Here is a 60,948-nt window from a genome sequence, read left to right on the forward strand (position 1 = left end):
GGAGCCAGAATCAGCTGCACTTGGAGGGATGGAGGGCTCACTGATGGGGACTCAGATGGAGAGGAAGCAGAAGCCACAGGAAATGGAAGGTAAAAAAAAATAACTTGTAAAATAAGATGGATAACTTAACCTTTAATGCTTCTGAACACTGCATAAATAAAGAACTTAATCCTAAAAGAAATCCTGGCCTTTGATTGGTGAGAGAAAATGTAGGCACATGACATTGTATTGAAAAAAAACCCACTGTAGATGTATCACCGGTTATTGGAAAAACGGACTGACATTGATGACAAATTAATTTCATATTTCTTATTAGTCAACTTTTGGAGCAGTTTACTATTGGGATTTACTGCTAAAAACGGATGGAAACTCAACTGAGGAATAATAGATGTTCTGAAGATGTACTGAAAAGCATATTAATGAACTGACTCTCAGTATGCCCAAAATGACAATAATACAGTGAGACACGATTGTAAGATAACAGACTCTTCCTCTTTATTCCAGTGGCTGGGGGTGACCCACTGAACTTGGTGTTGTTTGGGAGGAGAGGAGCTGGGAAGACTTCTGCAGTAAACACCATCCTGGGACAGAGGGAGTCCAGTGTGGATCCCAGCCCCTCTTCAGTGTGTGAGAGGAGAGAGGGAGAAGTGTGTGGTCACCTGGTTACTGTGGTGGAAATGGCAGCAGATGTTACCTATGAGACTCGCCAATGTGCCTCTCTCTGTGGCTCTGGAGTTCATGCCTTCCTCCTGGTCACACCAGCTGGTCCCCTCACTGATGAAACAAGGCCGAAATAACAAGGATTCAGGAGTTATTTGGCTCTAAAGTCACTGATTACATGCTGATCCTTTTCACCCATGAAAGTCCAACTCTTAAACTTGACTTTCTCCAGGGGAGTAAAGATACCCAGGAGCTTCTGGAGGTTTGTGGCAACAGGTTCTGTGTTTTAAACACAGAGGACATTGTGAATAACCCAATGGTTCCAAAGCTTCTGAAGGCTATAGAGGAGATGAATAAAGCAACAGAAAGCTGCTTTTCCCTGGATATGTACTGGGCGGCACAGCTGGAGAGGAAGGTTCGAGAGCTGGAGGCCAGGCACAAGACTGAGCTGGAGGAGAAGGACCAGAAGATCAGAGAATTACAAGAACGCATTGATGGCACATCACAGGGTAGGTTTGGAGGGGTTTATCATTTCATGAAATGGTAATACACTCAGTGACCACTTTATTGGGTATTTATGAGGCCTGATGTATTTTTTTAACATTGCGCATCTGCAGCAGTAGCCCATCTATTTCAAGGTTTGCGTGTTGTGTGTTCAGAGAAGCTGCATATCACTGCTGTATCGTATGGTTATTTGGGTTACTGTGGCCTTCCTGTCAGCTTGACAGGACCAGTCTGATCATTCTCCTCTGACCTCTCATTATGAAGGTGTTTCCACCCACTGCTGCTCACTGGATGTTCTTTGTTTTTCACTCCATGTTCTGTAAACTCTAGAGACTGAGGTATGAGTCTGGCACCAACAATCATTCCACGGTCAAAGTCACTTACTGTAGATCACATTTCTTCCCCATTCTAATGTTTGGTCTGAACAAAAGCGGAACCTCTAGACCATGCCTGCATCTGAAATCACACACTATATATAGTACTGTGCAAATGATTTAGGCAGTTGTGAAAAAATGCTGTAAAGTAAGAACGCTTTCAAAAATAGGAATGGTAATAGTTTATTTTTATCAATTAACAAAATGCAAAGTGAATGAACAGAAGAAAAATCTAAATCAAATCAATATTTGGTGTGACCACCCTTTGCTTTCAAACCAGCAAATTCTTCTAAGTACACTTGCACAAAGTCAGGGATTTTGTAGGCATATAGTCAGGTGTGTGATTAACCAATTATACCGAACAGGAGCTCATGATCATCAATGTATTATGTAGGTTGAAACACAATCATTAACTGAAACAGAAACAGCTGTGTAGGAGGGTTAAAACTGGGTGAGGAATAGACAAACTGTGCTTCCAAGGTGAGGTTGCTGAAGTCAGTTTAATGTCAGAAGTCATACACCATGGCAAGACTGAGCACAGCAACAAGACACAAGGTAGTCATACTGCATCGGTAAGGTCTCTCCCAGGCAGAAATTTCAAGGCAGACAGGGGTTTCCAGATGTGCTGTCCAAGCTCTGTTGAAAAAGCACAAAGAAACGTGCAATTTTGAGGACCGTAGACGCAGTGGTCGGCCAAGGAAACTTCGTGCAGCTGGTGAAAGACACATCATGCGTACTTCCCTTTGCAATTGGAAGATGTCCAGCAGTGCCATCAGCTCAGAATTGGCAGAAACCAGTGGGACCCAGGTATACCCATCTACTGTGCGGAGAAGTCTGGTCAGAAGTGGTCTTCATGTAAGAATTGCGGGCAAAAAGCCATATCTCCTATGTGAAAACAAGGCCAAGCGACTTTGCAAGTTTGGGGCTATATTTCTGCAAATGGAGTTGGGGATTTGGTCAGGATTAATGGTCTCCTCAATGCTGAGAAGTACCAGCAGATACTTATCCATTATACAATAGCATCAGGGAGGCATCTGATTGGCCACAAATTTATTCTGCAGCAGGACCCCAAACATACAGCCAATGTCATTAAGAACTTCAGCGTAAAGAAGAACATGAGAACTGTATGTATACTGTCATGCTGCATATATAAGACACCTTTAATATATGAGTAAAAAGTAAGATGGCTTTGCATAAATACTACCACTTCATAGAAGGCGCTGCCACTTTTAGCACAATGCACATTTATGATGGCAGCTAATTGATGTGAGTTAGGATGTAAGGATGTTAATTTTAAAAGGTAAATATTGTATATGGATGGAGTTCAAACCATCAAGAAGCTTAGTCCTGAAGCGGGGCCGTGTCCAGGACCGCTTCCGGTTTAAGATCGGTGAAGACACCATCCCAACGGTCACGGAGAAGCCGGTAAAGAGCTTAGGAAGGTGGTACAGAGCCGACCTGAGTGACAAAGTAAGTATGAAGGAGATGCTCAACCAAGCAGAAGATTGGCTGAAAGCCCTGGAGAGGAGTGGCCTGCCTGGCAAGTACAAGGTATGGGGCTACCAACACGGCATCCTTCCAAGGCTCCTGTGGCCACTGCTTGTGTACGAGGTTCCCTTGACAACAGTGGAGGCTTTGGAAAGGAAAATTAACAACTTCCTCAGGAGGTGGCTGTCTGTCCCCAAAAGCTTTTGCTCTATAGGGCTAAACAGCTCCGGGAGCAAACTGCAACTGCCAATCACATCAGTCGTGGAGAAATTTAAGACAGCCAAAGTCCGGTTGGCCATGATGTTGCGCGATAGTGATGACCAGGCTGTGCGACAGGCGAACATCATGGTGAAGACGGGACGGAAGTGGAAGGCCAACGGAGCTCTGAGGGAAGCGGAGGAGCGTTTACAACATGCAAACATCATGGGTACGGTGACCCAGGGGAGGCTGGGCCTGGGAGTCATCACCCGAACAAGCTGGAAGGAGGCAAAGGACTGGAAAGGGATGGTGCAGAAGGAGATTCAGGCTGTGGAGGAAGAGAGCAGACAAGCCAGGGCAGTAGCCATGAAACAGCAAGGCAGCTGGACCCGGTGGGACAGTGTCCGGGGAAGATCCCTCAGTTGGAAGGACATCTGGAACATGGAGGGGCATCGGATAAAGTTCCTCCTTAGCTCCGTGTACGATGTACTGCCAACACCGACAAACCTCCAAAGATGGAGACTGACAGAGGATCCCTTCTGTGCGCAGTGCAAGAGACCAGCAAACCTGGAACACATTCTGTCGTCCTGTCGGGCAAGCCTGACTGAGGGGAGGTTCAGGTGGCGCCATGATCAGGTGCTGGCGCAACTGGCCGATGGACTGGAGAAGGAGAGGAAGCGGAAAAGAGCTAAGGCCCAAAAAAAAGGCCCCCGCTTCATTGGCTTTCTCAGGCCTGGGGAGAAGGCAGGCAAGGAGGACAGATGTTCAGGGATCCTTGGTACGGCAGAGGACTGGGAGATGAGAGTTGACCTCGGAAGGCAACTCGGGTTTCCAGAGGAGATTGCCGTCACCAGCCTCTGACCAGATATCGTGCTCTGGTCCCAAGCAAGAAAGCAGGTGGTCCTAATAGAGCTGATGGTACCCTGGGAGGAAAGGATCGAGGAGGCACATGAGCGCAAGCTGGGGAAGTATCAGTCCCTCATCTCTGAGAGCCAGCAGAGGGGTTGGAGAGCCTGGAATCTACCAGTGGAGGTGGGTTGCAGGGGGTTCCCGGGACAGTCACTTTGGAGAGCACTGGGGATGCTTGGGGTTAGAGGGGCAACCCGCAAGAACCTGGTGAACAACATCTCAAAGCAGGCAGAGACAGCATCCAGATGGCTGTGGATAAAGAGGAGCGAGCGGTGGCTAAACCAGGCTGGCAGAGGGGAAGGGGGTCAGAGCTGTGTGGTGAAGTCCTGAACGGCCGAGGGAGCAGTTCCAGGACGCTGGTTCTGCTGTCAAGCCCCACTGAGGTGTCGTGGGCTAGTTGACGAAACACCTGTGAAGTGGGGTGCCCACTTGAAAACCCAGTGAAGTCAGCAGTTCTGAAACATGCAGCTCTGCCCTCAGTTGAAGACGTCTGAGGGGAGCGACTCCTATGCTAACCACCCCACATAAGAAGCAGGACGTAACTCCTGCCAAGTGGGGTGGTTGCGATATACCCTATCGTTTAAAGACATTTAAAGACATATATCCATTGATATTAACTGTAGTGTTCCGCTAAGCATAGTTAAAGGTAATACTTGCATTTATATTGTTCAACTATTTCTCTGCTTTGAACACTGTCCTTCAGTGTGCTTTGGTCATGTGCACTGATACTCGTGCCAGCATAGTGTCTAGTGTTTGCTCACTATGATATTTCACCGAGAATCTTTAGCACATTGTTTTATGCAGCTATGGTTTCAGACATATTCAAATTATTTTGACATACTAAATGGTAAGTTTGTATTCAATTTAAATTGCAGCCCATGTCTGCATGCTTTTTAGGCTGATGAGATATTTGCATTAATGAGCAGGTGTATAGGTGTACCTAAGACAGTGGTCACTGAGTGTATAGACCCTATACACTCTGAGTGTACAGCAAAGTGGCCTGTAGTGTAGTGGTTAAGGTAAATGACTGGGACATGCAAGGTCGGTCGTTCTAATCCCGGTGTAGCCACAATAAGATCCACACAGCCATTGGGCCCTTGAGCAAGGCCCTTAACCCTACATTGCTCCAGGGTAGGATTGTCTCCTGCTTAGCCTAATCAATTGTATGTCGCTCTGGATAAGATCGTCTGCCAAATGCCATTAATGTAATGTAAGTAATGACACAATGCTTGTCAGAGTGTAAAACTTAGTTGGTTCTTAGATAGGAATTCTCATTTTATTAGGAGGTTTCCACCTGCATTTTGCCTGTCAGAGGTTGTCCTGCCGTCATTTAGGATTGAGTTCATGTTTATTTGTGTACATCATTCAATTAGTCATTCTTGATCCTGCCATCTACAATCTATATTATGAAATCATCTGCATAACCTCCACAGGAGTTTTTTTAATGAAATTTCTGTCTTAATTATACTGATTTCTTTATTCTGCAGGTGTTGAGGGTAAAGATCAGAGCTGTCTGAGGATTGTGCTCGTGGGGAAGACAGGAAATGGGAAAAGTGCCACAGGAAACACCATACTGCAGAGGGAGGAGTTCCTGTCTCAGCCCAGTTCAAGATCAGTAACTACCTGCTGTAAGAAAGGAGTAGGGGAAATAGCTGGCAGGCGTGTTGCTGTAGTTGACACACCGGGTCTCTTTGACACATCAGTGTCTAATGAGGAGGTCCAGCAGGAAATAGCCAATTGCATCTCCTATTTGGCTCCAGGACCTCATGTGTTTCTCCTGGTGCTACAGATCGGGAGAATCACAAAGGAGGAGAAGGAAACATTGCAGCTCATTAAGTATACCTTTGGAAATGTTCACCATGGTTCTGTTCACAAGAGGGGATGATCTTAATAAACCAATTGAAAGTTTCATTGAAAAATGTGATGCTACAATCCATAATCTGATTAAAAGCTGTGGAAACAGGTTTCATGTCTTCAATAATAAAGACAAGAGAAACTTCACCCAAGTGTCTGAGCTGCTGGATAAGATAGACATGGTGGTGCAGAAGAACGGAGGAGGCTGCTACACCAATGAGATGTTCCAGGAGGCAGAAATGACCATAAGGAAAGAATGTGAGAGAATACGGAGAGAGAGAGAGGGAGAGATGCAGAGAGAGAGAGGAGCTGCAGGCAAAACATGAAGAGGAGATGAAAGAGATGAAGGGAAGGATGGAAGAGCAGAGACTTAAAGAAGAGGGAGAAAGAGCCCATCGGGAAAAAGAGCTGAAAGAAAAAGAAGAAAATTTAAGGAAAGAGCGTGAGGAGTGGCAGAAAAAAGAGGAGGAAGAAAAAGAAAAAAGAGATGAGGAAGAGAAAAAGAGGAAGGAAATACAAGAATTAGAGTGGAAAAAAAAATAGATGAGATAGAGGGAGAGAAAAGCAGAATGAATGAGGAGTGGAAAAGAAAGGAAGAAGAAGAGAAGAAGAAGGTAGAAAGAGAGTGAATAGAGAGACGAAAGCTGATAGAAAAACAAAGAAGAGAAAATGAAGAATTTGAGGAAAAGCAGGCAGAAGAAAAGAAAGAGAGGGATAGAAAGGAGCAGGAGAGGAGAAACCGTGAGGAGAGAGAAAGAAGGGAGTGGGAACAGAAAATTAAAGAGGCAGAGAAAGAGAAGAAAGAGATACAGGAAGACATGAAGAAAAGAGCTGAGGAATGGGAACAGGAAAGGAGAAAGGAACAAAGAAGACAGAAGGAGGTGGAGATGGAATGGAAGCAAAAAGTAGAGCAAGAAAGAAAAGAGTGGGATGAGAAACAAAAGAAAATGAGGGATGAGTTTGAAAAAGAAAGAGAACAAGAAAGACAAAAGAGAGCAAAAGAAAGGAGAGATCAAGAGGAAATAATGGAGAGGAATCTTGAAGAAAAGAAAAGGCAGCTGAAAAAACAACAAGAGGAATGGGACAAGGAACGAAGACAGGAGAGAGCGAGACAAGATAAAGATGATGAGCAGAGAAGAGAGGAGGAGAGAAAAAGGGTGGCAAAGCTGCAGGAGGAATTTGACAAAGAACGAGAAGAAGAGAGACGGAAGAGGAAGAAGGAGGATCGGGTGAGGAAAGAAAGAGAAGAAAAAGAATGTAAAGAAATGGAGGAAGACTACAAAACAAAAACTAGAGAAATGAAGAGGAAATCTGAAGAAGAGGCTAGAAAACAAGTAGAGGAATTTAATGACTTCAAGGAGAAGTACAAACAACAGTTTTTGGCTTTAAGCGAAAAAAATGAACAAGAGCTAATGAAACTAAAGCAAGATCATGAGCAGCTAACTCTCAAAACTAGTCGGCATAAACTCAATGAGGAATCCCTGAAAGAGAAATGTGGCCAGTTGCAGAAGGAACAACAAGAAAAAAAGGAAGAGTTTCTCAAAACTGAGAAATCCCTGAAAGAGAAAATCGAAGAGTTACAGAAGAAACATCAGAAAGAAATCGAAGCACTAGAAGAGAAACACAAAAGTCAATGTGTAATAATATGAATGTTGCAACAGGCACTCTTTCCTGTGATTGGCACTCATTGTGAGACAGAGAATTCAGTTAATGTATAGGCAATAAGGTATATCCGTAAAGACATTCTGTTTCTGCATAAGTCCAGTGCTGACACACCGTCTGAACCGAGGGGTGGGAGCAGTTCCTCCTCCTTATAATCAAAAAGTATCGATGCATGATTGGTTTTACAAATAGTGTGCATAATTCTAAATCTGAATGCTAAATGCTTCATTCACAACCACACAGTAAATCCAAACAAGGTAAATTATTGGCTATGTCTAACACATATCATGAATACTGAATAAGCACAACCACCTCTTACCTTATCCCACATTCTCAAGGTCAGCATAAACGCATTCTAAATCAGGAAGCAGCATTTCGTCTTTCTCAAACGTGTTTTGGAGTATTCTAGGGAACAGGGCATCAGACATGGTTCCTCCATGGTGTGACAATATCTGTCAAACAAAGCGGCTCCTCGTTGCCCTTGAAGCTCTGAGCCTGGAGAGCCAGATGCCCCAGTGGCAGTACATACTTTACATGCTGACAGCTTTCCTGGCTACTGGACGTCTTGCATGGTGTACCGATCACGAGGCTGCCTTCTCCCTCGGTACTGTGCTTTGGTTTTTTTGGCTTGATTTTACGTGTACGAACATTGCTTGTTTTTGACTACGCTCTCTGGATATTCCCTGAATAAAGCCCTGACGGGACTTTACTACACTATTGTTTCTGAGTCGTGCATTTTGGGTTCAAACCCCCGACGCACCCGTCTCACTTAGACCAGGTCCTAACAGTCTACCTGACTGACTGTAGCCTGTGACAATGTTTATCTAAAAACAATGTCGAAATTAGATTGAATTAGAATGTTTAGTCTGTGTATTACTATCTATGGCGCAGTCAGGGGGGGATTGGGGGGGGGGGGCTGTCTGTTCAGTAACTAGGGAGTAACTAGGGTTCTGGTTTTCCAGGGATTGTTCTTTTTTTGAGCGTCTGCCACGGAAAATTACTATTCTTTCCCAGGACACGAATTGTCCTGGTTTTTTGTACTTCTAAATGTCAGAGTTCCAAATAAAACCAGATTATTGTGGTGCTATTCTGTTTTTTCCCCTTTACGTTTTGACATCCAATCCCGTGTCTGTAAACCGGTAAAAATGAGTAAAACAGCGGCAATTGCCATATGCCTATACTTCTTTTTAATTGGTAGCAGAAATACGAAAGTTTTCCTGATCACCTTGCAACTGTTGCACAGGCTGTCAGTCTCGCGCGTGCATTCACTTCAAAAACCGCCCGGCGTCGTGCGTAGAATGTCCCGGTTTTTCACAAATCTAATGTGGCAACCCTAGCAGTAACAACTCACAATGTTCCGAACAGAATGCATTTAACGTCCATTCAATTGTAGTTTTTCTCCTGAGGGATTTGGTTTATGATTGTTTACACTAAAACACTTTGATGTGAATTGGACCAATATTTATTGAGAACTAACTGCACAAAGTCCCTCTGTTCGGAAGACCGTGTTAGCTTACGATGGTCCTAACTACGGTGGACCTCAGACAACATCTCAGTAAAACATCCGTCAGCTAAGGAAAACATCCTTCAACTATGAAAAATGTCTGTCTAAGGACAACGTCTTCATCATGTCGTAGTGGATCACCATTACGATGTCACTGTATGCTGAAATGGATCGCGTATGTGACTCGTACCAAGTTTTTATGAAAACATTAGAAATTATATTTTACACGCACACAAAAACCAAAGCTAATCTGGAAGTATTTTTGTATTTATTCGTCATTAAAGTTGCACTGTTTGGAACATAGTGAGCTAACTTGGTGTTCGGAACACGGTGAGTTTACGTTACCTACAAGACTACAAAACAAAAATGAGAGAAATGAAGAGGAAATATGAAGAAGTGGCTAGAAAACAAGCAGAATAATTTAATGACTTCCAGGAGAAGTACAAACGAGAGTTTCTGGCCTTACGTGAAAAACATGAAAATGAGCTAATGAAATTAGAACTCTATCATGACTGGCTTGCTCTCAAAACAGATCTGTATAAATACAATGGGGAATCCCTAAAAGTGAAATGCGGCTAGTTGCAGAAGGAACAACAGCAAAAAGAGGACCAGTTTCTCAAAACTGAGAAATCTCTGAAAAAGCTAATTGAAGAGTTACAGGAGAAACATCAGAAATAAATTAAAGTGCTAAAAGAGAAATACAAACATGAATGTGTCATACACTAAATGCTGCAGCATGTATGCTGTCCTGTGATAGGCAACATACCACTGTGAGACAGAGAGAATTCTCCCCTCATAGCGACAAGGTATATCCCTAAAGACATTTTATTTCTGCAGAACAAGTCCAGCGCCTACATACAGTCTGAACCGAGGGGTTGGAGCAGTTCCTCCTCCTTATAATCAAAAGGTATCAATGCATGATCTGCACTTCGTTGTACGTCACTCTGGATAAGAGAGATTGCTAAATGCTTGTAATGTAATGTAATGATTTGTTTTACTCATAGTGTGCATAATTCTAAATCTGACTGTTAAATGCTGTTCTAGCACCTACCCTTTGGAACAACCTCTCTTCAACTATTTAGCATTTTCAAATACTTTTGAAAACCCATTCATTCAAATTTCCGCTGTGACCATTGGTATTTTATCTTGTTTAATCTTAGATTTTATTGTTATATTTATCTATGCAGAGGATATTTTTTTGCCCATCACATACTAAAAAGCACTAAACAGTATGCATTATGCTTAGAAGACAGTACATACTTTGAGGACACAGTAGTTAGGAGGCTGATTCAGACATAGCCCATGTCACAGTGCCTGCCTGTAGTGCCCCCTAGTTGTCAGGAGTTCAGGACAGCAGAACGTGTACCCTCCCCTTTAGACTGCATGGGGACTCATTTCCAGTTCCCACCCCAGGGGGAGGCGCCAGACGGCACGAAGTGGCAGAACGGAGGGGTCTTGTTGGTGTATAGGTCTTGATAAGGGATTGAATATATACAGGGGCTGATCCCTTCACTGCCTGGTATGCGAGCACCAAAGTTTTAAATTTGATGCAAGCCATAACAGGCAGCCAGTGGAGGTTCCTGAGCAGGGGGGTGACGTAAATGTCTGGGAACATTGAATACCAGACGGGCTGCAGCATTCTGGATCAGTTGTAGCCAGTGCTTGAAGTGGGCCGGTACTCACCGGTACGCAGTACCGGAAGTTCTACATTTTACTCTGCGGAGTACCGGCACACTCACACTGTGCTCTGATCACTGATCTGAATCCTCATTGCTTCAAACGGGAACCGGCAAGGGTTTGCTTTCCAACACGTGAATAAGGAGTACTGGCACTTATTTTTTTCCACTTCAAGCACTGGTTGTAGCGGTCTGATGGCAGATGCTGGAAGGCCAGCCAGCAGAGAATTGCAATAGTCCAGGCGGGACAGGACCATTGCTTGAACAAGGAGCTGCGTGGAGTAGGTGGTGAGAAAGGGTCGGATTCTCCGGATGTTGTACAGGAAGAACCTGCACGCCCGGGTCACCGTAGCGATGTTCTCGGAGAAGGACAGCCTGTTGTCCATCACCACTCCAAGGTTTCTTGCACTAGGGGATGAGGTCACTGTTGTATCCCCTAGTGAGATGGGAGAGGTTAGAGCAGGGATGAAGGTTACCTTCGTCTTACCTGGGTTGAGCTTTAGATGGTGATTGCCCATCCAGCTCTGGATGTCTCTCAGGCAGGCGGAGATACAGGTAGAGACCTGTGTGTCTGATGGGGGGAAGGAGAGAAAGAGTTGGGTGTCATCGGCATAACGATGATATGAGATGCCATGGGCAGAGATAACGGGGCCAAGGGATCTCGTGTAAATGGAGAAGAGGGAGGGGGTCAGAGGACTGAGCCCTGAGGGACTCCTGTAACAAGTGGGTGAGGGGTTGACACTCCTCCAGTCCAGGACACCTGGGAGGACAGGCCAGAGAGATAAGATTTGATCCACTCTAAGGCTGGGCCACAGATCCCTGTAGATGCCAGGGAGGCTAAGAGGATGGAGTGGTTGACTGTGTCGAACGCCGCAGAGAGGTCAAGAAGGATCAGGACAGAGGAGAGAGAGGTTGCTCGTGCAGCCTGAAGGGACTTATTGACGGAGAGGAGTGCGGTCTCCGTCGAGTGACCAGGTCTGAAGCCGGACTGGTGGGGGTCCAGCAGGTTATTCTGTGAGAGGAAGGAAGAGAGTTGGTTGGAGGCAGCTCGTTCAATGGATTTGGATAGAAAAGGAAGGAGAGATACCGGGTTTCTTTAGGAGTGGGGTGATGTAGGCCCTCTTGAATGATGAGGGAAAGCAGCCAGAGGACAGAGAGGAGTTAACAAGGGAGGTGACAAACGGAAGGATGTCAGGCGTGATTGCCTGAAGGAGGTTTGAGGGCATGGGGTCCAGGGCACAAGTAGTAGGGCGGTGGGAGAGCAGGAGGTGAGACACATCAGGACAGAAAGAGGAGAAACGGGGCAGACACAGAAAGGGAGGCAGGCATAGAAGTGGTGGTGGTCGCGAAGGTGCTGCGGATATCTGCAACCTTCTCGTCAAACAATTGCGGTGAGCGAGGACTGAGATGGTGGGGGAGGTGTGCTGAGGAGAGAGAAGAAAATGGAGAACAGTTGACGGGGGTTAGAGGTGGAATTCTGGATTTTTGTTTGGAAGTAATTTCTTTTGGCAGTGGTGATAGCGGAGGAAGATTCCGCCAGGAGAGACTGGTAGGAAGACAGGTCCGATGGGTCTTTTGATTTCCTCCACTTCCTCTCAGCTGCACGTAGGCTGGGCCTGGAGGAACGTAGAAGGTCAGAAACCTATGGGCTGGGAGGGGAGGATCGAGCAGGCCGGGAGACAAGCGGACAGAGAGAGTCAAGGGCTGAGGAAAGAGGAAAGCAGCGCGGAAGATGGGGAATCAGTGGGTAGTTTGGAGAAGGATTCAAGAGGAGGGAGGGAAGCGGTGACTCTGGGGGCAAGGGAGGGTGATAGAGAGCGGAGGTTACATCGGACAGAAACAGTGGGGGTGGGAGAAGGGGAGGGAGGCAGAGGAGCTAGGGGGGTGGAGAAGGAAATGAAGTGGTGATCGGACTGATGTAAAGGGGTAACAGTGGGGTTACCCCTTTACACCATATACACTATATAATTATATATATATTATATATACACTATATAATTACTTTGGGATTGCTATAGCATGCTTTATGGTTTTGTATAGATATTATCTGTATGAATCTGTGATATGAATTATGGTTCTAGATTAGCACACGTTGAAAGTCTTGTTTTACTTTAAGTCAATGGGAAAGTTGAGGTCAGAACTGTAGAATCTCTCCCCACCTTCAAGCGCAAACTGAAGACGCACCTCTTCAAGCAGCACCTCTCCCCATCCCTCCCTACCTCCCTGTGAACCTTAATTGTTGTCTTTGTGATTTACGTTGTGTTTCGGTATTTTTAGTTGGCTAGGTAAGCAGTATTTGGAAGTTTGGTCACTTTTGCTTTGTTCTTTGTTTGTTTATTTGTTGTTTAAAAAAATAAAAATAAATAAATAAATAAATAAATAGGCCCTGGTCCTTATCTTTGTTGTACGGGTAGCAATTGAAATTGTACTTCCCTCTAGGGTCTTTCAGCGCACTTACCCCTGGTTATGGGTATGCACTTTGTTGTACGTCGCTCTGGATAAGAGCGTCTGCCAAATGCCAATAATGTAATGTAATGTAATGTTAAGTGGAAGGTCATCTAACCCAACACCTCAAAAGGGGGTGTGTCACTCGGACGTGAGACCCGATTACATTTTTTCCTGAATTAAGCAGAGAATTATGTTCACTCATCTCAAATTAGAATGTTACATTATAGGCATTAAAGGCAAAGTAAAATGCATCCATTTGACTAAAGTTTTTTCAAATACAAATCTCTTAATCTCAAATACAATCTCTTAAATTTCATGCCATTCTTCAATGATCTTGCACCTACACTTTCTGTACCTTTGGGTAAAAGCGCCTGCTAAATTAATGATTGATAACAATAAGTGGTGTGATAATAATATTTCTGCTTCTTCTAGCAGCTTAATACCTAATCTTATTCTTTTCATTATACATCTTTGTTTATTCAGGCACAGATAAAATAGCACTTTTCTCCACAAAATAAACGGTGGGTATGAGAAAATGCTTCAGTTTTGTGATGAAAATAAAATAAATGTTAACACAAGATAAAGTTGGGTGCTAGCTATATGTACTGGGATTGATTATTCTGTTAGTGATTTAATTATACATGCACATACTCTCATACAGGGTCACATATCCACTCACTCGCATGCAAGCGCTCCCAGCACACAAGCATACATATAGTGAATGTTTGTAAACAAAGGTCGCTAAGATACTTTGGGGTGGCCCTCAGCCATTAACATTACTTCAAAATAGACTGATAAGTTATAGCACTGTGTATCCCATTCCGAAATTGGTTGGTTGACCCGTATTGACTGTATTCTCCAGTTCCACTCCACCGCAGTAGGTGGCAGTAGGCACCGTCATTTGTTAAGAACGGACGCGCTTGGTATCTGGGATACTAAGTTTTTCTGTTTGCTATGTTAGCAACTGCTGAAGCTTTATAAATACGTTTATGTTAGCGGATTTGGTTTGTTCAGATGCAGTGGCAGATGCGGAAAAAACGGAAATGCATCGCAGCTTCTAGGAGAGGTATACTCATTTTTTGACAAGCTAACTTCGCGTCTGCTAACCAACCATCTTGCAAGTTAGCAGGTAAACTAGCTAGCTAACTATAATTAACTTTGGAGTGACAAAAGATCCAAGGTCGTTCTCAACTATTCGTTCGTTTGCTTATTTTGGTGCGATTTGTTTGCACACTGCAGAAATATAAGGGGACCGGAAAAAGGGGTAGCTACTGTCAAAACCTGTTCATTCTTTAATTTACCGGTGGGGAATGTACATGTGGGTCAATGACATGACGTGCAAATTTCTGTGTCCGAGTGCATTACTTCCTTGTAAAATAATTAGATAAATTCATGACGTATATCACGTCCTTCTATAAAACATATTTAGTCTGAATACATATTGAGTACATTCAAAAATTTCTTTTTTTTTTTCATGTTTTGGCATCTCAAACCCCCAAAATATAGGGGGCGCAACTGTCCGAGCAAAGGTACAGACTAAGAAAACTATTAAAAATTGTATTTTAATGATACTAATTTCAAAATAAAATGCTATGGCATGATTTTATGTTTGAAACCTTTCAAATAAACCAATTTTACATGTACCAAAAGCTATTGAGATAATTGGAAAACTTTTGTCCGTCATTTGTATGTTCTCAAATGTCAGGGTGGCACAACCGTCAATATGGGGCTTTTATTATGAAATGAAGAGGTAATAACAGTAAACAGGATATTGCATCATCAAGAGGACCCCAAGTGACAGTTATACCTGAGTGAAAAGGTTTGTAGATCTCTCTCAAATATTGATAAAAAATAGCTAGTTTTAATACGTAGGTAGGCTGGCAACACTTTCCATGTCAGGTGGTACAACCAGTGTAAAACTAGGAAAATGTTATTTCATCACAAAACTCTTTATAACATTTTTAAATTATATGTATGAATTTGATAGCGATGGCAAAAGCTAATACAGGCGTCCAAGTAGAAGCATGTTTAATTTGAAATTAGTTGCAAAAGTCAGGTGGCGCAACTGCCGGGAATCTCATTATATGAAATAAATAATGTTATTAAAAGCTCTAAGATTATCTATTACATTACTGACAAATGTTTATTAGTTTTAAGTTAAAGATATTATACACTTTCAAACCTTGCAATTATTCAACATAGTTTCTGTCATTACTAATGTTGTCAGGTGGCACAACTGATAATCGTCAGGTGGTGCGACCAGGTAAAATATATATTTAAACCAATAAATAATAGGTTAACATGAACAAATGGTTGATAACTGATGTGAATAGCTATTGCATTTAATGCATTAATTCGTATATATTTTAGAAATAATTTTTCTGTCTTTAAATGTAAAATAGGATGCTAAAGATACCAAATACCTGGCTACTAGAATGCAATAGTCTTAAATTATTATTATTCAACATCCACCTAGAAGCCTCCCAGTCTGCTGCCTTCCTACCGCTAATCCACTCCTTCGGCCTCTCCCTGCAACACTCTCCTCCAACCCACAAGGCGGGCAATGTCCTAGACCTTGTCTTTGTAAGGAACTGCTCATGCTCCAATTTCACGGTTACCCCTCTGCATACATCTGATCACCACTTCATCTCATTCTCCCTCCCTCTTCCTCCCCATCCTCCTCTCCCTCCTCCCTCCCACACTTCCTCAGCCCGCCGTAACCTCCGCTCCCTCTCACCCTCTTCCTTTGCCAGCACCGTCACCGCCTCACTCCCCCCTCTCGAATCCTTCTCCAAACTCCCCGCTGACTCTGCATCTGCCACCCTCCTTTCATCTCTCTCCTCCGCCTTTGACTCTCTCTGTCCCCCTGTCTCAAAGCCACCTCGCACATCCCCTCCCAGTCCTTGGATATCTGACACCCTCCGTACCTCCAGGGCCAGCCTCCGCGCAGCGGAGAGGAAGTGGGGGAAATCCAGAGACGCTTCCGACCTCATGACTTACCAGTCTCTCCTGGCGGCATTCTCTTCCGATGTCACTGCCGCCAAAGCAAAATACTATCAAACGCAAATTCAGAACTCTGCTTCTAACCCCCGGAAACTTTTCTCCATTTTCTCCTCTCTCCTCAACGCACCGCCTCCTCCTCCTCAGTCCTCCTTCGCTGCTGATGACTTTGCTGATTTCTTCGATGAGAAGGTCGCAGTCATCCGCAGATCCTTTACAACCGCCGCCCCCCTCACTGTGCCCTTCCCCCCCTCTAGGCCCATCCCTTCCTTTTCCACTTTCTCCCCCCTTACAGACTCTGATGTTTCTCAACTCCTGCTCTGCCACCGCCCTACAACCTGTGCCCTTGACCCTATCCCCTCTTCTCTTCTCCAAACTATCACACCTGACATTCTCCCATTTGTCACCTCCCTTGTCAACTCCTCCCTGTCTTCCGGCTGTTTTCCGGCATCCTCCAAGAGGGCCCACATCACTCCGCTGCTAAAAAAGCCTACCCTGGATCCCTCCATCATCCAGAACTACCGCCCGGTATCTCTTCTTCCTTTTCTTTCTAAAACTATAGAACGAGCCGCTTCTACTCAACTTTCTTCCTTTTTTTCTAACAACAACCTGCTAGACCCCCATCAGTCTGGCTTCAGATCGGGCCACTCGACAGAGACTGCGCTCCTCTCCGTCAGTGAGTCACTTCATGCCGCACGAGCAGCCTCCCTCTCCTCTGTCCTCATTCTTCTAGATCTCTCTGCTGCCTTCGACACTGTGGATCACTCCATCCTCTTGTCTGCCCTGTCAGCAATGGGCATCTGTGGCACAGCCCTGGACTGGATTGAGTCCTACCTCTCTGGTCGCTCCTTCCAGGTTGCCTGGGCTGGTTCGGTATCGACACCTCGGCCCCTCGCCACAGGAGTTCCCCAGGGCTCAGTCCTTGGCCCGCTTCTTTTTTCTCTCTACACTCGCTCCCTTGGCCCTGTGATCACTGCACATGGGCTATCCTACCACTGCTATGCGGACGATACCCAACTCTTCGTCTCGTTCCCGCCGTCTGATACGCAGGTTTCAGCCCGTATCTCTGCTTGCCTGAGGGACATCCAGAGCTGGATGGACAACCACCATCTAAAGCTCAACCCAGGTAAAACTGAAATGATATTCATCCCTGCTAATACCTCTCCCCATCTGGATCTCTCCATTTCCCTTGGGGATACCACACTCACGCCGTCACCCAGTGCAAGGAACCTCGGCGTGGTGATGGACAGCAGACTGTCCCTTTCCGAGAACATTGCGGCGGTGACCCGGTCTTGCAGGTTCTTCCTATACAACATACGGAGAATCCGCCCCTTTCTCACCCCCTACTCGACCCAGCTCCTGGTCCAAGCGATGGTTCTGTCCCGCCTGGACTACTGCAATTCCCTCTTGGCTGGCCTCCCAGCGTCTGCCATCAGACCCCTCCAACTCATCCAGAATGCAGCAGCTCGTCTGGTCTTCAACCTTCCCAAATACTCACACGTCACCCCCCTGCTTACTTCCCTCCACTGGCTGCCTGTCATGGCTCGCATCAAATTCAAAACATTGGTGCTAGCCTTCCAAGCAGTTAAAGGGTCTTCCCCAGCTTATCTGCAAAAAATCATCAGACCCTACACCCCTGCCAGACCTCTTCGTTCAGCCTCCACAGGCCGCTTGGCACCTCCCCCTCTCAGAACCTCCACCTCACGCTCACGACTACTGTCTGTTCTGGCTCCACGGTGGTGGAACGAACTCCCCGTTGAGGTCAGAACTATAGAATCCCTCCCCACCTTCAAGCGCAAGCTGAAGACACACCTCTTCAAACAGCACCTCTCCCCATCCCTCCCTACCTCCCTGTGAACCTTAATTGTTGTCTCTGTGACTTGTGTATCAGTATTTTAGTTGGCTAGGTAAGCAGTGTTTGGATAGTTAACTTTGGTGACTTTTGCTCTGTTTGTTTGTTTGTTCAAAAAAAAAATTTTTTTTTAAAAAATGGCCCTTGTCCTTATCTTTGTTGTACAGGTAGCAGTTGAAATTGTACTTACCTCTAGGGTCTTTCAGCGAACTTATCCCTGGTTATGGGTATGCACTTTGTTGTACGTCGCTCTGGATAAGAGCGTCTGCCAAATGCCAATAATGTAATGTAATGTAATTATAAATACAAAACACAACCACAAAAGAATAATGTGTTCAGCACTGTAGACACTCTAAAGGATACTTGCCAAAGTTTTACTTAAAATAAATAGTGGGAAAATATATTGACAAATATTTGGTTGCGCCACCTGACATTTTTTGGACGGTGAAGTTAAAAATACAGTTGAAAAAATTATTGAGTGAGACTCGTTTAGACACATTGTTCCAGATTCAAAAAATATGCATTACATCCATTTTGAACAAACTTAAAAAAAAAAAGCTTTTTAGAAGCTTTATTCGTCATTGACCCATAAGCCTTTGGAAATGTACAGCCAAAGAAATGAAGCTGCTCAGTACGAACTACTTAAGGTTCAGGTTTGTCAACGATGTGTTGAGTCATATGTTCCAAAGACGACGTGCTGCCACTTTTAGGATTTTTTTTTTACTTTAACACGACAGTGTTCTATTGTGCGCATGAATCCCTTCTCCCCCAGTTTTTCACTGAACAATTAAAAACATGTAGGCATTTTGACTTCATCAAGCATTTGTTGTTGTTATCTTCGGCCCATATATCCAGAAGACATCAGACATCGGGCACTCCAGTTCAGTGTGTGTGTGTCTGCATCTGTGTCTGTGTGCGTGTATTACTCAGCAGGCCCTGGCAGATGAAAGGGGTGCAGAAGGTGGATGTGGGGACACTGCTGCAGGTCACCCAGGCTCTGGAGGCAGTGCTGGGCCCCTGCTTCGGGCCCTCCGGGGGGCAGGTCCTCTTCACCCGCGACACCGGAGACGTCCTGATCACCAGGGACGGCCAGCATATCCTGAGCTCCCTCCGGCTCGACCATCCCATCGCCAGGTAACCGGGCCCTGGAGCCTGTGTGCTCCCTGTTACTGTCACTGCTACCCTGTTACTGTTACGCCGGCCGACAGTTTAATTTTGCCCTGCTACAAATAAAATATCACTGGTGTTGCTTTGGCGAAGCACGTCCTCTCACAGGTCAGCCAGTGCCCTCCTCACTTTTGTTGTCACGCTGGGCCTGGCGAGCGCGGCGCAGGTGCGGAGGTGCCTGGAGGCCGGGGCCCAGGTGGCGGACAGGGCCATGGCCTCCCTGCGCAGGCTGGGGGTGGGGCTGCTCCTCTCCGGGGCGAAGCAGTCGGAGCCGGCGCTGGCCCTGGCGCAGCGGGAGGGTGTGTCCGTGCTGGAGTGCGTGGACCCTGACGAGCTGGCGCTCTTCTGCCACCTGGCGGGGGCCCAGCTCTTCGCCGGCCGTGACTGGAGCCTGCTTGGGGAGGAGCACGTCGCCACGGTGACGTTCTGCAAGCCCGTGGTGCTGGGCCCCGACAGGTTGGCCCATGTGGGTTTCCCTGAGGGGCGGGGCTTGGTGCCGCACAGCCAGGTTCTGTGCGGGCCCAGTCCCGGCCTGGCGGGGCAGTGCACAACAGCCTTCCACGGACTGTTCCGGATGCTGCAGCGTGTGTTCGAGCCCGTCCAATCACCTCACTCGCAGGGCCCCGTCCAATCACCTCACTCGCAGGGCCCCGTCCTATCACCTCACTCGCAGGGCCCCGTCCAATCACCTCACTCGCAGGGCCCCGTCCAATCACCTCACTCGCAGGGCCCCGTCCAATCACCTCACTCCCAGGGCCCCGTCCAATCACCTCACTCCCAGGGTCCCAGCATCAGCGACAATGCCCATCTGAGAACTGACGGCACAGAGACTGGAGGGCCACCGGATAGGGGTGCGCTTGCAGGCTGGTGGCGGGGGCCGTACTGAGCCTGCCCAGGCGGCTGTACGCGGGCCGCCGCTTCCTGGAGGCCCAGGTGCACTTCCTGGGGCCCTCAGGGGCCGTACCCCCCGGCCAGGCGACTCGGGGGCTGGAGTCCCTGGCCTGTAAATACCAGCTCCTCCTCTCCGTACTGCACATGTTCAGGAGTCGGGAGTCAGACTCGGGAGTCAGACTCGGGAGTCGGAGCGGGGAGTCGGTGCGGGGAGTCGGTGCGGGGAGTCGGTGCAGGGAGTCGGTGTGGGGAGTCGGGAGTGCGAGTCGGGAATTTGGAGTCGGAGTCGGGAGTCCTATGTCTGCTGTCTATTAAATAATGATTCACTGTGTTTGTAACAGGGGATTTGCACACAAAGAAGGATCAACATAGAAGATCTAGTGCTGAATTAGAGCATCTAAAGTTAATACCACTGAACATTTTTAAATGTACATTTATTTATTTCACTTTTATTTAACCAGGATGTCCCTTGAAATCCTGGCCAAGAAAGAAACTATGCAGTACAGTCAAAACAAGATTGGCAAGACATACTGTACCGTGCAATTAAATTACTGAATTCATATCTCATCTTAATCAAAGTCAATATATATAGATTTTTAAAAATCACCGCTGTGGTATACTGACTACCTGTTTATTATACTTACCTGCAATACCACCCCACACCATAAGGAGGTACAGTTGACCCCTACAGTTATCAAGTTGATGGGTTGACAGATAGAGATTAAGTGATAACTGCAGTGACACATTGGTGAATCTGTAAGCTACATGAGACTGAATAAAAACCGATAAACTCAAGTACAGTGATCTGTTATAAAAAAATAAAACCACGTTATCACAACCACGAACATAAAATGGTCTTGCATGCTGGTGCATATTCTGAAGTTCTTGTTAAATGACTAAAATGTGTAGCATATATGGTGCAGTCCATAAGTCATTGGACAGTGGTACAATTTCTGTTCTTCTGCCTCTGTACTTTGTGCCTTCAGTTAATGTTCCATCAACCATCAGAATGGGGGGAAAATTAGACTTTTATTTTGAAATGATTGTTGGTGCCAGACAGGGTGGTTTGAGTATCTCAGAAACTGCTGATCTCCTTGGATTTTCACAGACAAGAGTTTGCAGAGAATGGTGAGAAAAACAAAAAACATCCAGTGAGCAGCAGTTCTGTGGGCAAAAATGCCTTGTTAATCAGAGAGGTCAGAGGAGAAGGGCCAGACTGGTCAAAGCTGACAGGAAAGTGACAGTAACACAAATAACCACTCACTACAACAGTGGTATGCAGAAGAGCTTCTCTGAACACACAGCATGGCCTAAGCTCTAACTGGATAGGTTACAGCAGCAGAAGACCAATAAGTCTAAAAAAGAAGTCTAATGAATACCTAATAAAATGCTCACTGAGTGTATTCTCATCTCTTGTGGCGTTTCATACCAAATCTATGAATTTGTCTGAATTAAAGCAATTCTACAAAGAAAAGCAAGCAAAAATACTTCCGCTGCAATATGAAAGAATAATATCAAATTACAGGTAGTGTTTGATTGATTGATTAATTCATTAATTCATTACTTTTTCATAGGGGTGATTGGGTCATCGGCGTCACCAGCATTGGGCTTCTGGGGCTGTAGCCGGGAATGTTTTTTGACGAGCCCCAAAGGAAATTATATAGGCCTATCATTTAATTCAATAGCATTACAACCAAATCGAATCGAATTGTCATCAATGCAGGGAGCATGTTACAGTGGCAATCCATGATTTTTTCATTTGAACAAACAACAACACACATAGTGTGACAACGTATGCGCTGATCGGGCAAGTTGTCACAAGTGAACACCCTCTACTTAACTGTCTATTACTTTGTACTGTAATAAGATATGAAGACATAATTAATCCAAAATATGTGGCTGAGACTTAATTCTTTCATTTGGTGTTACATGTATTCTGTTCTGATGTATTGCACCCAAGAAATGCAAGAAAGAGTGAAAGGTGTGACAATATGCCCAGCTTTACACAATAAGAAGGGATATGATTCCAACATGGATCACCCGATATGGATGTACAGTAAATAAATTTAATTAAATGGAAATTGCAATAATTTCCATTTGTAAACTGCAAGTTTCAACTGATTTAGTGTATTCCATAAATCTGCTGTAGTCAGACTTCTCATCAATTAAGTATTTCATTTTCTCTGAAAAAGTTTGAAAATACATACCAGCAACCAGGTAAGATATATATCCCATAATGTGGGAGAGGGAAAAACAAAAGGACCTAGCTAAATACCTTAGTTCCCACAACCTATTGTGGAATCTAAGGGAGCTAAGCTGAGGAAAGCCTCCTGTACTTACACTAAGGAGCTTAAAGGAAACAAAAAACTATAAACAGAAAGAAATAACAACAGAACACAGTAGCTAGTGAGGAGATTACCGACTTCAGGTCGTGGCGATAAGGGCACTGAAGCGCTGAGCTATGACTCAGAAGCGTATAAGTAGACCTCCCACAGCTGAAAAAAATTACGTTAATCAGTGAGAGAGAGCTGCCAGGTAATCGCCCACTCGGCAACCCGAAACCAAACTCAGGAAAGGGACGATAACGTCCCAGCAGTAAAATAATACAGCTCCCAGGCAGTAGTAAAACCCTGACAATGTTATGGTTCTTTTTGAGAATTGGTGACGCCAAGATGAAACCGATCTCTGAAACTGATCCGTGGGTTAATCATGGCTCCCTCTTCAACTTCCCCATTGTCTTTCTTCGAAAACATGCGCCTGCGTCCTACTTGTGATGGTAAATTAACATCTGTCTCTTCTGAATTGACAGTTATTTGGTTTTTCCAGAACTGATAAATGACAAAGGGATTTTGCTTCTTACCTCATTTTTACCATGTTCATGCATGCTCAGAATAATGGATGTTAGCTTTGATGCTTTCTCAGCTGTGACGCGTTTGTCATATCCGAAATTCACTCTACTTGTGGTGGGAATTTTAATTTATTCCTGAAAGAGACAGTAAGTAAAATCCAATCTTTACTATGCGCATAGGGTCCAAGTTGCATGCAAAAACAAGGACAAAGGTTTTTCTTCTTTGTCTGGATATATGTATGCGCGGAGCGCAGCAAATTTACGCCCCCTTTGATTAATATTCCCAATGATTAATATTCAAAGACAATCCACCACTCTTCTCCATACTACAGATTGTTTATTCATATCTCCCCCCTTCAAGGTACTGTTTATGCAGATATATGTTCTCAAAACTTTCCAGCAGGATGTATACGCAGTATATCTTGTTTTAACTCCCTATGTCCAGGGGGAAGATAATCCCCATGGTAATCCTCCGTGGTGAGGTCTTATGTTTTTGGTTCTGCAGGCTTGCAGGCTCCCAAGACAAGATAATATAGAACACACAGTTCATGGCTGTAGCCTTGGAGGCCCACAGTATAGAAAGGGAGAGACATCTCACACAGTTACAGAAAATAATATTCATTAGCACAAAGCAAGTTATGGTACTTTAATAATTATGTATGATCTGGATCACTCCAGCATAAGCAATTAATAATAGGATAAGCAATTCTTAATAAAATAATCACATAAATGTACAATTTCAACAACACAACTCCCGAGATGTCCAGGGCTCATTAAAATCTCTTATTTTTCTTCCTTCTTTTCTTTTTCTTTCTCCTTTCCTTGCCCCTTGCTCCACCCATCGGGAGAGGCTAGGGAAAGATGAAAGAAAAAGAGAAAACGAGAATTAGTCAAATGGAATGTCCTCGCTCCTTCAAATGTCAGTTCAAAGCGATGTCAGTTATAGATGTGGCAGATGCGTGGCAGATCCATTAGTCCACCATTTATACGTCACACTTTAGGAAAAAATACTTCCATAAGGGATGTGCTCATGTTTCCTCACAAGAAAGGAAAGTTCAGATTTCCGAAATGCCATGATTCACCATTAGTCTTGTTAGGGAGGAGACCTTGTGGAAATCAAGAACATTGGGCACTGCTTTGTATGTCACATGCCTATAGTCATGTTTCTTTTCATGTTTAGTAGACAACAAATGTAATTTTAAGCATTGTAAAGTGTGACGTTCACTTACATTTTTTGGAAAGGCCAGTCATATATTGCTGCAGCTTTTCATATATATTGTGATGTCCAGCCACTGCTTATTTTCACACTGCAGCCCACAAACTGAGCTTGCACAGATATGAGTGTGAGAGACACTTGCAGACTGTGGGTGTTTCATTGATCAGCAGGGGTCACTAATGAATGTTGTGACGTGATCATCGTAACATATCATAAACAACTGAATCCCTCTCAGAAAAATGTGTTTACTTTAATCAAAGCATAATAAAGTAAATAACTTGAACACAACATATTTTTTGGACTTGATCATTAGACTGTAATTAAAAGATATTGCATATTGGTCATTTAATCTCACCCATTATCCAATATCCCCCCCCCGCCCCCCCCCCCCCCCCCCCCCCCCCCGCATGCATACCCCAATGCATTCTAGGGAAGTGACTCTCTAAAAAATTAGTGATACGTAAGGGATAATACCCTATGAACAAGTCAGTTAATAATTGCCCGACAGGGTGGTGCTCACGTGGGGAAGTTTAGCACCATGAAGGGCAATTATTTCCTCAAAACTGACTCGTTCATAGGGTATTATCCCACTTATACCACGGCTTGCTAGTTATGGAAAATGTATTTTTGTTTAGAAACAAATGTATTCATTGAAACACAATGGGAAGGGGAGAGAAAGTAGTCCCTGTTGCTTCACACAGCCTAAAATTGCCTGCTGCAAAAAAAAAGCCAACTACATCATCACCAAAGAAAAGTTCATTAGCTCACCATCGCCGAAAGGAAATAAAAGGCTATTAAGTAATGTTAGCTTGCAAAATAATAGTTAGCAATTTATATTTGACGTTCAAATTTGAACTGAAGCATCGAAAGACCTCAGTATTTTGTTGGGTTGTACACTTTCTAAGCATGAATTGGGATTTGTACATTTACGGAAACTTTGATTCATGTGTATGCTCATTACGGATGCAGAAAAAATAGCGACTCAGTAGTGAGATAAAGAAAATATGTTTCACTCAATTATTTGGACTCCATATAAAATTTGGAGACCAGCTAATAATATCACGTCTGAGCACGTTGGCAGCTTCCTGCTGCCTTTGAGTTTATTGCATCCCTTTTCCTCATGCTTGCTCTCATTGGCTGTTTGTTGGCATAGTTTATTTCCACCTTGTTTAAAAGCTACCTTTGGGCTGAGTTCAAGGTGGACCCAGGAGTACTGAGGCCCTCTGGCAATTAAGAATGGCTCAGACCAGCGTTGATCAAACGTAAGGGATAAGTCTATATTCCCCCTATCCTTATGTGGAAATTATTCTTGGCACGGCTGTGTGTCTGTTTCCAAGTTTGACCGCCATCTTACGTTTACTTTCGTAGAGCGAGGTGTTTCTTTTTGTCACTTTAAAAACTCATTGTTTTCATTTTTGTCAGAGTTATGTACGTTATTGTACATTTTACATTTACATTTTAGTCATTTGGCAGACGCTTTTAATCCAAAGCGACTTACAAGTGCATAGGTTCTACCATAAGTCAAAGCATCACATCCAGAAACTAGCAAAATACACATGAAATGCTGTTCTAAACATAGTTGTCATCATAAGTGCATTTATTTTTATTTTTATTTTTTAATTTTTTTTTTTTTGGGGGGGGGGGGGGGGGTTAGACAAGGATAGGGATATCAGAAAGGAGGGGCAGGGGAAATCAGGAGGGAGGACTAAGGTAGAGTTTGAAAAGGTGGGTTTTGAGTCTGCGTCGAAATAGGGGGAGGGATTCTGCTGTTCTGACAGTGGTAGGCAAGTCATTCCACCACTGAGGAACCAGAACGGAAAACAGGCGTGAACGTGCAGCTCGACCGCCAGGTGCACGTAGAGAGGGAACCGTAAGGCGACCAGAGCTGGCAGACCGGAGTGGTCTAGCTGGGGAGTAGGGAGTGATCAGGGATTGTATGTAAGGTGGGGCAGTCCCCTTAGCAGCCTGAAATGCCAACACTAGGGCCTTGAAACGGATGCGTGCGGCAATAGGAAGCCAGTGGAGGCCAATGAGAAGCGGGGTGACATGAGCCGACCTGGGCTGACAGGTGATCAGGCGGGCTGCAGCATTCTGGACCAGCTGGAGGGGCTTGATGGCACATGCTGGGAGACCGGCTAGGAGGGAGTTGCAGTAATCCAGGCGGGAAATGACGAGCGCCTGGACTAGGAGCTGGGTGGCTTTCTCCGTCAGGAGATGACGGATACGGCGTATATTATACAGGTTCTGGCAGTGGAGGATACTTGTGGAGCCAGGGTGAGGCAGTTATCAAGAGTCACCCCAAGATTCTTTGCCGTATGGGAGGAGGAAACTACAAAGTCCTCAACAGTCAATGAGAGGTCAATTGACGGAGAGGACTTAGCAGAGATGTAGAGAAGCTCAGTTTTGGCAAGGTTGAGCTTCAGGTGATGGGAAGTCATCCACGCAGAGATATCAGCCAAGCAGGCAGAGATCCGTGTGGTGACTTGGGTGTCGGGGGGGAAGGAAATGAAGAGTTGGGTGTCATCAGCGTAGGAATGATAAGAAAAGCCAGGGGAACATGTAGCACTAAGTCTTAATTCACCACTGTCGGAGGTAACATCCTTATCGGGGAGTTTTGCGCACCTCCGATATTTTGGGGATCTGTTGTACATCCTCGTGGCGGATTGCATTGTTAGGTTACGTCCGCATAAGCCTCATGCCCAAGAGACTTATGCTTTACCTTTCCGTCTTAGTGCAGGTCTGTTTTATCTATTACACTAAGGTTATCTACATTTGTTTTGGAGTTGTCGCCCCTCCCGGCGGGGAGCTTTGCAAACCTCCAATAGCCCAGGCCTCTACGCAGGAGACCCTTGGTGCAGCTTGTGTTTTTAGCTTGTTTTCTCGTAGGTCTCTTGCACGGTTAGTTGAGCCTAGGTGAGAGTCTGGTGAATATCTGTGGTTGCTGACTTTCGTAAGTGTCAAGTGGTGTACATGGTCGTTGGACTATCGTCCCTCTCAAAGGAGAGTTTGTGAACTCACAAGAAGATCTGGGTTCCGTGACTGAGACCCCCGTCGATGTTTGTGTACACTTCCTACCTTTGTATTATTCCTGCTGCGTCAGATGAATTACATTGTGAATGTGTTTAATGGATTTCAGTCTCTTTTTTTAAAGTAGTCCTGCTTTGTCACTTGAATTAGATTGTTAATGTTTTTTCATGTATTCTAGTGTTCGGGTCACTATTCCTGCTTCATCAGTGGAATTACAGACGGGATGTCTTGTGTGTCTTTCGTTATCACTTCTGTTCCTGGGCCTATTGGGAGCCTGCGTAGTTGTCTCCCTGGCGCTATGGGCGTATCAACTTCCTACTCACCTAGCCTTACAACACTGTAATCAGTAGGATGTGAGGTTGAGTTTCCCTGCCATTTGTTATTTCCTCGCTGAAGTTAGATTAAACTTCTTTTAATAGGTTGTTTTATTGGTTGCCGGGGAGTTATTTATTCCCTTTCTCGTTTTTCCCTTCCGTCTCTGGGGTGTATCCCTTGTCTCTAGGGATGCCCCCAGAAAATATTAGTGGTTATCTCACGTCTTGTGGGAAACATTTAGAACCCAACTTGCTCGCGTTTGGTTCTCCAACCCCGCTCCCTTACACAAAGGACCTTTTCTTCACACCAGTCAGTGAAGCACTCCACTCTTAAACCATTGATTGCTTGCCTTGCCCACAGATTAAGCTATGAAAGCTTACACTTCTTTCAGAATAACAGATCTAACATTAACTGTTATCAGATGAAATCGTGTGAATGTGCGGAGTGATTCTACACCGTATGGTGAAGAGGTGTGTTGCACCATATGTGTTACTTACTATGCCATGGATTATAAAATGGCTGCATTGACCAATCAGGATCCAGGAATGGAGCTATCAGTTTTATAAGGCACAAGATAACCCTATTTCTCTTTATTCTAGTGGCTAGGGATGACCGACTGAACTTGGTGTTGTTTGGGAGGAGAGGAGCTCAAAAGACTTCTGTAGTAAACACCATCATGGGACAGAGGGAGTCCAGTGTGGATCCCAGCCCCTCTTCAGTGTGTCAGAGGAGAGATGGAGAAGTGTGCGGTCACCTGGTTACTGTGGTGGAAATGCCAGTTCTGTGTGAAACACAGCTCTCTACATCCACTGTATGTCACCTGTTTGCCTCTCTCTCTGGCTCTGGTGTTCATGCGTTCCTCCTGGTCACACCAGCCGGTCCCCTCACTGATGAAGACAAGGCAGAAATAAATAGGATACATAAGTTATTTGGCACAAGAGTGAATGATTACATGATCATCCTTTTTACCCATGAAAGTTGTACTGCAAAACCTATTCTTGACTTTCTGCAGGAGAATAAAGATACTCAGATGCTTCTAAAGATGTGTGGCAACAGGTTCTGTGATTTCAACAACCAGGCCATTGTGAATAACTCAATAGTTCCAGAGCTTCTGAAGGCTATAGAGGAGATGAATAAAGCAACAGAAAGCTGCTTTTCCCTGGATACGTACTGGGAGGCACAGCTGGAGAGGAGGGTTCAAGAGCTGGAGGCCAGGCACAAGACTGAGCTGGAGGAGAAGGACCAAAAAATCAGACTATTAGAAGAACACATTCGGGGCACATCAATGGGTAAGTTTGGAGGGGTTCTTTATTTGTTTATAATTTATCTTGTGAAAACAATTACATGACATTGCATTTCAGAGTATTACTGAATATATACAGTGGACTCTAGAATTACTGACACCCTTGATAAGTATGCATAAAAAATATTATAAACACAAAAATAATACCACTATTGAGAATCACTGATATCCTGGAGTTTGCCCTTATGGATCCCCCCCCTCCAGTTCAGAACATAGGTTTTTGATGGGATTTAATTCTGGAGACTGAGATGGCCATTGCAAAACATGTATGTTGTCCAGCAGAAAATCAAATTTTCGGTCAAAATGTCCTGGTACTTTGTTGAATTAATTGACCTATTGATCTTAAATAGTGCCCCTGGACCACTGGCAACAAAACATCTCCAAAACAACAATAACCCACATATTTGACAGATGAGGTGCTTATCCGTGTATGCATTCCTCTTTTGCTGTGAAACATGTTGATTGTGTTTGTTTATGGGCAAAACATTACATTTTGGTCTCATTTGACCAAAGCACTCTCTTCCAGTCATAATTACAATGAGGTTCGCCAAACTCCCGATGCTTGATATTGTTTATTCTCAGTAAGGGCTGTCTTTGTGCCGACCGTCAAAAAAAGAGTTTGTTGGTATGGAGGTGCCATTTTATCGTTCTCCAATGGTTGGCATTTATATAGCGCCTTTATCCAAAGCGCTGTACAATTGATGCTTCTCATTCTCCCATTCATACACACACTCACACACCGAAGGAGATTGGCTGCCATGCAAGGCGCCGACCAGCTCGTCAGGAGCATTTTGGGGGTTAGGTGTCTTGCTCTGGGACACTTCGACACAGCCCGGGCGGGGGATCGAACCGGCAACCCTCCGACTGCCAGACGACTGCTCTTACTGCCTGAGCCATGTCACCCCGTTTGCTCCATACTAGCAAACTCTTTGGAAGGGTGTCACAAAGAGCACAATAAACAAAACCAAGCGTCTTGAGTTTTCCAAACCTCATTGTAATTATGACTGGAAGAGAGTGCTATTGTCAGATGAGAACGTTGGATGTTTGGCCATACACACCATCGACATTAGGCAGCAAAATGGAATGCATTCAGTGAGAAGCATATCATAGTTACTGTGAAATATGGCTTTGGGTCATTGATGTTATGGAGATGTTTTGCTGCCAGTGGTCCAGGGGCACTATTTAAGATCAATGGCACAATGAATTTCACAAAGTATCAAGAAAATCATGGCAGAAAATCTGGTTGCCTCTGCTTGGAAGCTGAGTCTTGGTCATGGGTAGATTGTCCAGCAGGACAATGACAAAAAACAGGATTCATTCAAATGACATAATTTAACAGTTTTTAACCCTTTTCTTAGTTCTTTGCCATTTTTGAAATTATAGTGGCCAGATTTCCATACTAAGATATTGAAACCCCACTGATTTCACCAGTTACTTCATAATTGAATGAAATTATTCTAAAGAGAACTAAAAATCAGATCCGAAGCAAAAACAAATGTGTCCCATATTATACAATTGAGGCAATGGTATAGGATTCTTTTTCCTCAGAGGTAATCCTGTCTGTTCCACTTTTCTAAATCCACCAAGGGGCAAATGCAGTTGACTTAAAAGGGAATGGAATGGCATTCTGATTGGTTTATTGTATATTATGCCCAAGAAACACCTATTCATTCATTAAGCCACTAAGTTCAGCCCATTTGAACCTTGTGCCCTATTTTGCATTTGAACTACCCACCCTCAGACTAGAAAAAGTGCATCTGACCATATACATCCTAAATAGTGTGCGAACTATGAAGATAGGCCCCAGTCTGAAACATTGAATATATATATATTGTGGCGGGCTGCTGGTTGAGAGAGAGAGAGAGAGAGAGAGAGTAAAATTGGTGCAAAACAGTGCTTTTATTCTGTTCACACGTGCCTTCAGGGCACTGCCAGGCTATTTAGCTCAGCCAGGGGTTTTTCCTTGTCCCACAACTCAAAAATCAAAAAGGAAAAAATCAAAAACTCCAAACGGAAAAAAGACCGGAAAAAGTCATCGGCCACAAAATTAGGGACGCGGGAATTCGGTGCGTCTTTCCTCCGTCCGTGGGATTGGTGCGGGTCCGGCGGCTTTCCGACTGCCTAGTCGTCCGCCCGGGAGGCGTCGTGCTGGGTGCAGAGAGGGAGAGATTAGCGGGGTTAGGGGGGTGATTTCCTCACGTGCGTCTTTGCTGTTGAAGGTTTCGGTTGCGGACTTTCGTTCAGTGCCCCTGGGCTCTCGCGGTCCGTCCAGGCTCTTGGCGTTTCTCCTGTTGCTGGTTTAGCTCGGGCTTCCCTAGTAGGGTTTTCACTCACTCCGACTCCGACTCCGACTCCGACTCCGACTCCGACTCCGACTCCGACTCCGACTCCGGCTCCAGGTAACCCTCCTCCGTGCTGAGCCCCGCTTGGCGTTTCTTTTCTCCTTTTAAACGCTGCCGCGCCCTTCCGCGAACTCGGCGCAGCTGTGCCTGTGTAATTAGAGGAGGTTAGTAATTTCCCGTCCCATTCCTCACGCGTCTCGTCTCGGGGCCGCTGTCCTCGGTGCTGACCCTCCTCCCGGCCTCTCTCCACGGTGCCGCTCTTAGACACGTCAGGGGAAAATATTCGCCGTTAATTATTTTCCCCAGCGCTTGGCGCCGGCGCACTGGCTGTTCGACCCCAGTGGTGTACCGATCGCAGGTCGGGCCACCACAATATATATATACATATCTCGATATTAATGATTCTGTTAGTTACACTGATTCTCCATTTTGCAGGTGTTGATGGTAAACATCAGAGCTCTGACTGTGTGAGGATTGTGCTCGTGGGGAAGACAGGAAGTGGGAAAAGTGCCACAGGAAACACCATACTGCAGAGGGAGGAGTTCCTGTCTCAGTGCCGTATGAAATCAGTGACTACCCGCTGTAAGAAAAGAGTAGGGGAAGTAGCTGGCAGGCGTGTTGCTGTAGTTGACACACCGGGCCTCTTTGACACATCAATGTCTAATGAGGAGGTCCAGCAGGAAATAGCCAAATGCATCTCCTATTTGGCCCCAGGACCTCATGTATTTCTCCTGGTGCTACAGATTGGGAGAAACACAAAGGAGGAGAAGGACACATTGCAGCTCATTAAGAGTACCTTTGGTAAGATGGCTGAAAGGTTTACCATGGTCATGTTCACAAGAGGGGATGAGCTTAAAAATGAATCCATTGAAAGTTACCTTCAAAAAGGTGACCCTATAATCCAAAATCTGATTAAAGGCTGTGGAAACAGGTTTCATGTCTTCAATAATAATGACATGACCAACATCACCCAAGTGTCTGAGCTGCTGGATAAGATGGACATGATGGTGCAGAAGAACGGAGGAGGCTGCTACACCAATGAGATGTTCCAGGAGGCAGAAATGACCATAAAGAAAGAATGTGAGAGAATACTGAGAGAGAGAGAGGGAGAGATGCAGAGAGAGAGAGAGAAGCTGCAGGCAAAACATGAAGAGGAGATGAAAGAGATGAAGAGAAGGATGGAAGAGCAGAGACTTAAAGAAGAGGAAGAAAGAGCCCATCGGGGAAAAGAGCTGAAAGAAAAAGAAGAACATTTAAGGAAAGAGCTAATAGACTGGAAGAAAAGAGAGCAGGAGGAAAAAGGAAGAAGAGATGAGGAAGAGAAAAGGTACAGAAGACTAGAGTTCGAGTGGAAGAGGAAAATGGATGAGATAGAGGGAGAGAAAATGAGACTCATAGAGGAGTGGAAAAGAAAGGAAGAGAAGAAGAGGGTAGAAAGAGAGGAGAAACTGCAGCAAGAGCTGATGGAAAAACAAAGAAGAGAAAAGGAAGAATTTGAGGAAAAGCAGGCAGAAGAAAAGAAAGAGAGGGATAGAGAGGAGCAGGAGAGGAGAAACCATGAGGAGAGAGAAAGAAGGGAGTGGGAACAGAAAATTAAAGAGGCAGAGAAAGAGATACAGGAAGACAAGAAGAAAAGAGCTGAGGAATGGGAACAGGAAAGGAAAAAGGAACAAAGAAGACAGAAGGAGGTGGAGATGGAACGGAAGCAAAAAGAAGAGCAAGAAAGAAAAGAGTGGGATGAGAAACAAAAGGAAATGAGGGATGAGTTTGAAAAAGAAAGAGAACAAGAAAGACAAAAGAGAGAAAAAGAAAGGAGAGATCAAGAGGAAATAATGGAGAGGAATCTTGAAGAAAAGAAAAGTCAGCTGAAAAAACAACAAGAGGAATGGGACAAGGAACGAAAAGAGGAGAGAGAGAGACGAGATAAAGAGGATGAGCAGAGAAGAGAGGAGGAGAGAGAAAGGCTGGCAAGGATGGAGGAATTTGAAAAAGAACGAGAAGAAGAGAGACAGAAGAGAATGAAGGAAGATCAGGCCAGGCGAGAAAGAGAAGAGAAAGAACGTGAAGAAAAGGAGAAAGATTTTGAAAGAAAAAATCAAGAAACGAAGAAGAAGTATGAAGAAGATGCGAGAAAAGAAGCAGAAGAAATGAATTACTTTACAGAGCAGTTCAGAAAATTGAGCAAAATATTTAAGGCGGAAGATTTAAACATCGTAATAAGAATGTGAGATGCGCTAAAAGGTGAAAAAAATAAAACGCTTGTGAAATTCCTGGATGATAAAATCAATGAGCTGCGGAAGGCAAAAGAAAATAAATGGTGGCATTGTAGCACACAGTAATGCTCATTTTAAATTAATGTTGTAAAGCAGGTGCTTTACAACATTATCATACTTTTTAGTTGGTCTCACAAGAGGAATCGGTGGAGCCATCTTTGGGTCCAATCACAGTCCAATAATTTAGAGAGGATGAATCGTTACTGCCAGTCACTGCCAATCACAACATTACTGCCAATCACAATAAGGGTGACCAGATTACCGCCTCAGTTGCCCAGGAACACTGGGTGTAGATGGGCTTCCACTGATAGTTGGCCAACTGATATTTTATGTTTACAGCAGAGCACTCAGTGTCAGTTTCGTTTGAGATCAGTGTCAATTCCAGAAATGCTGCTTCTGCCATGTAGCCTGCCATTCTCTGTGTTTAATAAACAAAGCAAACAAAACACAGCTTCATTGCTTGGTCCTTTGATAATATTAAAATTGTATTATGTGCATTGTTGCCTCTGATATGTGCCTCTTTTTTGTATAATATCTGCTGACATTTAAATATCTTTGGCTTTAAAGGCAGGATTTTCACCTTGAAAATGTTATAATATTATATAAATATCAATCCCAATACCTTGCTTGTCATCTTGTATTTGTTATTCTAAAAAAGCCTTGGACCTCTTCTGGGCATGGACATTTTTATTTCTGTATTGTAACTGAAAAGCATGTCCAATACACTGAACTATGATAGTATGCCTTTAAGTATAGTTGGTTTGAGCATGTGGATTTTCAATAAAAAAATTAAATATATACAAATTTGTTATTTGTTGCAATTAAAAAAAATGTGAACCCTCTCCACACACATACTTTCTCACTGATATCTTTTTTATGGGTACATGTTGCCTACATTCACAAAACTCAAGCACTTCCTGTCTAAAATGCAGTAATGGTGTGACCTCATCCCAAGGGAGAGGAAGGAGTCATGGAGAACAGGAGTTGGTGAGGAAGAACCACTTGTCTTGTAGTGGCAGGAGTTTTGAAAAGCAGGCGTATGTGCTCATTATTGTGATGCTTTTGGATGAGCCCAGCTGAGTAGCAGTTTTTCTATCTCACAGCAGAGGAGGGGCACTTTATGGGTGCAGGAGCTTGGATAGCAGAGTGCTGATGGTCACCTGGCATCCAGAAGAGGCACGTGACCCGTTCATCTCTTCCTTTGTTTCAAACCCCATGTTTAGTGTCCACATACTTTTGGTTTTTATTTTAATCTTATATTTTATCCCTGATTTTTCCAATTTTCCCAAACCCGAACTCAGCCAAACTTGTTCATCTCGTTCATCTTGGCGACATTGGCTCAGGCCGTAAGAGCAGTCATCTTGCGGTCATCTGGCACTCGATCCCGCACCCGGGGTGTGTCGAAGTGTCCTAGGGCAAGACACCTAACCCCCGAATGCTCCTGACGAGCTGGTTGGTGCCTTGGATGGCAGCCAATCACCGTTGGTGTGTGGGTGTGTGTGGGTGTGTATGAATGGGGTTAATGAGAAAGATCAATTTTACATCACATTTAGATAAAGGCGCTATATGACATGCCAACCATTTACCATCTCCCAGAAGCAACCGCTCCTGCCGAGGTCAGAAGGAGAGGGCAGACGCGTGGCTGGCACCTATTCTCACTATTTTCCACACTGCAGACACACCGCCAATCAGGTCTTGCCCGTCAGCACATACTAGGTCAGCATATCCTCTTGGTTTGTGCTCAGGAATGACCTCTTGAAATTGCCATAGCCAGTAATGGGGAGACCGGAACACCCTGTCACAGGGCTCACACTTCTGCTTGGAACGAGCGAGAGTCACCCAGATGACCTTTAATTTCGCCCTTTCAAAAATTTGAATGTACTGCTCCATCAAATTGGGGAAAAAGAGGAGAATTCCAGGCCCAGGGAAAAGGGCTGAAGGCTGGAAGAGTGTGGGCCAGAGGACGGCTTCCTGCAGCTAGAGTCCCCCAGTGGTTTGGTTTTTCTCGCATAGTCCAAGCCTTCACTTTCAGTAGGAGGCCATTTTGTCACATCTTTGGGGCGTGAGTAAGGGATATAACAGGAGAAAACAATTTATTAGTAATGAAATTGTCATATTCATATTGCAGTATCTGTTCATCTGCAGTTCAATAAAATGGCACACACTGCTGAATTCAAGGGCAATCTCTGTGTTTACAGTGGGCTTTATAGCACTATAGTGGTATGGTGCATTTTTAAGTGTATGACATCATGCCTAATCTATTGTGTGAAACAAACATAACCCACAATTATTTGTCCCATCTTCCCCTACCTATGCATGACCTTTTTATTTGCCCTCAGTATTCTGTCAGATTAGTGGCAGCAGTCTGAAGCCCTGAGCAGCAGTACCTGAATTAGCCACTGGAGGGGGCACAATATCCACTCCTTCCATTATGTTTTGCCATGATGACAATTCCACCACATTGCATTAAAAAGCTTTAAATACTTTAAAGTTTACTCGCTTACTTCAGTAGTTTTATTTATATTGTGTGACAATAAATTCAATGCCGCTCAATGGCTGTAAGTACATTCCCGTACATGAACACAACATTTGTGTTCACTATATACAGTAAATATTATATTTGATAATAGTTATAGATGTAATAAGGCCAAGAACATATTTACAACAGGAGTTTCATGAATAAAAAGTTATTTTTCTTAGAATTGCAAGGAGATAGATTCTCAGGAGGTCAAATCAAGGCATGTGTTGTTATGATTTCCTCTGTGCTGGGAAACGTATTGATAGAATTAAGCCTATAGCGTGCTGGCCAAACCGTAATGCCCCTAATTAGACTTAATTATCGAGAGATGTGTGCTGTGGGCCTAATGGAAAAAGGAAAAACAAAAGGGCGCGGGACTCATCCACCACCGGCAAGCATGAACTGTTTTCCCCAAAGCAGTATTTCTGACTGTCTTCACCCAACCCAACCTTCCTCCCCCCACAAAACACATATACTATTCGACAAAATTTCACATTTGTGTCTGTCACGTTTCATGCTTGTCATGTGATTTTTCATGTTTAGTCATTGTCTTAGTTATTTTATTGTCATGTCTCATATTATGTTGGTCTAGTCTCGCCACGTTTTTATGGTTTATTTCTTGTTACATTTCATTGTCGTGTCATGTTACGTTTCATGTTTAGTTCTTGTTACAATGTATTTTCTAGTCTTTTCATGTCACGTTATATAGTTTATTCATATCACAGTTTTGCAGACATGTTATGTCACGATTTATGTTGTTTCATGTTATGTTGTTCCGTTCATTGTTTAGCATCCACTATTTCGTGTCTTTCTGCGAACCTTACATTCATGCTTTCTCTCCCTTGCTGTCACTCACACTTCCCTAATTGTTTCGTTTTCTCGCGTCTACTTACAAATCTACTAACATTAGATCAGGATTTCCGGTGGCGCTGCTCTGTGGCGACCCGGACTCATGTGCTGCTGCTCGTTTATGGCTCTTTTCGTTGTTTTTGTCTGTCTTGCCACGGTTTTTCTGTCGATGTATGTGGCGTGAGTGCACCAGGTGCAATTACCATGACGACTTTTTTACAAACACTACTTTTGGTGCTGATTATCGGGGTAATTGTTTACAACATGCCAAACATCTCCACGCGCGGACGCGAGCGAGAGGCAACTCTCATACACCAGAGTCGCTTTGCTGTCCCTCCGCCCCATGGGATCGAAACCACCTGCTGACCTGCCAGCCGCTGTGAGAGTACAGACGACGCGGACTAAACAGCGGACTAAACAGCGGAAAAGAGGCAGAAAAGGGGGGATAAGGCAGCGTCTCCGACGAAGAGGCAACAGACCACCACTGCCCAATATGATACTATGCAATGCCCGCTCGCTTAAAAACAAAATGGATGAACTTCGCACCAACACCAAGGTATGTTTTGAGTACCGGGAGGCGAGTGTGCTGGTGGTCACAGAGACCTGGCTCCACCCAGACTTTCCTGACTCTCTTATCGAGCTGGAGGGCTTCTCTCTCGTTCGGGCGGACAGAACTGAATCCTCGGGGAAAAGCCGGGGGGGTGGACTCTGTCTGTTTATCAATGACAACTGGTGTTGTAAATACACTGTGAGAGAGACAGTTTGCGACTCTGACGTTGAACTATTGTGTGTATCCCTGAGACCCCGCTATCTCCCAAGGGAACTCGGGAATATATTATTATGCGCAATATACGTGCCCCCCAGCGGGAAGGCTGCGAGAGCCGTGACCAGAATAGCAGACTGTGTCCATCAGCAACTGCAGAAGACTCCCGAAGCTGCCACTTTCATACTCGGGGACTTTAATCACTGCAAACTAAAACTGTCCCTCCCTGGCTATGAACAATATGTGAAGTGTGACACACGCGACAACAAAGTCTTAGACAAATGTTATGGCAACATAAAAAGTGCCTACTCTGCCAAATCAAAGCCCCCTTTATCTAACTCTGACCACAACACCGTCTTCCTAATCCCAACCTACAGGACGCTGTTTAAAAGCAGTAAACCTCAGACAAAGACGGTAACTGTATGGTCGGATGATAGTATGGAGAAATTAAGGGGAATCTTCCTATGTACAATTTGGGACGTTTTTCATGATCAGGGAATTGATGTAGCCACTGATACAGTAACAGACTATATCCAATTCTGTGCGGACTGCGTGACTACTAATAAGATAATTACAGTGTACCCCAATAACAAGCCGTATGTAACGAAAGAAATAAGAGACTGTATTAACAGGAAGAAAATAGCTTTTAGGAATAAGGACAAAGCAGGAGTGAAAACAATACAGAAGGAACTCAACCAACTACTACAGGAGGCAAAGAAGAGGCACAAGGAAATAATTGTCACGTTTCAGGTCTGTCTCACCATGTTTTATGTTGATTTATGTTTATTCATGTTGTCTTAGTCACGTAGTGTCTTATCATGTATTATGTTAGTCTAGGTTCGTCATGTTGTTTAGTTTATTTCTTGTTACGATTTATTTTCTCGTCATGTCTAGTTATGTTTCGTTACGATTATATTACCTGGTTATGTTGAGTGATTATCGTCTTAGTTTCGCTTTGTGTTATGTTTCGATTGATGTTTATTGTTACGTTAACTGGTCGTTGTCATGCATACACTTTTACATGTTTTTCCGCAAACCTTGCGTTCCGCCTTTTCTCTCTCTCTCTCTCTCGTTCTGTCCTTCACTCCCCTAATGTTTCTATTTGTCTATTTACTAAAACTACTAACGCTAGATCAGGATTGGGTAGAAACTAACAAGACTAATCATGTGTTCATGTTACCTTACGTTTCTCGTGCATGTCATTTACTAATTTACTAATGCTAGGGCAGGATAGGTTTATTACTAACGATTACTAATCTCCTTGTTAAACTTGTCATCCATCGCACCTGTTTTCCATTTCCTTGCTACGCTCTAACTAATTGTCTACACCTGTCTACACCTGCATTTATAGCCCAGTCGCGCAACTGTTCACTGCGAAATTGTCTGCCTCTGTTTACCACGCAACTCTTGAGCATTATTTACTGTTTGATTACACGTTACGATCCACGCCTGTTTACCGACCATTGTTTATTGATTTCTGTTTTGTGACCATCGTTTGTTTTTTGACTTCGTCCTTGCCTACCGGTTTTGTACTTTTGCTTCGCTGATTGTTTCATGGTTTCGACTCCCGCTTCGTCCACGATTACGCCTCTGCCTGCCGTCCGTCTGTTCATCTGCCCCGCTGACAGCTCTCCTGCTACCGGACCTCCCTGCACGTCTACCGACTACGAGTTTGCCTCTTCCCTCGGCACCGTGCTTTTTGTTTGTTTACTTTTTGTTTGGCTGGATCTACGTGTATGGACTTTGCTTGTGTTGACTACTCTCCTGGGATTCGTCCCGAATAAAGCCCTGAGGGGTCTTTATATTACTATTGTTTCTGAGTCGTGCATTTTGGGTCCAACCCCCACGCACCCGTCTCAATAATAGAGCATAGCTTTACTTCCATGGACTCTAAAAAGCTATGGAACTCTATGAAGGTCATAACAAATATGAAGACGAACAAGAAGCACATCATCACTACTGATGACTTGCAAAAAGCTAATGAACTGAACAAATTTTATCTTAGGTTTGAAACTCAGGACTTTTCTTTGGAGTGTAATAATGTGCTGGAGACCATTTCCACTTCTGACCAGAGTCTTGGGGTGTTAGTTGACCCCTTTAAGATCCAGTCATTATGTAAACGATTATGCATAAAGAAATCCTCAGGCCCAGACAGCATTCACAGTTCACCGGTTCTTTTCACATTATACACAAATGACTGCAGGAACAGCTGCCCCAGGAATCTTATTTTTTAATTCTCAGACGATACTGCTATCCTTAGCCTGCTGCACAAGGACACACGTCCCACAGCTTACTTTGATGAGATAGAGAAGTTTGTGCATTGGTGTGACACTAATCACCTCATCCTTAATGTGAGGAAGACTCAGGAGTTGATCTTAGACCCCAAGCTAGTGGGGGAGCATAGTTCTGTAGTGATTCATGATGAACCAATTACTCAGGTCTGCTCATACAAGTATCTGGGTGTTCATTTAGACAACACATTCAGCTGGAATACACATTTGGAGAGTCTGTGCTCACGTCTCCAGCAGAGACTCTACTTTCTTTGTAGACTTAGAGTACATGGCGTAGACAACAGGATTATGTTTATTTTTTATCAAGCTGTGCTAGAGAGCATGGTCAGGTATGGGATGTCAGCATGGTATGGCAACCTGACAGTAAAATTAAAATCTAAGCTGATGCGTCTAGTACAGACTGCCATGAAGGTCATGGGGAGGAAGGAACAGCAGTCCCTCCAGTCCATCTATGAACAGTCTGTCTCTAGTCAGACGCAGAGAATACTGTCTGACCCATCCCATGTCCTCCATAGTGAATATGAGCTCTTGCCCTCAGGCAGACGGTATAAGGTACCTAGATGGAAGCTTAACCGGTTTAGATATTCGTTTGTGCTTCAGAATTTTAAATACTGTATAGTTTGTTAGATAGTGTAATGTGTGTTTGTTAGATAGTGTCATTCAAGAGATGGTGCAATATATGGGATGGTGCAATATAAGGGTTGGTGCAATACAGTACATGGGATGGATGGTGCAACATAAGGGATGGTGCAATATATGGGATGGTGCAATATAAGGGTTGGTGCAATACAGTATATGGGATGGATAGTGCAATATAAGGGATGGTGCAATATATGGGATGGTGCAATATGTTTAACGTGAATATGCAAGACTGTTGTTTGTGATTGTATGTGTTCTTTTTGTAATGTGTTGTCTGTTATCTTCTTTGTAGAGCCATTGATAAGCTGTATGTAGCCATGAGTCCAAGACAAATTTCCCTAAGGGGCTTTAATAAAGTGTATCGTATCGTATCGTATCGTATCGTATCGTATCGTATTGGGTAATACTAATATTCTAACCATGTGTTCATGTTTACTTTACGTTTCTTTACATTCTTTACGAATGCTAGGGCAGTTTATTACTAACGATTACTAATTATCTCGTTAACTTGTCAATCCTCCACACCTGATTTCCATTCGCATGCTGCTCTTAAGCTAATTGTCTGCACCTGTCTACACCTGCATATAAGCTCAGTGTTCACATCATGCCCGTGCGAAATTGTTGCCTCCTGTTTTATCAGTGCACGTTTGAGTGGGTTTCCAAGCCCCCTGTTACGAGCCAAGCCCGTTTACTGACCAAAGTTATTGACTAGTTTTTGTTTTTTGTTTTTTTTTTAACCACTGCCTGCCTGTACCACAAACTTTCGCCTGCTGTCTTTGTGCTCTTGCCCCGCGGAGCGGATTTCGGTCTTGACTCTTGCACCGTCTTCGACTCCGAGCCTGCCTACCGTCCGTCTGCATTACTGCCCCGCTGACGGCTTTCCTGGTTACTGGACTTTTTTGCATGGTGTGCCGATTTCGACACTGCCTTCTCCCTCGGTACTGTACTTTTGGTTTTGGCTGGATGTAACTTTATATGAACTGTTTTTTCGACCACGCTTATTGGACAATCCCTTATTAAAGCTCTGACGGGACTTCACTACAACTTTGTCTGAGTCGTGCATTTTGGGTCCAACCCCCACGCACAGTATCAGTATCAATTCTATAGGTTGCGATTGGTTCGAAATTCATTAAGATACACATCGCAATGTTGCGCAACCAATAAAATATTTCCCGATACAAGATTAATCGGACTGAAATTCATTATTTGGAGATGTTTGATTCATTTTCAAAAAGTATGTAAATTGTTTTTGGCAATGGTGACCCTCGAATCGTAGCCTAATGTTTTATTAAACCTTACCTTATCTTGATGACTGTCTGTCGTGACGACTCAAAGCTTATCAAGCAGTCACGATTCTAGTATTGCAAGACTATTTTTCAAACATTAGGTAGTTCATTTTGGCAACATGGAATGAGCAAGAGGAGACTGGTTTAAACAAGTAGCCTGGACAACGGGTAAGCGTAGACATAAGAACGTGCAAGAAGGAGAGACATCTGGAACTACAAACACTTGGTTAACTATATTATTTTTTATAAATCACATGGTAGCACAAGCCATGCATATTTCCGCTTGTGCCTCACTGTGTCTTCCTGCTTCTAATTCTCAGCATTTTCTGTAAATGTAAGAAAAGAAAATGCATTATCATTGTAAAATATCGCAGAACGAAAGTAATAATGTTACTTTTGCCCCTCCATAGGACGTTACTTCCGTCCCTCCTTTCTGTCCTGTCACTTCTCCCAGGCTGGAATCCATGACTTGCTACTATGAAACTTGAAACCTATGCTATCATTTAGTCACTAGATGTGTTGAGAAAATTACATATGTTTGTAAACTTAAACAACTAATCACAATTACTGTCGAAGATTTACGGGAGCGTTTTTTACTGAACTCGCGCAAAAACTTTTTCCGACGACCAAACCTGCTTCGATGGCAGCACATTTTTTATGAAGCCCATTCACTGTAATATGCACATGTAACAATTGTCATTGCAGCTCCCATAGTTCAAAAAAATGCGCATGTTACTTACGTTAATTTCTATAATGTTAGAAATAGACTTCTCATAAATTGTTACAAATTATTAGTTGTCTATTGCAAAGACCGTATTATACATTCACTGGCTCATTTTAAATGATTCCAAGACAATGAGTCACATAGATAACATGCATGAAGAAAAAGTTTCACATTTTTATATTTTTAGGCGCTCCCTCTCGAACTTCCGCTATTCGCCTGGGGAGCGCATTGTCGAGCAAGTTGTAGCGCGTCCTGTGCAGTCGAGGATGCAGTCTACAATTACCATACGTTGAGAATTAAAGTAGGCCTATGTCCTAAATTAAATTCATATTTTATAAATGTATTTCCAGCAAACTGATATGCTGATGGTATTGTTATTTCCAGAGAGATGTAGCTTAATTGTGTGGGGCTTAGCCTGTGCTTGTTTTTTTTCGGATGGCGCAGCTTTAAATATTTTACTTTCACCTTTAATTTTCACAGCACCATTTTGAGCATCAACTGTTGAGAACGCGTTCTTCTTCTGAAATGGCCAGTTCGACTGATCCCAGTGAGTAGTTAAACAACTGCTGACTTGTTTTTTTACCTGTGGAATGAAATGCAAACAATTGAAATCCTGAAAATTCGTAAATATTTAAAACAAGATTATTTTCTTTCAGAATATCTATAAGATAGGCCTACTCTTTTAAAAACCCATTAAGGTTTAAAATGTGACTTCTTTAAGTGACTTCTTTCAGTTTTTTTATTTGAACGTTTTAGTGGGTTATTCATTGTGTGATGCTGTGGTTTAACATTCCGATGAGGAATGGAGGAGAGGGTATTTTATTTGTAAATTAGTTACAAGTGAGGAGACGTGGGAAAATGTTGAATTCATAATTAAATGAAATTCCAGTTATTTGTATTTGTTTTATTTATACAATAAATATTATATTTCATAAGAGTAGTTAATGTCATGAGGCCAATAACAGATTTACAACTGGAGTTTCATGAATATATTGTTGTTTTTCTTAGAATTGTTAGAAGTTGCGTTCTCAGAATGGCAAATGGCATTTGACCACTGGCTTCATATCTAAATATTCCACAGCAACAACCTGATGGTTCTCTACCTGCAGCTCTTTTAATACATGCTTTTAATGACCCAACAAGGAGCTGTTGGAGCTTGCCTGATAGTGTTGCACAAAACCAGGGATATGCGAAAGAAAAAACCTGCCTGTTTTCTCAAAATGATGCTGGTTTGAAAAGTAAAGATATACATCTGGAAAAAGTTAGGTCATGTTGGGGGAGATTGGTACCTTTGTACATGAACAATTTAAAAAGTAGCAAGGAATTCACAATGTAAAATGTAATAATAGCAATAGGTCTATATTGTTACAGATTCAAAATTAGAACTACTTTCAGACATATAATCCATTGCATACACCGTATTATACATTCTGGTGAAAATTATATTTTAAATGATTGAAAGTCAAGGGGAGTTACATGCACAGCATGCATAAAGAAAAAAAGTTTAATCTTTTAATATTTCTCAGCGCTTCCTGTCGCAACATCCGCTGGAGAGAGCATAGTCGAGCGAGTTGTACAAGTCAGGTTTACTTGAAGGGAATGTTGTTTGTGTGTTACGGACAAAATAAGCTAGTCAGAAATGCAGTCTACAATGACCTTGCGTGGGGAATGAAAGTATTTCCTAAATCCCTTTATTGTATATGACTGAAGAGTAGCATAGAAGAACCTGAGCTGGACTGTGCAGAACAATTACATACAACCAGTTTCCCTAGACAGACTGACTAAATAAATAAAATAAATGTTGGTATTTATATAGCGCTGTACAATAGCGCTGTACAATTGATATCCATTCATACACACACTCACACCGACGGCGATTGGCTGCCATGCAAGGCGCCGACCAGCTCATCAGGAGCATGTGGGAGTTAGGTGTCTTGCTCAGGGACACTTCGACACAGCCCAGGCAGGGGATCAAACCAGCTACCCTCCGACTGCCAGACGACTGCTCTTACTGCTTGAGCCATGTCGCCCCTAGACCGACAATATGGACTGAGATCTTCCCTAAATAAATCCCTCTTTTATCTCATTTTCTCAGTCGTGTATTACATAATATACACTCAGTGAGCACTATTAGGTATTTATTATACTTATTTTTTGGACTTCTACTGCTGTAGCCTATCCACTTAGAGTTATGATGCGTTGTGTGTTCAGAGATGCTTTTCTGCATAGCACTGTTGTAATGTGTGGTTATTTGCGTTACTATCACCTTCCTGTCAGCTTTGATCAATCTGATGGTTCTCTTCAAACCAGCATCGTTTTTTTTTTTTTTTTTTGAACAGGCAGCAGAATGTCATGTTGGTTCATTTGTACATAAACAATTTAAAAAATAGCAAGGATGTAATATGTAATATATAGCAATTACTTGGTCTATATTGTTACAGATTCAAAATGATAACTACTTTCCTACATATAATCCATTGCATAGATCATATTATGCATTCTGACAAATTTAAAAAAATAAAAAATTCAGTGTCAAGGGGAGTTACATACACAGCATACATAAAAAAAGGTTTAATCTTCTCATATTTCTCAGCGCTTCCTGTCGCAACTTCCGTTGGAGAGATTATTGTCGAACAAGTTGTGTGCGTCAGGTTTACTTGAAGCCAGTGGCGACAGCTATTTAGGATGGGCCCCGGTGCAAGATTTTTTAATGGGCCTTCCACTGACAAAAAATGCCAACCAAGATGGAGGCATGTGCACGCAAACACATATTACCTACGCACGCGTGCACACACGCGCACACACACAGCACCATTAGACAGATATTTTAATGAGAATTCTTTGGATCTTATTTGGCTCATGAGTAACTGTGTTTATTAGGACACAGGCTACATTGTTTGCAATACTTGAATGGCGCAGCTTGAAATAGATTAGTTTCCCTTTTAATTTCCACAACGCCATTTTGATCAAATCAACTTTTGAGAACCTCGGCCTTCTTCTGAAATGGCAAATGACTGATCCTGCTGCACAACTGTCGACCTTGTTGTTTGTGACCTGTAGAATTGAATGCTTACGGAATATTTATAAGCTAGGCCTATTCTTTAAAAAACAGTCAGGGTCTAAAATGTCTTTACTTGTATTACATTTTTTTTCTTTTTAGTGGTTTATTCATTCAGTGATGCTGTGGTTTACCATTCAGAAGAGAAATGGAAATTTGTAGATTAGTTGTAAGTGTTTGTCTTACAGAAACAAAATGTCTCCTACTTTGCAGTGTCTGAGCTGAGGATTGTGCTGCTGGGGAGGTCTGGAGAAGAGAAGAGTAAAGTGGGAAATGCCATCCTGAGGGAAGAGGTGCTTTCAGTAAAAGATCAGTGTGAGAGAGCACAAGGTCTGGTGAATGGGAGGCCTGTGGCTCTGATCAACACTCCAGATTTACTGGACCCTCAGCTCCCTGTCAGGAAATTATTCGATCAGATAGAGAGATGTGTGACCCTGTCTGCCCCAGGTCCTCATGCACTTCTGCTAGTGCTGCAGAAAGGGGGGTTTAAAGAAAGTGATAGAAATAGTCTTGAGAGAGTCCTGGGCTTTTTCAGTGCTGAGGCCTTTAGGTACTCAGTAGTACTGACCACTCAGGGGAGTAAAAGAGCTTTTATGGATTCTATTTATAAAGTTATCCAAATGTGCAGTGGAAGGTGTCTGAAATTGAACACAGACAGGATTGACTTCACCCAGGCTGCTGAACTAATGAAGAAAATAGAGCAGATGGTGGAGGAGAATAGAGGAGGTTTCATCAGATGTAAGATATTCCAGGAGCCAAAATCTGCACTTGGAGGGATGGAGGGCTCACTGATGAGGACTCAACAGAAGATGGAGAAGAAGCAGAAGCCACAGCTGACAAGAAAACCACAGAAAATGGAAGGTAAAAATAAAAGAAAGGGATCCCCTTGTTGAGAACTGATAAATGCTTAGATTTTATTTTTTAATTACAATTATGAGATGAGAGAGGGAAGGGAACAATGAAAGAACAAATGGGAAACAAACTGTGATGAAACGAAACAACTGACAGGTACACAATAGAGCAAATTGATATTCAACATTTTAGTAGGATATTGCATTGACTCTTAGGAAACATATGTAGGTATTTAAAAGTGTCAGTGGTTGAGGGGATGAGTGATGTTTGGGTTGCCAAGTTCCAGCTCTCATTGCAAAGTGGTAGAAGTCTGATCATTTATAGAATTAATTTATTACTTTGATTGTTTCCTGTTGGGAAGTTTGTGGATTCTGTAAATACCTTAGAATATCATCGGCATAGAAACTGATTTTGTGGGGTGTATTTATTTAGAGTTGGTATTCCTTGGATATTATTTTGTCATATTGCAGCAACAAGGGGTTCTATAAAGATGGCAAATAAAGAGGGAGTGAGTGGGCATCCTTGCCTGGTCCCCCTTTGTAAGACAAAACTTGCTGATGTCCATTAGTTGTTGACACTGGCCATTGGTGAGTTTGTACAGTGTCCAGTTGATAAATGTTGCTCCGAACCGAAAAGTTTTCAATATAGTGAATAGAAATGTCCAGTTTACTCTTTCAGCATCTAATGAGGCGATGACTGTGTCCCTTTTGTTCTGGGTTGCGTGTTGTATGAAGTTGAATAGCCTGCAGGTATTGTTATACGAGTGCCTTTAATGAATCCTGTTTGATCAGAGTGGACAATAAGTGGTGTGACAGTTTCTATTCACACCACTTATTGATGATTTTAATATTGATGTGAATTAATGAGAGTGGCCGGTTGCTGGAGTCTTTATAAGGTTTTCAGCCAAAATGTCATGGTACTTTGTTGAATTAAAAAAAAAAATTGTACGGCCAATTTCATTACATTACATTAATAGGCATTTGGCAGACGCTCTTATCCAGAGCGACGTACAGTTGATTAGACTCAGCAGGAGACAATCCTCCCCTGGAGCAATGCAGGGTTAAGGGCCTTGCTCAAGGGCCCAGCGGCTGTGCGGATCTTATTGTAGCTACACCGGGATTAGAACCCCTGACCTTGCGTGTCCCAGTCCTTTACCTTAACCACTACGCTACAGGCCACCCTATTTCACTTTGTTTGATTGTATTTGCAATAATTCTTAGAGGTGCCAATAATTTAGGCACCTATGGTTTTCAGAAAAAAAGTATCTTACTTCAATTGACCTTAAAAAATGCAAGGTCCTTTTAAAGCAGTGGTTTGTCTTGTATCAGCAATCTCTGTGTTCTGGCATCAAATGAATAACTTGTGATAATAATCATGAAAACAAACCACTTTCACTTTCACAATCACTCTCACAGTATCTGCAGGGTTTAACTCCAGTACAGGAGTTACTCAGTGCCTGTGGGTTTAACTCCAGTACTGGAGGTACTCAGTGTCTGTGGGTTTAACTCCAGTACTGGAGGTACTCAGTGTCTGTGGGTTTAACTCCAGTACTGGAGGGCCTCAGTGTCTATGGGTTTAACTCCAGTACTGGAGGGCCTCAGTCTCTCCGGGTTTAGTGGAAGGGCACAGTGTCGGCTCTTGGGTTGGCAGTGGTTTCTGTTGGTTCCCAGTATTAAATGTTTTGGCACCAGTGATTTATTTAAGTTATTGATAGTCCGCACACCTTGTTCTCAATGTCTTAATTGGCTGCTGGAATTAAGGAATCCACAAATAGCTCCAGAATATGCAGAGCTCTATCCTAAACTTGTCACAACAAATCAGAAACAAAAACAAATGAGTACCACATTATACAATTCAAACAATTGTAAAGGACTCGTGCAGGTGCATGTCTTTTATCTCAGAGGTGATCCTGTCTGTTCCACTTCTTTCTAAACCCACCAAGGGGCAAATGCAGTTGGCTTTAAAGGGAATGGAAGGTGGCATTTGAACCTTGTGCTGTACTTTGCGCTTAAACTACTTGCCCTGAAACTAGCAAAAGTACATCTGACCATGCACACACTAACTAGACACCTAACTATGAACATAGGGCCCACAGTCTGAGTCTTTTTATGATTCTCTTCATTTCTTGAAATTTCACACTGATTCTTCATTTTGCAGATCAGAGCTCTGACTGTGTGAGGATTGTGCTCGTGGGGAAGACAGGAAGTGGGAAAAGTGCCACAGGAAACACCATACTGCAGAAGGAGGAGTTCCTGTCTCGGTCCAGTATGACATCAGTGACTGCCTGCTGTGAGAAAAGAGTAGGGAAAGTTGCTGGCAGGCGTGTTGCTGTAGTTGACACACCGGGTCTCTTTGACACAGAAGTATCTAATGAGGTGGTCCAGCAGGAAATAGCCAAATGCATCTCCTATTCGGCCCCAGGACCTCATGTGTTTCTCATAGTGCTAGCAATTGGGAGAATCACACAGGAAGAGAAGGAGACAGTGCAGATCATTAAGAGTACCTTTGGTAATGCGGTTGAAAGGTTTACCATAGTTGTGTTCACAAGAGGGGATGATCTTAAAAATGAATCCATTGAAAGTTACATTCAAAGAGGTGACGCTACAATCCAAAATCTGATTCAAGACTGTGGAAATAGGTTTCATGTCTTCAATAATAATGCCGTGACCAACATCACCCAAGTCTCTGAGCTGCTGGATAAGATAGACATGATGGTGCAGAAGAACGGAGGAGGCTGCTACACCAATGAGATGTTCCAGGAGGCAGAATTTGCCATAAAGAAACAATGTGAGAGAATACTGAGAGAGAAAGAGCAGCTGCAGGAAAAACATGAAGAGGAGATGAAAGAGATGACAAGAAAGATGCAAGAGCAGCAACAAAAAGTAGAGAAACATGAAACATGCGAGAGAAAAATGCTGGCCAGGCTGCAGGAGGAATTGAAGAGGGAGCAAGAAGAAGAGATCCAGAAGAGAAAGAAGGAAGATCAGGCCAGGAGGGAAAGAGCAGAAAAAGAAAAACAAGAAATGACAGAAAACTATGAAAGACAAATGAATGAATTGACCATGAAATATGATGATGCTCGAAAAAAAGCAGAGGAATTTAATGAGTTTAAAAAGAAATATGTGGAAGAGTGTAAACTGAAACCTGAGAAACACTGTGCTCTCTTGTGATAGATGCTGGAACATACCATTACTCAAGTGTAGATAAAGTTCTTGAGCCTTTTAAACAAATGATCTTTCCCCCGTTTCTGCCCAATTTGGATCTCTTGGAGAAAACTGCTGATCATAGTGGTTAAGTGGTTAAGGTGCTTGACTGGGACCTGAGAGGTTGGTGGTTCAAGCCCCAGCGTAGCCATTCAATCAGGGTAGCTGTTGGGATCTTGCAGCCCTTAACCCACATTGCTCCAGGGGGGTTGGCCCCTGCTTAGTCTCATCAATTGTAAGCTGTTTTGGATAAAATAATAATAATTTAAAAATCATATTAGCCCTGAGCCCCCAAATAGAATACAACTCTCTTATGGGGCGAAAAACTCTTTGACCCTGGCAAGAAAAAACTTGCCGAGGAATCTTGGGAGGAACCTGACTATAGGGGTATGCCCATTCTCCGCTGGCTGTTTGGAACTTCATTAAAGGAGCGATGTCATGTTTTTTTCAGTTGAGCTTATTTGGGTTAAATGCTAAAATTTTGTGTCGGCATTTTTAAAATCATTACATTACATTATTGGCATTTGGCAGACACTCTTATCCAGAGCGACGTACAGTTCATTAGACTAAGCAGGAGACAATCCTCCCCTGGAGCAATACAGGGTTAAGGGCCTTGCTCAAGGGTCCGACGGCTGTGCAGATCTTATTGTGGCTAAACCGGGATTAGAACCATCAACCTTGCGTGTCCCAGTCATTTACCTTCACCACTACGCTACAGGCCGCCCCTAATCACTGTCAGCAGTTTCCTAAATATGGGGCAAAACTTCTGAAAACAAACATGTCCAGTTTGGCTTGAATCTCCAGCCTGTGTTTCCCAGAAGGTAACGGGCACTCAAACTCCACCCTTGAATGCAGAGACTGGTTTATGGACAGCCACCCATCCAGGCGATCACATTATTCTCCAGCGAAAATACCGTGATGTTAGCTACGGCACGGCTCCACTGCAGCCATCAACTTCAACAATCGCCATCAGCCATCATGTTGACATTCTACTAGCTCCATTGTAGCCATCACCATCATCAATAAATCTGACAGCATAGCTTCCTGTTGTGTTTTGCAAGCTCACTTTTCATTGGATGTCGACAGCTATGCTGTTTTCACTCATTAGATAAAGCAATGATGCTCTGGTTCAGTTGTAGCCAGCTAATTTAGCTAGCTAACTAGATTGCTCCAATCGCTCATAATTCTTTTGAAAGACTGGGGCTAGCTTGCTAGCTAGCTAAATTACAGACTGTGATGACGTAGGCCAGGGGTTTCAAACTGAATTCTCAGGGGGCCGCAGTGTCTGCAGGTTTTTGGGGTTTCCGTCCAATCAGCTGTCAATGAAGGCCTTGAGAACAAGGTGTGTCTTTAGCCAATCAATGAATTGAATGAACCTCAGGTGCCGAGAACATCCCAAAAACCAGCAGACACTGTGGCCCTCCAGGACTGGAGTTTGACACCTGTGACGTAGGCGATGTGAATAGCCACCCACTTTATAATTTGTATGGAATTAAATAAGAAGACACAACTACATTTTTTTATTATTAAATCATTAAATTACATTCACTATATGGGAATGAACTTCAGCGATTCTCAAACCTTGACACTGCCATCGAACATGACGTGATGGCGATAGTGGAGCCCCTGTCATTAATTACAATATAGATTTGTTCCCTGAGCATCTGATGGCGATGGCTGCAGTGGAGCAAGCGTTTTGATATCGTCCTCTGCTGTCTGGCTCTCTCACTCACGCGATTCTTCCTCTGTAAATTCAGGTTCAAAACTGTAAGGTTGTATTTCTTCGTCATAATCGGAAAGCTTGTCCTCTAACGGGGTGTACCTTGCCGTGTGCAACAATGTTTAGGCAGGTGGTACATGTCAAAGGAAGATCCACATGAATGCCAGAACCAAAGGTTGGCCAGCAGAACATTGCCCAGAGCATCTCATTGCCTCTGCCGGCTTGCCTTCTTCTCATAGTGCATCCTGGTGCCATCCCTTCCCCAGGTGAACAACGCACACACACCCGGCCATCCACCTGATGCAAAAGAAAATGTGATTCATCAGGCCACTTTCTTCCATTGTTCCATGGTCCAGTTCTGACGCTCACGTACACCCATTGTAGGCGCTTTCAGCGGTGGACAAGGGTCAGCATGGGCACTCTGACCCGATCTCTGATCTGCAGCTATGCAGCCCCATACACAGACTGTGTTCTGACACCTTTCTATCATAGCCAGCATTAAGTTTTTCATCAATTTGTTCTGCTTTATTTGTGCTTTATTTTCCAACGTGTGTAAAGTCGTGCGCTTTATTAATGAACTCAAACAAGGTCCTACATTTTTCAAATAAAATAATAATTTCCCTCAAATATTTTCTGGTACTTTGTTGAATTAATTGTGCCATTTATCTTAAATAGTGCCCCTGGAGTGCTGGCAGCAAAACATCTCCAAAACATCAATGACCCACTGCCATATTTAACAGTAGCTATGCATTGCTTCTCCTTGTATGAATCCCATTTTGCCACCATTCAGTTTTGGTCTCATCTGACCACAGCACTCTCTTCCAGTCATAATTCCAATGAGGTTTGCCAAGATGCTTAGTTTTGTTTATTGTGCTCAGTAAGGGCTGTCTACCACCCTTCCAAAGCTTTTTTCAGTTTGGAGATGCCATTTTATTGTTCTTTTTGAGATTTGGTGACCCCAAGACCCACAACCAGTCTCTCCAATTCTTGATCCTTGGATTACTTATTGCCTTCTTCAGACTCTTCCTTACTGTCCATAGGTATAATATGTAATTGCAGCCTCTTCCTGGCAGGTTTGCAACCATTCCATATGACTTACTCCTTTTTATTATTGCCCTTACACTGGTAAGTGGTATGTGTATCCATTTATCATTAATCATTTACCATCTGTATCTTCTGAAGTGACAGTTCATTGGCCTTTTTTATGCTGATGGCTGACAAAGGGATTTTGCATGCTTGTTGCCTCATTTTTACATAATACGTTTCCTTTAGACTGAGATTAACTCAATTGAATAAAAGTCAAATTTCACTGTGTTTGATTGTATTTATTGATTTATTGATTAATTTAGTTAGGGGTTAATTTTTGAACTTTGATTTTCAGAAAAAAGACAGAAAAAACATGGAAACATGAGAGTAAATTCATTGAAATAAAAGTAAATATTTGTTGTGGGGGGAATTTTAATTTATTCCTGTAAGAAAACACTCAGAGACAGTAAATAAAATCCAATCTTTACTATGCGCATAGGGTCCAAGTTACATGCAAAAACAAGGACAAAGGTTCCAGGACCTTTGTCTGGATATATGTAGGCACAGAGCGTAACAAATGTACGCCCCTTCATTAGTATTCATTAATATTTCTGATAATCAATATTCAGAGACAATCCACCGCTCTTCTCCTTACTATAGATTGTTTTTTCATATCGTCCCCTTCAAGGTACGTCATGCAGATGCATGTTCTCAAAACATTCCAGCATGACGTATACGCAGGGGCCTGTGCATTTAACTTGCGCGTCTGAGAATAATCTATTTTATCTTGTTTTAACTCCCTACTTCTAGGAAGATAATCTCCATAGTAGCTTCCGTCATGAGGTATTCTGTTTTTGGTTCTGCAGGCTCTCAGACACCAAGACAAGATAAATCAGTACACACAGTTAATGGCCGTGGCCTTGGAGGCCCATGGTACAGACAGGGAGAGACATCTCCACTCGCACAGTGACAGAAAATAATATTGAGTAGCACAAAGCAAGTTATGACACTTTAATAAGTGTGTATACTCTGGATCATTTCAGCATAAGCAACCAATAATAGTATAAGAAATTAGTAAAGGATAAGCAATTAATAATATGATAAGTAATTAATAATGAAATAATCACATGAATATATAATTTCAACAACATTTGTCCCTTATGTTTAAACATGAAATATAGATTATGATCCACGTTGGTTATTAATGTATAAGCAGTCTTTTTCCTCTATTTCTATAAAGGGTACCAACACAGTGGCTTCAGAAAGTATCAGACCCCTTCACTTTCTGCACACTTTATTGTTACATTACATTACATTATTGGCATTTGGCAGACGCTCTTATCCAGAGCGACGACAACAAAGTTGTATTGTGTTGTAGATTTAGCAATTGGCAATTTTTGCCAATCAATCCACACTTAATAACCCATAAGGACAAAGTGAAAACATGTCTAGAAATGTTTCCAGATAAGTGTCCAGACCCTTTGCTCTGGCACTCCAAATTTTGACCAGGTTCATCTAGTTTGCTTTAATTATCTCTTGAGACCTCTGCAATAAAATTGTGGTGAGACATGGATCAGAACAAGGGTATAAAACCATTTCTGAAGCTGTGAGTGTTCCCAGGAGAACAGTGACCTTAATAATAATGAAATGGAAAAAGATTGGCACCATCAGGACTAACCAGAGAAGAAGGGCCTTGGTCAGGGAGGTCACTCTAACAGAGTTTCGGATGTCCTCTGCAGAGATGGGAGAACCTGCCAGACGGAAGACCATCTCAGCAGCACTCAGGCCTTTATGGTAGAGTGGTTAGACGGAAGCCACTCTTGAGTAAAAGGCATGTGACAGCCCTCTTGCAAGATGATCTGGTCTGATGAGACATACATTGAACTCTGCACTGAACAGAATACCATCCCTATGGTGAAGCACAGTGATGGCAGCATCATGCTATGGAGGTGCTTCTCAGCAGCAGGGAGACTAGTCAGAATTGAGGGGAGGATGAATGCAGCCAAATACAGAAAGGACATTGAAGGAAACCTGCTCCAGAGTGCAGACTGGAGAAATGGCATAAGCCAAGACAACTCTGGACTGGCTTCGGGACAAGTCTCTGTCTGTCCTTGAGTGGCCCAGCCATAGCCCAGACTTGGACCCCATAGATCCTCTGTGGAGAGACCTGAAGATGGCAGACGCTTCCCATCCAATGTGATGGGGCTTGAAAGGATCTGCCAGGAAGAATGGATGAACTGCCAAAATACAAGTGTGCTACAGTGCAAAGCTTGTAGAGACTTGTACTTACCCAAGAAGACTCAAAGCTGTAATTGCTGCCAAAGAGGCTTCTTCAAAATACTGAATAAATAAATGATAATTGTATTTATCAATGAGAGATTTCAGTTTATGATTTTTAATAAATTTGCTAAACTTTTTAAAGACATGTTTTCACTTTGTCATTGTTGGTTACTGAGTGTAGATTGATAGGCAAAAAGCGGAAATCATAATGTTTTCTTTTTGTTTTCACCTTAATATCAGCATCAAATTCAGAGCAGAGAAATCAGGTGAGGCGAGTTAACTGTAACTACCTGCCTTAATTAATCAATTAAGTGCTGAGTGAGCCAGCACACCCTGCAGCTCTCCTGGACCAGGAGCAAGGACTCCTGTTATAGATAATGGTTGTTGAGGCCTGATGGTTGATATATTTGATGTCTTTAACCTTGTCTTGTAGTTGAGGTAGTTGAAACTCGTTTTTAGAGTTCATGAGTATTTGTTGTTACTTTCTCACTTTTAATCAGGTTGTGAGTTGTACATTTTGATGAAGTGATTCAACAGGTTGCTCAGGCTATGAACAAATTCAGCAATTTAATTGATATCTTTGTTATCCCCTTAAGCCCTTTCTATCCCCATCTGTGAGCAGAAAATACAGTATAGCTTCAGCTCTGCCTAGAACCGGCTAGTGGTATGGTATTGAAATAATGACTGAAGAATTGTATCTAATGACATTACATTTCAAATGATGTAACGTTTGTTACGCTTGCATAAAACAACACAGAATTGTTTTGCCTGAGTCACAAAGCAGTAGCACTTAATATACATGCTGAGACTGTTTCTGGCCAAAAAGGTTGACGTTTTACAAAACAAAAGATTTTTGCTATGCCTACGTCAAAATAGATGACTTCCAAAGAATCTCTCGTCTTTCTGGCCGCTCCAGTATTCTCAAGTGAATATGTCTGAGGAAGACCGTGAAAACACCTTTGGCTTCAATATAGAGGGCATTTTAATTGATGTGACCCCATTTTATATCAGTGAACATCTAAATATATTTATTATTATTGAGTACGTTTATGAATATGAACAAGTCTCCAAATGTCCTTTTTTTTTTAACTGCCGAGACATAGCATAGAAAACAAACACAATGTCACGTTTCAGGTCTGTCTCGCCATGTTTTATGTTGATTTATGTTTATTCATGTTGTCTTAGTCACGTAGTGTCTTATCATGTATTATGTTAGTCTAGGTTCGTCATGTTGTCTAGTTATGTTTCGTTACGATTATATTACCTGGTTATGTTGAGTGATTATCGTCTTAGTTTCGCTTTGTGTTATGTTTCGATGCATGTTTATTGTTACGTTAACTGGTCGTTGTTATGCATACACTTTTACATGTTTTTCCGCAAACCTTGCGTTCCGCCTTTTCTCTCTCTCTCTCTCTCTCTCGTTCTGTCCTTCACTCCCCTAGTGTTTCTATTTGTCTATTTACTAAAACTACTAACGCTAGATCAGGATTGGGTAGAAACTAACAAGACTAATCATGTGTTCATGTTACCTTACGTTTCTCGTGCATGTCATTTACTAATTTACTAATGCTAGGGCAGGATAGGTTTATTACTAACGATTACTAATCTCCTTGTTAAACTTGTCATCCATCGCACCTGTTTTCCATTTCCTTGCTACGCTCTAACTAATTGTCTACACCTGTCTACACCTTCATTTATAGCCCAGTCGCGCAACTGTTCACTGCGAAATTGTCTGCCTCTGTTTACCACGCAACGCTTGAGCATTATTTACTGTTTGATTACACGTTACGATCCACGCCTGTTTACCGACCATTGTTTATTGATTTCTGTTTTGTGACCATCGTTTGTTTTTTGACTTCGTCCTTGCCTACCGTTTTTGTACTTTTGCTTCGCTGATTGTTTCATGGTTTCGACTCCCGCTTCGTCCACGACTACGCCTCTGCCTGCCGTCCGTCTGTTCATCTGCCCCGCTGACAGCTCTCCTGCTACCGGACCTCCCTGCACGTCTACCGACTACGAGTTTGCCTCTTCCCTCGGCACCGTGCTTTTTGTTTGTTTACTTTTTGTTTGGCTGGATCTACGTGTATGGACTTTGCTTGTGTTGACTACTCTCCTGGGATTCGTCCCGAATAAAGCCCTGAGGGGTCTTTATATTACTATTGTTTCTGAGTCGTACATTTTGGGTCCAACCCCCACGCACCCGTCTCACACAATGCAGAATGCTAATTTCTGGAGATATTGTCCATTTTGAAAGGGATTTGTCCTGTGTTTTGACTGTGCCTCCATTGTATCTCTATGCATGCCAAGCAGCGCCATAATAATCTGTATCCACTCAAAAGCAGAAAATCTTTTCAGTGAGAAAAAAATCTTCCACTTCTACTTAGTAGAAAGATACTTCGTGATTATGCCTGTAGTAGAAATAGTTCAAGAATAGTAACCCTGATTACACCTTAATACAATAAAATGACATGTACTGATTATGTTTTTCGACACCATTCCTAATATATAGTAGTAAAGCGTTACCCATGATTAATTAATCCATTTTACCCAATGTATTCATGGCCCATTTACTTCCCCTTAATATTCTGCCAGATCATTGGCAGCAGTCTGAAGCCCTGAGCAGCAGTACCTGAATTAGCCACTGGAGGGGGCACAATATCCACTCCTTCCCATTATGTTCTGCCATGAGGAGAATTTGATTACATATAAATGGTAAATAAATATTTGTTTGAAAAGCACAAAAATCCAATATAATACATTTTCATTGATGAATTAATATTGAATCTATCCCGCTAATTGTGCTTTTATATAAAAAATACAAAATAAAAATAAAATTTGTATTTGTTTTATTGTATCATGTTGCAATACATTCAATGCAGTTGAAGAAATGCGAGTAAAGAAATCATGTGCATGAATGCAACATTTGTGTTCTCTATAAACTATTATATTAGTATATTATATATTAAATAATATAATTGAATTATTTTTCATTATATGGTGTTGTGGGTAATGTAATAAGGCCAAGAGCATTTTTACAATTGGAGGTGAATGAACAAATAGTATCTTGGAATTTTAAGGATGTACATTCTCAGGAGTGTAAAACAAAGGATTTGTCTGCTGGTAAGCTAATAGTTCTACTAATACTTGAAGCTTAAAAAAAAACATTTTAAAATACCAAAACAGGGAGCAGTTGGGGCTTCCCAAATCATTGATATGCTAAACAAGTTCAACAAGTTTTTTTTTTTTTTTGCTGCTTGGTTGATGATACTATGCACTGGTTTGTTTTGATTAAACAACTTCACCATAGTGCAGTTAGAGCCCTGGTGTCCGTCCTGTGACTGTAGTGAGAGTGGAACACAAGACATAAGGAGGAGTCAGAAAGCCTTGTTTGCTGCTGTAAACAACCTACAATGTGTCTTTAGTACCAATTTGGGTAAAGAAGGACCTTGTTTTTCTTAGATCAGTTTCCCCTGTACATCTTAAGAGAGGCGGATTGTATAACTCATAAATTCAATACAATACTATTCTATACTTCTAAATAATCCTAATTGAGAAGCATGAAGATAATCCAAGGCTTTCTTTGTTACATGAAGAATCAAGAGCACCCAGGAACTCACTGGAATTCACAGGAACTGCTGAAGACAGAACATTCCATTTAAATCAGGCAGTTGCAACAATTGCAACAATTCTACAACTGAATTAAATGACTAGATAAACAACTCTTCTTGGTATTCATTCTGAAGTTCTTCTGCTTTCTGATGTGATCTTTATAAATCGGATCAATATTTACACAGGTATGATAAATAAATCTCCTATAATTGAGAAGAATCAAGTTTGAATTAGTTTTTGCACTTACTTTCACTTTCACTTACATTTAATCGTTGGAAATCTTACATTCTTACAAGGAAATGTTGTATATAGGCCATCAGTAAATACCAAAGTACTTCACAATTCCATTATTAATTACGATTTTTGATTTTTATTTGCCACTGCTTATATTATTATCATTCATCTGGAAATAAAGTGTGATCTTTCATGTAAATTGTATATGCCTCAGAGGGAGTGGTTCTAATGCCATAAAATTTCATCTTTTGAATTTCAATCTTCTGAACTCTAGACTGAGTCACTCTCATACAATCAGGAAATTGACTTAACATTTACCAGCCATCTGACTGGGATGCCATGAAGTCTTGTTTATCTAGTCATTAAACACTGAATTTATCAAATTTGTAGTGTATGTTATTTTGGTGCCTATATTATTTTTATACGCTTATCCGACTCCGGATAAGCGGGTGATGATGGATGGATGATGGATGGATGGATATTATTTATTTTATATAAAGGCGAATAGAAGTAGATGTTTTGAAATCAACAAAATAATCATGGAAGACCATGAAAACACCTTTGGCTTCAATATAGAAAAAACAATTGGGGCCCAGGGCCTCCCCTGCCGATGGGGCCTCCCCAGGATGTCTTCAGTCGTTTTTCATCAATCACAGTGTCATGTTCGTGCCCTTTTGCAATTGTGTTTTCTGTCTCTGTTTCCTGTTTCAGTCCCTCGCGTTTCGCCTTTTCTTACCCTCAGTGACCACCGTAGACGGGTTTCTGATTCATTCACTCTCATTCATTCGATCCACATGTGTCTCCGCCTTCCACTCCTTGGGCAAACGAGAGCCAAACGAAATTCACCATAAATTCATCGGAAATACATTTCCACAAATAATGTGGGAATTTTCGGATGTTGTGCGCGGAAATTAAAGCACACGGTTTGTTATTTTATTATTCCATAAATGTGAATGTTATTTTGATTTAGAGTGGCTAAATTATTTTTATATTACAATTGGATATTATAATTATATCATATCAAAACAAAACAGGATTCAACATTAAAATGGATTTATTAATGCTTAAGTGGAATTGAATATAAATTCCATAAAACACGTATGGGGCATGGCGTAGCCTACTTCGGAAAGAGTGTACCTTCAAAGACCAAGCCGATTTATTTGGTGAGGCTCACAAAAGAACAATAACGGCGAGTTCAAGTTCAAACATCATGATATGGAAATGGCATGACATGTGGCTGATGCGCTTCATGTGATTATGAGTATTTTGCCTGCCGTTTAATGTCAGAGGTGACGTGAACTGTTTCCCAGTAGGAAGGTAGTAATTTGGTCATTCCCATATGACGTGAACACAGCATTAAACTCTATTTACATTACATTTACATGTCTTTATTTAATAGAAGATTAAAGCATGGCTTACGTCATATCCAGGCACCTCCTTCTCAGTTTGTGCAACACACTGGAGCCATTGAACAGAATAAACAACAAACACCGTCATTCAAGTTTAAGAAAACATCATGGCATAGAAGATCCATCCATCCATCCATCCATTGTCTGAACCCACTTATCCTGAACAGGGTCGCAGGGGGGCTGGAGCCTATCCCTGCATACATTGGGCGAAAGGCAGGAATACACCCTGGACAGGGCGCCAGTCCATCGCAGGGCACACACACCATTCACTCACACACTCATACCTACAGGCAATTTAGACTCTCCAATCAGCCTAACCTGCATGTCTTTGGACTGTGGGAGGAAACCGGCGAACCGGAGGAAACCCACGCAAACAGGGGGAGAACATGCAGACCCCACACAGAGAGGCCCCGGCCGACGGGGATTCAAACCCAGGACCTCCTTGCTGTGAGGCAGCAGTGTTACCCACTGCACCATCCGTGCCGCCGGCATAGAAGATGTAAACTAAATATGTTTTAATATATATTTTCATGTTTGCAAAGATATGTTACAAAGTAGCTGTAGCACTCCCAGTCATATAATGATATTTTCTTTTTAATCAGATCATGTGTAGTCTACACAGTATTTTAAGACAAAGTTTTATTTTCTCTGCCATTTCTTTAAATTGCATGAAAATGATTTCCGTGGTCCTTTAGCGGTATTTTAGCGGTGTCAATTTATGCAAATTATGAATTTTGTGCACACGCTTTTTGTTCATGATTGATTGCTATTTATCAACATACACACGTGAATACAAAAAAAACCCTGCGTCTCCTCCTGTTTCATAAATCCCCCGCAAATGTTTACTTTGTTTCCGATCACACATACATTATTACCTTACATTAAAGGCATTTGGCAGATGCTCTTATCCAGAGCGACGTACAGTTGATTAGACTAAGCAGGAGACAATCCTCTCCTGGAGCAATGCAGGGTTAAG

General features: G+C 42.8%; 2 protein-coding genes and 1 pseudogene across 3 annotated transcripts; all 3 read left to right on the plus strand.

Annotated features, from left to right (window-relative positions):
• Positions 1-7,694, plus strand: part of LOC133114028 (golgin subfamily A member 6-like protein 22) — a 7,741-nt pseudogene extending 47 nt beyond the window's left edge.
• A 20,521-nt stretch (positions 7,695-28,215) lies between these two features.
• On the plus strand, positions 28,216-33,466 carry LOC133114029 (golgin subfamily A member 6-like protein 22). Its single transcript, XM_061223227.1, has 2 exons — positions 28,216-28,882; positions 31,674-33,466. The coding sequence occupies exons 1-2, from the start codon at positions 28,270-28,272 to the stop codon at positions 33,464-33,466; spliced, it is 2,406 nt and encodes an 801-aa protein (XP_061079211.1). The 5' UTR covers positions 28,216-28,269.
• A 9,375-nt stretch (positions 33,467-42,841) lies between these two features.
• On the plus strand, positions 42,842-50,564 carry LOC133113920 (GTPase IMAP family member 4-like). 2 transcript variants are annotated; one of them, XM_061223075.1, is made up of 4 exons: positions 42,842-42,882; positions 43,062-43,128; positions 45,853-46,500; positions 48,649-50,564. In XM_061223075.1, the coding sequence occupies exons 2-4, from the start codon at positions 43,107-43,109 to the stop codon at positions 49,659-49,661; spliced, it is 1,683 nt and encodes a 560-aa protein (XP_061079059.1). In that variant the 5' UTR covers positions 42,842-42,882; positions 43,062-43,106; the 3' UTR covers positions 49,662-50,564. The 2 variants fall into 2 exon arrangements, with proteins under 2 accessions (XP_061079059.1, XP_061079060.1); XM_061223076.1 differs by having other exon boundaries at positions 42,856-43,128.
• Positions 50,565-60,948: the final 10,384 nt, after the last annotated feature.

Source organism: Conger conger, chromosome 16, assembly GCF_963514075.1.
Source record: "Conger conger chromosome 16, fConCon1.1, whole genome shotgun sequence".
In the NCBI taxonomy this organism is placed as follows: domain Eukaryota; kingdom Metazoa; phylum Chordata; class Actinopteri; order Anguilliformes; family Congridae; genus Conger; species Conger conger.

Excerpts from the sequence above, each read along its gene's own strand:
- LOC133114029 (XM_061223227.1), top strand. The coding sequence starts at position 28,270 with ATGGGACAGAGGGAGTCCAGTGTGGATCCCAGCCCCTCTTCAGTGTGT. Across the intron at positions 28,883-31,673 it reads CATTCGGGGCACATCAATGG|GTGTTGATGGTAAACATCAG; the intron begins GTAAGTTTGGAG and ends TCCATTTTGCAG.
- LOC133113920 (XM_061223075.1), top strand. The coding sequence starts at position 43,107 with ATGGCCAGTTCGACTGATCCCA. Across the intron at positions 43,129-45,852 it reads GGCCAGTTCGACTGATCCCA|TGTCTGAGCTGAGGATTGTG; the intron begins GTGAGTAGTTAA and ends CCTACTTTGCAG. Across the intron at positions 46,501-48,648 it reads AAAACCACAGAAAATGGAAG|ATCAGAGCTCTGACTGTGTG; the intron begins GTAAAAATAAAA and ends TTCATTTTGCAG.